This window comes from Parasteatoda tepidariorum, chromosome 10, assembly GCF_043381705.1.
Source record: "Parasteatoda tepidariorum isolate YZ-2023 chromosome 10, CAS_Ptep_4.0, whole genome shotgun sequence".
Taxonomy (NCBI): domain Eukaryota; kingdom Metazoa; phylum Arthropoda; class Arachnida; order Araneae; family Theridiidae; genus Parasteatoda; species Parasteatoda tepidariorum.
The window spans coordinates 9,973,001-10,034,259 of NC_092213.1; the positions used below are offsets into that span (position 1 = coordinate 9,973,001).

Below are 61,259 nucleotides of genomic sequence, written 5' to 3' on the forward strand. Positions count from 1 at the left end.
TTAAATATTTTTAAAAATCTACCTCTTATTTTGATCTGTAATTCAATACTTTTGTTTTGTATAACTTCTTGTTTTGTGAAAATCTGACAGTAATATTTAATGTCCCTTCAAACATAAAAAAGGCATAAAATTTTGATAAACTTGAGGCCCGCCATTTGATTCGTGTTTTTAATTCTGGCCCCCGGCCTCGTGTAAGTTGGAAACCCCTGTTCTATATCGTCCTAGATTTCATAAGTTGAAACAGATAATGCAGGTGCAATGACGAGTTAAGTCGTTATAGGTCAGCAACGTTTAGGCATGAAAAGACGAGTTCTCTCGTCAGCGGTTGTTAATAATATGTTAAGTTTAAGAATGTGTTATTTAACATTTCTGTGAGTTTTAGAAAAATCAATTTATTAGAGAGATTTTGCATTCTTTAGTTAAACACTGGTTCCACAACCAATTTAGTCATTTTTCTTTCTTTTTCGAATCAGACTTAGTTTATAATACCGTTTAATTTCTTTAGGCTAAGATTTTTAATCAAGTTCTTATTCACAATTTAAAGTAACGCCATTCAGTGAACGCCATTCAGCTTTAGAAAACGAATATCTGTCATCATTAGAGTTCCGTTCTTTTTATCACGATGAAATGTGTATTCATAGAATAAAAATGAAGCTTTATATTAATTTTGACACCTCAACTATGGCTTTTTTCCTTTTGATACAGTATGAAAAATATGTCATCCAATTCAATATTTGAAATATCGGCTTCATAAGTACAAAAACGAGAAACAATGATTTACACAACTTCTCTTGTATCTTTGAAAAACGTCTTATTTATAAGATAAATTAGTTATTCTATGCTTACTACCATACACGGCAATATATTTACTTACGCTATTTGTAACTGAATTAAAAGTGAAAGGACTGTACTTTTACTTGTACTTTGTTACTTTTTAAATTTAGTACTTTTACTTGTCTCTCCATAACATTTCTGAGAAACAAGTACAAGCATTTGTAACGTGAAAGTCAAAAGAAAGCGTTACTTTCTTTTGAAAATTTGAAAAACTATTCCTCAAAAAAAATTATTTTTTTGAAGTTTGTGAAATATTTCTTTTAAATTTATAAATTTTACAAATTCTAGTTAACTTTTTTTCCAAACTCAAGTAACTAGATTTTCCATTCCAAAATTTCCTAGTACCCAACTAAACTAACTAGATTTTTTTCTCCAAACTAATGTAAGTTAGGTATTTCAATTTCCTGATAGGAAGTGGATTTTTCTTTTGAACACTCGCTAACTTTTTTGTAAAAGTCACTACAAATGACTGCAAAAATCTGCTAGAAAAAAAGTAGTTTTAAAATTAACATAAATTTAAACTCTTTTTTATATGCAAACATTGAATTTTGTTTTTCTAATTTAGTGTTTTTCTGATATTTTCATTCACTATTTCAATGAATTTTGTGATATTTTCTTGCATTTCAGAGTTTTAAAAATTGAAATTTAATGCTTTTTAAATTGAAAACAAAATTTTTTTCTTATATATTTTCTAATGAAAATTAAGATTAATTTAAATTTTTGATTTCCTCAAAATGTTTCTCAAAATCGTAACTAATTTTTGTTAAATTATGTTACTTCCTTTTGTTACTTATGTTATTTTATTAACTTTTGATTTAATGATCGGATCTTCACGTTCTCGGGATCAATCTTAATGGTTCAAGGGGTGACTTCCAATATGCTAATTAGTACAGACACTTAATTAAGTTATGAAATCAAACCTAAAAACGTACTTTCCCTCAATAAACATTTCTTTTTTTATTGGATTTGGATTTCTATATCCAAAGTATAGGGGGCAGCTCCAATCTGGGAGCTATAATCTTCATAGCTTAGTCAGGAGTGAGATCCAAAAATGTTAATCTTACTTTTGTTCATTTCGCTATTTATCGATAATTTTTTCAGCGAATTGAAACATTTTTGCATACAATTATAAAATTCATTTTTTTGTTTAATATTTATTATATAATTACTAAAATTATTATTAATTGATAAAATAATTATTTATCCATAAAATTATAATTATAATTATGAAATTATCATTATAAAATTATAATTTTAAAACTATAATTATAAAATTATCATTATAAAATTATGATTTTAAAATTATAATTATAAAATTATCATAATAAAATTATAATTATAAAATATATATTATAATACTTATAAATAATATAACAAAATTATATTTATAAAACTATTATTCATTTTGATAAATATTTATTTTTATCATTTTATTTAAATAAAGGTGAAAAAATTTTGAGTTGTATTGTAAAAATTTTTTGTGTTAAATTATCTTTGGATAAACGAATTTTAGAATTGGGAGCAAAAGTTTTTCCCTTCACCAAAACATTTCTCGCGCTACAGCGGAACTCGTAAAAGATCAAACTATAGGCACCATATTTTCCAAAAAATGGCAACCCCCTATATTTTAGAGTTCAGAAACGTTATACTAAGTAATTAAAACTTAAAATTGAGAGATGAGTAGGAACCGAAAATTTTGCCAGGTACTCGGCGGAATTTAGTTTTTTTTTTTTACTCTATCCGGTTCAGGAACATGGCAAAAATTTCATTTGTTTCAAGACATACAGGTAGAAAGTGTGACCTTGAGAACTTTATTTATACAATTTTAATTACAAGAAGCATAATAAAGAGTAAAATGTTACCCCGTTTCAGTTCAAAGTGAACAAGAATCTGCTGTAGATTAATTTCAAGATGTATTAATTTAACTTTAGAGACTCAAAACTTTCTAACTCATTTAGATTAAATCAGGTTAGCACGTTTTCAATAGTATATACATCAAGATGGCTGTATTCATCAAATATCTCTAAAAGAAAGAAAAGTTAAAAAACTACAAATTTTATAACAATGTTAAATTAGCAAGTAAATAATATTGTAAAAATCTGTAAAGATAATAAAATTTTTAAAGTTTCCTTACTGCAAGTGATTTTGGATGACCTAAATATCCGTGAAAGAGTACTTTTGTTGGTAAATCATCTTAGAAAGGAGAGCTTGACAGTGATTCTGGTGTTGGTTTTAGGTGGTAGGGCTTCTTTATATTGGATCGTGCATACAACAGAAATTTCGTGTGCAGTTCTTGCGGCGGTACAGTTATGGGTCTGTAAAGAGGGTGGTACCAGGTAGGACCAGGGTATAAAAAGATCCCAAATCACCAAAACATTTTGTGGTTAAATTCAATGGAGAAAAAAATGACATTATTTAGCATTTGACGTAAAACCTTTACTACATAATAAATATACTACGTAATAAAAGTATGAAAGTGATTGTTATATAATAAATGCGAAAATGCATCGCTGTGTTACGGAAACGTGTTGGAAAAAAAAGAATGTTAACATTTGTTAGATTTAAAACATTTTTTTGCATGCAATATTTAACCCTTTTAAGACCTCGATGACACGATTTTGCCTTCAGGGTGCATGGTATCCTCTATGTAGCGTCTCTTTCTGACACCAGCAGCTCATGATCACACGATTTTCCCTTCATGGCGCATGGTACCCTCTATGTTGTGACTCTTTCTGACATCTGCAATGCATTATCACACGATTTTCCCTTCATGGCGAATGGTATGCCAATATGAAGTGACTTTTCTTGACACTAACAGCACATGATCACATGGACGTGATTTCAATTTGGAACGTTTTATTTTTAATTTTTAAGTAACCTTAAAAAATGGTTGTTGAGTCAGTTGATAATTTCGACTTATGTCTCACGGAGAATAAATCTTCAATATGCGAATCTAAATTTATTATTATTATTTTATTTCTTCTGGGGTATTTAAATATGTAACCACGTAGTCAGATTTTTCAAAGGGATTGACCACGTGAATTACACACGTACAGGTTTTCTGTTTTGATTTTGAGGAAGTCTGAAAAGGATGAAATTCTTATTTGTTCATGTGGGAATAGACTTGTTGCTTGTATTTTCGGATTCGCTGGATAATATTTTGTATGTTTTTGGTCAGTTTTGTAATTATTGTTTTTTTTAAATATCGTGAACTTTTTATTACAGTATATTCATGTACTATCCATGATAATAAACTGCAAATTTCAAAGCATTTCATTGAAATAATAATTTCAGGTGAATTTGCAAATGGAATTAGACTTAAAGAGAAAAATCGCATGCATATACTTCTATGCGGTTGAGTCCGGGGAAGCGTTTTTTGTCCCCTCTCTTTTCATTGGTCTTAAACAGATTAAAGAATTATTCTTTTTGAAATTATTTTCTCATATGACATATATATATATATNGAGAGAGAGAGAGAGAGAGAGAGAGAGAGAGAGAGAGAGAGAGAGAGAGAGAGAGAGAGAAAGATTTGATTTTAGTTCTTAGCGATAACCTTAAGAATTGGTTTATTGGCATTTTTGTGTAATAAAAAAGTAACCACCATTATCTCTCACACATTTTTTGAGAAATGTTAAGAACAAAATTGAAGAGCAATAAGAGCTTTTTATTTAATACGGAAATTTAGCATTCGTATTTGGGTTAACGCTAAAGTAGAATCATTGTTTTCGTTTCTGTTTCTTGAGACACGTAATTAGGTTAAGTATAAAATAATAATTATGCAATTTTGCTGCATCATGTCTAGTAACAAGCTTGACGTCTAAATTTTTAAATTTGTTTTGTTGGATAACTTTGATGTCATTAAATTTCTCAGTTTCATTCAATTCTGTTGACGACTTTCCAGAATTTTAGGGACAAAGAAAAAAACTAATAAAAGTAGAATTATGATTATTTTGTTTTTATGATTATGTTGTACATGTAAAGGACAGCAAGGCGGCTCACTTACATATTTTTAACCGTTTGAGTGGGGCGAAGAGCTATCGCGCTTCGCTTGTTAATACCAAAAATGCGGAAAAGCGTGATAGCGCTTCTCTTGTTTTGTACCGAAAATTTAATAAGTGAGAATAAAAAGCAAAATTGCTTAATTACATAATAATTAGTGTTATTTATAACCATTTCTATTGTTCGCACTATTAGCATATATATAAGAAAACTCTTCAGCACTCAGTAGCCATCGTTCGTATACACCCTTTGTGTAGTTCTCAATTGCGAGCTAAAGATCTTAACCCTTTCCAAGGCCGTGGTAAGTATACTTGCCACCACTTTTCAAAGTCCATGGTGAACTTTTTTTTCCACTTTTAATTTAGGTTTCCATTTGTTAATTACTTCAGCTTTCTTGAAGTGCGTTTGAATAAAATTGGTAACCATTTGTTAGTTTAAGAAAACGTATAAAAGTTATAAAATACATAATTCTTTTTGAAGCTTGTAGCAATTATAAAATTTATCTTATAAATAACGAAAAATGAAAGTCAATAAGTTATTAATAGGTCGTGGTAAATATACTTACCACCAATAAAATGGCATTAAAATTTAGATTAATTTTTTAAAAGCTACATGAGTTTTTTTTCTTATATCCATTGCTATTCTTATATCAATTTCAATTTCAAAAATACTTTACCTTTACTAGAAATAAATTACCCGTTAAAGGGTTAATTGTGTAATTAAAAATTTTGATGTCCAAATTTTGAAGTCGAATATAACTTCTGTCTGCTTTATCTTTGGTGAAAAAGGAAGATACTCGTTACCTATATTACTCAACTGGCAAAAAAAAAATTTATAATCCACTAGAAAAGGGAAGAAGTTTGGAATTGGAAGGTGAACTCCAGCTGATATAGAGTTGTGCTGGAGTAAACTGTTCATTCTAGTTAATTATAGCGAACTCATTGCACGCGTAGGTGGCTAGACAGATCATAAAATTTATTAACTTTTATTCAATTACATTCATTGAAGTTAACACATCAGAAAAAAAAACCTCCGATATTAGCTCAAATCAAAGATGGATTCAGAAACTAGTACGATTTTGGGGACAATTTTTACATTTTCCATAACGTAATTTTTACATTTTCCACGGCGGGGAGGGTGATTAGTACTCCCCCCCCCCTGACTATCCTTTTTGTGGAGGAGATTTTGCTTGGGAAGTATGTGAATACGATGAGTTACAGAGATGGAACCGAAATTATATAATAAATTTAAGAAAAAATTTGCACTTTGTTGGGAGCATTTGTTTTAATCAATTATTCGATAAATCGATTGGAAAAAACTTTCTTGTTTCAATTATAAAGCAAGACAATAACTAAGCAGTAAATGTAGTCAAACAATGTAAATCTGTAGTTCTAATTTAAGCAGTGGTTTTGCAGATTATTTTATAATGACAGAAGAGTAAAGAGCAGTTAAAAATCAGTTAATAGAAGAACATCCGAAAAAATATCAAATGTTGTCTCGTTATTCAGTCGAAAAGTTCGTGTGAACCCCGGAGTGATTCTTGGTCATGCTAAAGCATTGGAGAAAACAAGTGCAAAATACCCCATTAATCGAGTCCTATGCAAAGTGTATTCGATTCCTAAAAGAAGCCTGTCTTTTATTCAAATTAATATATTTTCGTGTCAAATACCTAAAAAAGTTATTATTGGTTGGATAGATAATGAAGCTTTTCATAGAACGTTGACAAAATCTCCTTATGAATTTAAACATTTTGATTTAAATTTTATTGGAGTGTATGTAGAGGTACAACCCGTACCTCACAATCCATTGAAACTCAACTTTTCCCAAAATCAATACATTCGTGCCTATCAAACTCTAGTTGATGGAACGGAACGAATGGTTCAAGATAGAGGAATATTTATTTCCAGAGAAGACTACAAGAACGGAAATACATTATTTGGATTTAATCTCTCCTCAGATCTATGTTCAGGAGAACATTTAAATCTGATTCAGCATAGCAATTTGTGTTTAGAACTGAAATTTACCAAATCACTAGAGAAAACAGTATGCGTTATCGTTTTTATCGAATATGAAAATTTAATTAAAATTAACAAGTGAAGAAATATTTTATTCGTCTTCGGAAGTTGAAGAATGGATGGATTGCAACTATTCTACATTTTATCGCAAGATAAGATAACATCACCTTACTTTCAAGATGTATATTCAAGAGATACGCTTCCGGATCTCCAAGAAAACACATGTGCTATCACGAATTCAGATGACTCGTCACAACCTGGGACTCACTGGCTAGCGTTATTTGTGAATGATCAAAGACACTTAGAGTTTTATGACTCATATGGGAAGCCTCCAGGATTTTACAAAATGAATACCACTTCCTACACGGACGTACTATGGAATTCCAAAGTGTTTCAATCACCTACATCCAATGTATGTGGACAATATTGTATTATTTTTTACTCTAACGTGGTCTATTGCAATATTTTTATTTCTTTCTAACAAAATTTTCTAGTTTTTCAGGAAAAAAAAATTTTTTTTTAAATGTTTCAAATTTTTTAGCAAAATTTTTTATTTTTTTCAGAAAATATTTTTATTATTGCGGGAAATGTAATAATTTTTCAGAAAACATTTTTATTTTTGTAAACATGTTTCAAACTTTTTAACAAAATTTGCTAGTTTTTCAGAAAATATTTTTATTATTGAGGGAAACTTAATATTTCAGAAAATATTTTTATTTTTGTAAAAAAATTCCTATCGATTATGAAAAAAATTTCTTTTTGTGAAAATTTTCTAGTTTTTCAAAAAAAATATTTTATATTTTGTAACAATTTTCTAGTTTTTCAGAAAATTCTATACATTTTTCTGAAACTTTTTGTATTAATTATCAAAGGGTGTAATTTTTTTCTTGATAATATAAACTTTTTCACCTGAAAATGATCAATAAAGACAAAATATATTTTAATAAAATCACACTTTATTCAAAGTTTCACCCAAGCACTTCTGCGAGCATACATCATAGGTTTCTTAACAATTTTATTTTTACTATACAATTTCTTATTTACATCTAAATGTGCTGGTAATTGAACATCATTTAATGTTTTTGAAAATACATTTCTCCCCACTGGAGCTGATTTTCTATTTCACAAAAAGTCACTTATAAGATTTACTATATTACTTCCAGGAACAGATTTATCTTCATGAATAATTTCACCTTTAGTGTTCCAAAGGAGAGATTTATTATTTTTTAAGAATTGATACGCTTTTCTTGAAAGCTTTTTCTTGAAATCGAACTGGAACAACAGTTAGAATTTTTCCCTCCAAGTCTTCAGTTTCTCTTTTGATATTTGAAGAGATCTCTTCTGCAGACTCTACTAGAGGATCGTCTGTGTTCGGAATTTCCTGCTGATCGGTTTGAGGTTCTGGTTTATTCGATCTCGAAATTGAAAAGTTCTCATACTTCTGCAATATTTGTAAATACAGAGTTGCTTTCTCGTCATCTGCTAAGTCCTTTTTCTGCAGAAAATTGTGTGCTATCCTCCGGAATCAACACAAATTTCTTTCTGTAGGTTGGTACACATAATAAGTATCTCCTGGAAACATCCCAGTACGCATGCGTAAGGATTCTTTGGTACCATTTTTTTAATCAATAAGTAAATAGCCATAAGGTTTTGATGTGGCATCTGCATAACATTCTTGAAAAAATTTTAACTTTTCGAGGGTACAATTCAGGGCTAAAGAGAATAGAAGGGCTGGTTCACTCCTTTGAAGTATCTCTCGCCGCGCCGATCCTCCGACGTCACTCTAGTGACGTCACTTTGGCGCAAAGCTCGCACTTTTACTTCAAGAACGGAGCGTTTGGCCTTACTAGCTCTAACTAATATTGGATAATTTTTTTTGGGAGATATTCTAAGACATTTGTTATTTTCTATAATGACTTTCCTCAGTTTTTGCAGTGAATTTAGACGAATTTAAAACTATTATCGAAATGCCAGTTTGCGCGATTGCAACTTGCAAAAATTCTGATACAAAAACAAAAGAAAAGAGTATAAGTTTTCGCGTGTTCCCTAAAGTAAATGAACAACTATGTAAAGAATGGATTCCGAAATGACACAGTTAATATAAAACCGCAATACGTTTATTCTGTCGTAAAGAACTTTTATAAAAATTCATTATCTAAATAGAAACCGCCTCGCTACTTCATAAAGAAAGGCAGGTGAAAAGAATTAAAAAATAGATAAAGTCAAAGAAAATTAAAATGTAAGTAAAAAGTATAAATAAAATATATAGTATATAGTTGAAATTCTCCTAATTTCATAACATATTTTTTAATGTAGTTATTCTAAATATTTATGATTTTTTTTAAAAATTATATTCTCTTCAATTTAAATATCTATAAATTATATCATCGTAAATTTAAATGTCTATAAACAATTGTAAAATTTCTAATGTCATTATGAACCTAAATTATTATTTTGTTTCAGTAATTAGCGTTTAAGGTTGATGTTTCCTAATGATTAAGTATGAACAAATTGCTATTAACGACATATTTTAAAATCAGGGATTCTAAATTTAACTTAACTTATCTTTATAAAAGAATATGTAGATAAAAAAAGTGTCGATATATGCCTTCATTTTTCTTAATAGTTAAAGTTAAAACTGAACTTTTTAAAATAAAGTATTTATCGTGTCATTTTCACCAACTAGCAAAACATTTTTATAAGTTTAAAATGGTATTTTTTTAATATAATAACCAAGAAAGTTTTTTTTGAACTATGTTTATGAACGGAAATAATGTGTTAATTACGTAAAGTTTGAAGGCTAATAACCAGAAAAAGTCTAACTTATTTTTACAAAGAGAAAGATGCAAAGTTATCTGTGGACACAGTGACGTCATGAGGAGGGAAATCGTAGCTTCAGCTCTAAAAGCGGAGTGAACTAGCCCTTCTATTCTCTTTAGCCCTGGTACAATTGGCGTCGTAAATGTGTAATTTGCGATTGATCTCTTCGATTCTTAAATAATACAAGATAATGAGCATTTAAGGGTATTTCTCTCATTTCCTTTCCTTTATGAAAAATGTTTTGAACTACAAAATTATTGCTAAGAGATTTATGGTGGGAAAATTTTGTAAATAATTGCGTCAATTGAGGATCATTTCCCAATTCACTCATGAGATTATCAGTCCCAATTAATGCATCGAAATATTGATTCAAATCGGATGGAAGTCCTTCATGAAAAATAACATTAGGCATCTCATCATATAATTTTTCATAAACGCCTACGTGTTTTGGGAAAGGCTGTATCATTTGGTTTTCAATCACTTTTTTATGAAATAACTTTTACTATTACCTGTTGGACCTGCAAGGACAGCTGTAAAGGGATGTTTAAATTTCAAAAGATCCATGATGAATAAAAAATTTTACTCTCGTCACCTCTATTTATCGTTATCTCTTATCACAACATGATGAGTTCGTTCCTCAGCATTAATTATATTTAAATTAAATAATGAAATAGATTTAAAGTTGTTTTATTTCTAACATTCCCACATAGATGGTACCACTAGAGTAAAAGCATGTGCATGATGTCATTTATTTATTATGCAGTAAAAGATGACGTCATTACTTCATAATATACGATTTCTCAATAGCAAAGCTTCTAAGTATTGCCACCCTAAACAAGTAAAATATTATTAATAAGTGTTGTCCTCACCGAAAAATAATAAATAAAATATTTAATAATAAATAAAACGAAATTAAAATTGAAATCACAGTAGGACAGAAATAAGCTAATGGGAAGAAATAGGCAGTTAATGACGTATTTCCAGCTGAAAACTAGTACTCTTATTCATTTTGAATTGGCATACTATTACTGACATGCTCTATTAATATTGATAATGTGTATTAATTGAAATAAAATACTATAAGCTATGCGCTTAAAGCAAAGTTAAAGCATATGTATCCCTGACGGTAATATGTACTGCTGGTATTATACTGATTTGTGTTTTGATAAGAATTCTACAATGGGTTTTCCGTGGTTTCAGAAAATATTTTTTCTGGGCAGCAAAGTTAGCTTATTAATATTTTAATGAATGAGAACAAAAGAACTTTGTTCTTCCACTCTAAATATTTTATTACGAAATTAACGGTTAGATAGAGAAATGGCCATTCTCCAAAATCCTTATCAAGTTCTAATAATAATTCAATTTTTTAAAAAAAAAATGTCGGCTTCAGTTGGCTGTCACTGATAAATATATTTTTCACAGAACTTAAATGTCGAAGGATTATGTAATAAGTACCAAATAAGGTAATATAGATATAAAATATTATAATGATATATTTCGTGATGATTTAAACATAACCAATACTAAGCCGTTTAAATACCGATACTTTAGAACTGCCCCTCTTCGAAAAGGGTATATACCAGAGAAAATTATTTGATAACGGTAAGTTTTGCATATTAAGGTTTAGTTGCGAGTAATAGTAACATGTCAAGTGGTGCTAAATACATTTTATCTTTATTCTAATGGGATGAACTACAAAAAACAGGTTTTACTTATTTCAGTAACGTAAAGCCACCGTAAAGGGCAATAGATAATATTAAATTTAAAAAAGTGAAATTATTTTAGCTATATTAACTGAAACACTTAGTGAAAGAAGCAGGTAAGTAACATTTTCAGAATGAAGAAAAAAGTTGTATTCGCTTTATTGTTTCCAATTTTATATGAACCTAACTACCTAAAAAATAAAACCTTATTGCCTAATTTGAAATAAAAAATCATACTAACATACTAAAAATGTATGTGATTAGTTGTGTTAAGATTTAAAGAAAGGCAAAACCAGCGATTCATTAATTCCCTTAAAAATGTCACTTACCTGTTTCTTCCATTCAGCTAATTCATTATAAATTCAAAAGAAGTTATTTAAGTCCACATTGCTCACTTCATTCCAATAATAATTTCGTAATAGTTCTAGAAATTCTTAGTCATGGAATATATATTTCGGAAGACAACAATAAAGAATAATTTTAATTACTTAAATTAGTATCATTTGTGTTGATTATTAATGAGTCTTTATAGCTTTCTTGGCAAGTATATTTTAATTTTGAATGACTAATTTCAACTGGAAATCAGCTATTCTGTTTTTAGGTTGCATATTGAAATTCATATCCAGATCTTACAATTTTAAATTTTTATTGGGTTTTATATCATCTTGAATTAATGAAGGGATAATCTACTCACATATTATTTCAGAATAAAATTTCAAACGAAGAACATTTTATTTTGGAAATTTTTGGATTTATAAAGCTGGTAAGTGCTATGATTTTTATAATAGAAAATTTATTTATTAATAATTTGTTTTCTAATTCGATGATAGTACTCTATAGAATGGTCTTCTACGTCTGATTGAGAATTTTAAGGTTGAAAAAAAAAGAAGTATGAAAATGTTTTAGTTCAATTTGAGTAGTTTTCAGTATAGTTTTTTTTCCATCGGAAGCAGTCTTTATTTTTCATTTTTTAGTTTAAAAATAATGATTTTTTTTATTGAATCTTTAAATTTCTGATTAAAATTGTTGTCTAAAAACTTTTTTTGCAAACTAAATAATCTATCATTACGTGTTTTTGTATACGTGTTGCATATTTCAATGTTTGAAGTAATGTGATTGAGAAAAGTATAGAGTGTAAAGCTTAAGTAGACTTTTCATATTAGGTCATTAAATTTAGTAGAGCGATTTCGCAAGCATTAGGTGTTAATTTCTTCTGTTTTTTGCATATATTTTTCTGATATGTCTCGAATGTTCTAAAGAATGTCTTGGACGTTCCTTCTCTAAGAAAAAGAGATTACATTTTACTTTCGCGTGCATAAGAAAGAATATCAAACACTTTTTTTAAAAAAAAAATTTCATGAGTCACAGTAAAGTAGGAATGTTGTCATGCTACATCGAAGAAATCTCCAGTGCAACTGAAGATCATGTTGTTCTGCTAGCAGTGATTCGTCTTAAATCACAACGCCCCCTATAGATCGTTGCGTTCGCGAATAGAAAAAACAATACAACTTTTACTCATTTTACGCTGATGACAATCAAAACAATATGTAAATGAATGAGAAAAAAATGAATCCTACCACGTGGTTTACCGGCCATTAAAAACTCTTGAGCAACAATAGAAAACTTCGACACCATCATTAGATTTTTATGTATAGTAAAATATATTCGTTTATTTACGAATCGCCAAAAATGAGAGGGGCCCCAATTGCAAATTATTCCATTTTTTAAAAAAAAACTTTCCCAGAAACAATAGTTTTAGAATGTTTTTAATTTGTCGTCATTCTTCTTTACTCAGTTTAACTCCAATTTGGTATAAACATCTTGTGAATTTTCGTATCCCATTCGTGAATTAACTTCTTCCCTTTCGATGAGTGTTTATCTCTTAATCTCCCCACCTACTGAATAATCATAATTTTCTTAATGACTTTCCTGCAAACGCGATTTTTAGTCTCTGTTACTTAATTTTTATCCAAATAAAGTGACGAATGTGAGTTTTTTTAGTAATTAATATTTTCCTAAGTAACAAGAAAATTCTTCTCAACTAAAATAATAATTTTACCAATAACACAAAATAATAACAGCGCACCAAAGAAGGAAAGAATACAGTTTTTCCGAAAATCTTTCATCCACAGAAAATAAAATTAACCGTTAAAATATCCATGTTGTTATGTTTTTAGTTGCGTAATAAGGATATATATTAGTACTCTTANACTTTATATTATCAGATAATGATTTTTCCCCCTAAGATAAGATGTCAATCTTCAAACACTGTATTTCTTGTTTTAAGAAAATTGCAAAGAATATACAGGGTGATTCTAAAAAGATGGCCAAAATTTTAGGAAGTGATAGTACACACCCAAGCAAACAATTTTTATCGAAGAATGCATGGTCTAAAACAAAACGCAAAACTGCTACAGGGAGTCAAAGTTTATTCTCTTATATGAGAAGATATGCGATATATATGACAAAGAACGATGAAGTTAAGTTATAAAAGCAAATTTAGTGGCATGCGACTGCAATAAGTGTTCAAAACAGTGGCCTGCAGCGGCTATGCACGCAGTACAACGGCGAAGAAAAGATAGGCAAACATTCTGAAACACACCAGGCATATCACGAACTTTCCCTGCAGCGGCCGAAAAATCGGCGACAAGTAACGTAGCGCAGTAACTCGCAACAGGAATGGAGCTTTCCCGTTTGCATCAAACAACTTTTCAAATGCGACAGCACCTTTGCGTTTGGTTTTCGACCATGCATTCTTTGACAAAAATAGTTTGCTTGGGTGTGTACTATCGCTTCCTGAAATTTTGCCCATCTTTTTAGAATCACCATGTATATGTATATATAATAAAATTTGTGTTTAATTATGCTTTATTTTCAGTTAATTATATTAGTTTTGTTATATTATGTTTTTAGTTGTTTAATAATTTTTTTATTATTATTTTTATTTTTACGTCTGTTGTTGAACAGCCGACTCAATTTTGGGTTTACAATTACTGATGTTCAACTCTGTAGCCTTGTAATATTCAACCAATCCTGAAGGTAAGAAAAATCCTAGATTAGTACCCCCTAGATATATGATTTGTTATGGGAGCATGGCGGACTTTGTGACTGGACAGATTTAACGTCACCATTTGCTACATGGAGAGTCTTCGGCTGGAGAGGATCGAACCCACTACCTCTTGGACATACGTCCAGTGCCCTCCCTACCAAGCTATCCCGGCCTTTTTAATGATTATTTAACCGTGTAAAGCTAAGCGCAGTTGGCGCTATGGGTTAAAATTAGTCGTAAGAGTTCCGAGTTACTACTTCTGACTGATTTTTACGCCCAAGCTTAAAAAAACGGACCATCCAATATCGCTATAATTATAGTGGTTTCAATATAACACCCAGATAGCAAACTAAGGTTTATTTTCTGGCCGCAAAAATTTTTTAATGTAAGCCTAAAAAGGTTTTACATGAGGTTTACGTGTAAACCCTCTAATCTGAAAATGAGATCTGTGACAATCTGTTCTGTTCTTCGCACATTACCCTAATCCAAAACCTTGGAAAACAACCTTCTACCTAACAACCTTAAAACGAGGTTGTCTTAGGGTTTTCAAGAGCGAAAAAAAATTGCTTTAATAAAGCTAGTCTTAATGCGAAAACAATATTAAATCTAGGTCATTATAAGGTTTCTTTTCGCAGCGTTTTTTAAGCTCAGCAAAAATCCGCCTTGTCTTGACATTTTAATGGACAATGCAATTTGATCCTATCGCTAGTGTGACGTCAGCTGTGATGTCATTATGGACCTAAGTTGCTATTTTACGTAAGTGAAAATACTTTTTAAAAGAGGCCTTAAAATAATTTTTAACCCTTTTAGGATAAAAGGTATGAAGCTGCAATATTTTTGCTTTGTTGGAAAAAGGTTTTTGGAGAAAATATTTTCGTGATAATAAAAAGAAAATTCTGATACAAGATTTGCCGTAAAGTTACATGCTTTCTGGGCGCGTTCCTTCAACTAAACAAACAACAAATGAATACGGAAGATCCCGCATGCTTGCTATGATGCTACCCAAAAAAATAACAAACTGTGCTATTTCACACAAATATAGCAAAGTAAGGGATAACAATCAAATCTTGGCTTGCCATACACTTTATTTATGCTGTGATATTAATTTTGTTAAATTTTTTAGGACCATTCGGAATTTAAAAATTACAGAAAAATCTTATGAATGGAAAAATTAAGAGTAAATTTAAACACAAATCACAATAATAAAACTTCTCAGAATATTAAGCCTTTTCACACATCTGCTCGTTAGCATGATATAAGCGGAGGGATACATCGGAAGTTTTGTAAATTTCTTCTGGTTTTAGGAAGGATGTTATTGTTTATATTCAGTCAACCATAGAAAAGGATATTCATATCTTAATTGATAACTATAATTGATATCTAGCGCAACTATAACTTTATTTATATCTATAACTCATATCTATAATATCTTAAGTTTCTTTAAATTGCACTAAATAAATATAATTTCTATAATTTCTATCCACTCTTCTTCTCTGCATTCGTGTTAATATTCTTTTTGCACTACGCGTGTGTCTGATTTTGTTTAAAAAATTAGTGTCTGCAACCTAAATTACTGATTCATATTTTGTATTGTCCCGCAAAAATTGCTTTACTGGTTCTTATGTTTATGATATTTTACTGTAACTATAAGTTTTAGTGCTACTGGATAAAACAGGGTGGTTGGTGGTGACTACTCTACACCATGTAGTGTAGAAGAACATTCTGGGAGTTTCTTCTGAGTCAGAAATTGAAAACGATTTAACTCACGAGTTCTTGATTATGCACCATATGCTAATTCTATCCACTATTACCTAAAATGTGTAATAGAAAATTTTAGCTTAAAAGACTGCATGAAACTTTTATTTTTTTTAATTTGCAAAAATTCATGGTTCACTATTTCTGGATTTCGCAAAAAAAATAATAATAATAACTAGATAGCTTACAAAATTACAAAAAATATACGATATTCAAAATATTGTTTAAATTCAGTGGTGGGACAGCTGGCCTTATAAATTAATGAAGAATACTACAGAAATAAATGTAATGTAATTCGTAATTTAATGAGGATTCATAACTACATAACAATAAGAGGAATACATAAATTATTTGGCTTCACAGTTGGGACCTTTACCGGGAGACCTATAAAAATCGTAGTATAAATGAAAAAGGTGCATATAAGAACTGGTGCAGAAGTGAGGGTTCACTGTCTTTGGCTTCACAGTAGGGAGCTGTACCGGTGGTGTCCAAGAAATAATTGAGCTGAAAGGGTGGTTTGACAGCGTGGAATCCCATCCTGTTCTTGTATGGAGTGTCCTTGCATTGACCATTCTTATATGCTTCGTAGGAGAAACATGCGTATGAAGTGTAGTTACAAGTTTTGATGGAAGACTTAAAATAGTCTAGAACTCGCTCGTGGCTGCAATAAGGGCCGGGCCGAAGAGCAGCAAAGCTTCGTGCTATAAATAAATAATAAAAAAAACTCTAATAAACTCTTTTATTCACCAAAAAAAAATATATATATATAAAAAAACAAGGAGTCGTAATATCCTTATCTGACGTCATAGCGTTGACGTGACTATTTCTTTTTTAACGTTTCGAGTTTGTTTTCATATACTTGGGAAATTCAATTCCTCTAAATCTAATTTTTATGTCGTGTTTTTGCAAAAAAAAGTTTTCTTCAGATTTTAAAATAAGTGTTAAAAAGTACTTTGGGAAATTATCCTATATTGATATGCAATTACCAGATCGTTGAGATGCGGATTTACACAATTTAATTTAAGTCAGCAGAAATTCTTCTGCCTAAAACTGCTATTGGAAGTTGGTCCCGCAGTGGACTGATCGTTCAGACACGGTTCCTAGCGGATCACCGAAGTCAAGCACCACTGGCTGCGGTCAGTGTGCTGGTGGGTGACCACTTGGATCAGTCTGCGTAGGGACCGAGGGCGTGCGGTATTGGTCTTCGTTAAACTGTGCTACCGTAAAGTGCTCGACTTCGCGTGCAGGTCGTTGTGCTACTGAAGCGGGGGTGCCAAAGGGGTCAAAATTGTGATGGCATGTCTTCGGATCATCCTCAGGGATGTTTCCCAGACCGCCGCCAATAGCCCATTGTGCAGCTCTAGTGCGACGTAAATGAACTACAACAGCTTTTGGAAGTTGAAAGAACCTCTACAAATACTGCCCCCTACCGTGGAAGACGTGAAACACAATCATGAAGACTTCGCTGTAAGTTGATAAAAGATCATTGCGGTATAGGATTTAAGTAATCATCCGAGATTGCGTATAGTTCCGTTTTATTTTTTTATCAAATTATACAACTATACTTTCAAAAACAGCATAAAAAATTTTAAAAGTTAAACACGTCAGACCAAATTTTAACTCGTGTTATTTTTTACGGCATATATTGTAGAATTATAAAGAAAAGGTTATTGTTTCGTAGTCATACTGGAATACTGGACGTGAAAATTTGGCGACATTTCCATTGGAAACTCATTTTTCATTTTTAGCGTAGAGGGCGACGGTTAAAGGTGGACTATACTTGTTCTATACCCCGTTGTAAGTTAAGAAAAGACCATTGCGATATAGGATTTAAGTAATCCTGAACGACTGCATATAGCTCTGTTTTATTTCGTTATCATGTTAGACAAAGGCTTAGTTCATGTTATCGTTTACGATATCTATCATAGAATTTTTTAAAAAGGTTATTGTTATGTATTCATACTGGAATCTTAGATTTGGCGATATATTTTCATAAATGAGGAGAACATTTGTATTTGAAAAAGAAACAATAAGTCGTCCCGAGAGCATTGGATTTGATTGGTTCACTAAAAATAGCGTGTCTCATGCTAACATCCCTCAATAATGTGAATAGAATAAAAATAATGTAAAATAAAGAATTTTCAATTTTGTTTCACTGTAGAAGAAAATCGTCTGCAAAAAGCAATCTATATTATACAAAACGCTAATACGTATGTATCAATAAAATCGATGATATTTCTTTTCTCGCGTTGGTTTTTAATTGAAAGGCTTCGGCGCGCAAGAGCACGTAGTGAGCATCATATGTCTAAGCGGGTGAATTCTCACCGAATTATCAAAAAAATTCTCACAAAATTATCTTCATCGAAGCCGATGCATTACATCCGGTGTTCAGTACTATTTCATATTGTTTTACAACACATGGTTTTAGCCCTCTGGTGTGAAAGACTTTAAAACAAAACTTACAACTGTTACTTTTCTCAACAACTGAAATTTAGAATAGTGTGATTAAGAAAAATATCTGAACTGTTTGCAATTTCAAATTAATATTGAAATGCACAGGTTTAGAATGTTCTACAGTGAAAAGTTTTCGGAATTTCAGTGTTCAAAAAAGTATACGAAAGCTAGACGTTAAGAGCGTATCCAATGAGCGAGCAAAGCGAGCATCGGATTGCGAAGCAATCCGAAATGAACTGCGAAAGCAGTTCCGGGGGTTGGTGAGCGCCAGTGAGCAGGGGGCGGAGCCTCCTAGTATGTATTATTTTTTCATTGGTTTCTATAAATTAGAGTTGACGATGTTGATATACGTTCGCACTGGGAGCTTGGCATATATTTGGCGTGCATTTAAATACAAACAGGTCCTCTTCATAAGAATAATGGGTATTTCTTAACTTGCAACAGCTTATTATTTAGACATTCGTAACAACATTTTTCAATTTTCTTAGAAACGCTTAAATTACTTTCATTACCAATTTGGAAGAAAAATTTGCTACCTGTTTAAGATATAAAGATACTTTTGGGTCGCTGTGATAGGCAATAAAAATAACAAAATAAATAAAGAAATAAATAGAATAATTGAAAATAAGTAGTTACAAATTTGTGATTAAGCTAAAGTGATGTCATTTTTTTCTTGCATTCATATCTTTTTGACTTGTGACTTTATATAAGAAATAAAAAACAATGTTTAGAATGTAGTTTTCCTTTCTAACTGTGAAATAAGATAATCAATAAACTTCAAAGTAACATATTTTTATATAACATAATGGCACAAACATGTTTTATATAACTTTTCCTCTCAAATTTTACATTGAATACTTTCGCCGAAATATACTTTTCAAATGAAGAAGTTCAATCCCCACTTCCCTCAGTTTTCATGTTACAATAAATTAAAGAATAAATTGATTTTTCACTTTTTTGAAATAAACACTTTTGACATTAGTTTTGTTTGTGGATAAAAATATTCTTTAAAGACATAAGATAATTTATAGGGATTAAGAGGAAAATATTCTTTCCTAAAGTTTGAAATTATGTACAAAGATGAGGAGTGCATTCACTAGAAGTTATTGAAATGGTTAATATAGGAAAATGTCAAGTGTCTTATGTTCACAAACAATAAGCAAAATCAATGTATGCATCAACCAATAATTATAACAGTAGTTGAACAGCCAATCCAATTCTGAGTTTACGACTACCAATAAACTTTGTGGTTTTTAAATTTTGAACCCAATAAAGAAGACAAAGATAACTCTTCGATCAAGCATTGGGAGAAACTAGCCTTCCAAGAGGACTTTTTTGAGGGAACTAAACCCCATTTGCGTTACAGGGAGAGGAAAACCATTAAAACTTCCCACAGTTAGCCTGACGGCAAGGGGATTCTAACCCATGGTCCGTATAGCATTGAGGATATCTACACAGCACTGTAGTTCATGCGAGTTGGCTGCAGAATTCGTAACTAAGAGACATAGCAGGCATTTGAATCCGGTTCACCTCATTGGGAGGCGAACACTCTGCCCTCTGATTCGCCACGGATCACACACTACTTATCATGCAAATTCCATACAGGATGAAATTGATTAACTTATAAGCATTGAAATGAAAACTTACGACGTTTGATAGGTGTGTAGGGGCAGCCTGGTTGACGACGACCACCGTTGATGGAGAAGACAGCATGTCCAATAATATCATCTGTGCCAACGCCTTCAAAAGAGAAATTAATATATATTAAATTAGTTTGGCACCACGTGATAGATAGGAAAAGCAGACGACATTTTTAGAATAGTTTAGTTTCGGTAAAGAATTGAGTAAATAGCTTTGAAATTGGCTACCGGGATCAGTAGTGACTGTTTTAAGTATAGTTCATTCACCGGGAGTTGGCACTTGACTCCGCCTTCATGACGCGGTATCAGGAGATACTATTTTGCTATTTTTGGGAGAAGGATGTGAACAATCCTGAACAAGGTTTGCTATTTGGGGATCGTATGACAAAAATATTTGTTTCCAAATCTTTATGTGCATCTTTTTAACATTTCATCTCATAAATTTGTTGATAATTTTCTCTTTTGAGTGAATAGTTTGTCCTTTTTGAGACATTTTGCTGCAATATATTTAATTAGTTGGAGTAACGAAGGGTATATTAGCAAACGATAAAGTAAGTGACTGAAAAAAAATTTACTGTTTGCGTTTGTTGCGCATTAACGGTTGTCTCCATTTCATGCGTGGACAATTTTCCCTTTTTCTCCCGCGACAAAATGAACGCTTCGTCCGAGGAGTTGTAGCTAAGTGCCAACTCCTGGTAAACTAACTGTACCTGGATATCCAACAACTAAGTAATGAAACTTGAGAAATTATATTTGTTTTTGTATCAATTAATGGAAAAAATTCCGGTCATCGAAAAAGAAAACTATCTATTAAAGCTAGACATTGTGTAAAACCATTTGATGATGGCATCTCCTTTAATCGATTCTTGTACGATTAAAGCATTCATAAGTAATTTGAAACTTTAGTATACACGTCGAGTTACTTCATCCTTTAACTTGGAGATGCAACCTCTAGCGATTTTTAGATAATAGTTGCAATCGCGCGTTTATCGCTGAGGCAAGGAGACTCTGATCACGGCAGGATGGTTTTTACTGTTTAGCCTAAATTCCTGAAATTACCGAAATATGAAAGCTTTTTTAAATAAAATGTGCTGTAAAGTGGATAAGGGACATATGCTGCATATATTTTTTATTTACATACTTTTTTACCTAAGTTTTTTTTTGTTTGAATACTTTTTTCTAGCTCATATAAAACCGAGGAAAAGGAATTAAGTAGAAACTAGTCTGACAAGGCTGTCTTAACTATTCTCTATCGGGGGATACGGGATTGATGGGTCCTTTAGACCTCCAGATCTGAATTCAATAGAGAACGGTTCGTAATACCTTGATCTACAAATCGCTGCATTGAGTTCTTCTCCTTGATTACGGTCTGTAACAAGTGTTACTCCGCGTTTAATTCTTTTTCTCCCTTTTGGTGTCCCGAATTACAATTGGAATCACGGAAAGTCTACGTTACCTATAATATTGCAAATGAACGACGGAATTTGGTAATACATTTCTTTCTAAAAGCCACCTTTTTATTGTTTTCCGGACAACTTATTTCTTAAGACTGTAAGGAATTTATACTAACTGTCCACTGTCGTCGCAACGTCCTCCCCACCCTGGTCAACCTCAAACGGTATGACCAGCTGTATAGGTCGAGTTATAGTCTTTCCATCCACTCTTAACACGCATGTTCGAATTTCCCCATCTCACCCCTTAACTACATTGGTTATTCGGGCTTTCTTCCACATGTGTTTGGGTCTGACGTCATCTTGAAGTAGCATAAGATCTCATTCACGGATGTTGAAGGAGTTATAAATATTGCGAACTTGGTGATAAGGGCGAAGTTGCAGTAGATATTCCTTGCACCATCTTTTCCAAAATTTATCCAACACGTCTTGTTGTTGTTTGTAGAGTTTCGTAAGTCTTGGATTGTTATTCAGATTTGTGGGTATAGATGTTAATTTTCTTCCCGTTAGGAAATGTGCCGGCGTCAAGGCTTCCGTTTTGTCTTCATCTCCTTCGTCATATACAAAGGGTCTGCTGTTGAGGGCAGCTTCTATCCCTACTAATACAGTTGATAGATTTTCTTTATCCAATATTGCCCAACCAAGAAATTTACGAAGACAATTTTTCACTAATCCGATTAGGTGGGCTGCGACAGCCTGGTCGGTAGGGAGCTGGGACCATATCCAAGAGGTCGTGGGTACGATCTTCGCCGGCCGAAGTCTCCCCGTGTAGTAAATGGTGACTGATGCACGTTAAATCTGTCAAGTCTCAAAGTCCTCCATGTTCCCATAACAAATCATATATCTGTGAGTACTGTTCCAGGAGTTTCCTTGTCTTCTGGATTGGTTCAAAATTACAAGGCTACGGAGTTGAACATTAGTAGTCGTAAACCCATGAAATTGAATCGGCTGTTCAACGACGGTTATAAAATAAAATAAAATCCGATTAGGCGCTCCCACCAACTTCAACACAAAACTGCTCTGGGTTCGATGAAATTCCAAATTACACCGTTATGAGCGTAAGACTGTTGCACTTTGGTAGATGTAAGAGTGTTCCGTAGAAGTATTAGCTCCTTATTTACAGTGCGGAGAGTGGCAGCATTATCACTATTGATAGTATGTGGTAGTCCTCTACGACCCACAAATCGCTGCAATGGTAACTGAAACTTATTTGTCGAAAGATCTGACACAATTTCGAGACGTAAGGCTCTGGTCGTTGCACAGGTAAACAGTACAATGTAAGCTGTATATGAAGGATTCACTGTGCGGAAATGTACAGGGCCGGCAAAATCTATTCCTTTGGTGAAAAATGGTGTAATTGGATTAATACTATCAGCTGGTAGAGGAGATTCAATTTGAGTGCAGCGAATTGCTCGTGATATCTTGCATGGTAAGCATTTGTGAATCACTTGTTTGATCGCCTGACGGCCTCGTAGAATTAAAAAAATTGAACGTAGTTCTGAAAGCACTGTTCTGACATCTAGGTGGTGTATTTTGATATGTGTTTGACGTATCAGCAGACTTGTGAAAGGATGAGATCCGTCCAGCAGAAATTGGATGTTTTTGGGATTCTGATAAACTCGAAAACTGTAATCCACCACCAATAAGTATTAATTTATTTTCAAATAGTAGGTTGAACTTCGTAATCTTTGATTTTTTTGGCAGTGACTTGGATGTTGATAAAACTTCGTATTCTAACGGAAATGACTCTTTCTGAACCACTTGTATCCAGTAATTTCTAGCATCCTATACTTCTGCAGTGTCAAGTTCTCCGACTGTCTTGCCTTGAGATCTACAGTTCGAGATAAAGCGTTGAATCCATACAGTAGCACGTAACAGTCTGAAGTAGGAGCTGTAGTTCTTTGCTTCCATGATTGGTTGAAAAGTAGTAACATTAAATGTTTGAATTTCTTTATTTTCTTGACCTCCAAATTTTGAGAGTAACCTTTTTTTAGAATCCAGCCAGCTTTCTGTGGGTTTGGTCAGCCAAGTGGGTTCGTACCTTTTTCCTTTCCTCTCCTCCAGACGTGGGCACGTATCTAGGTTTGCAAAACCCTTACCCGTATAGTCCACGTCTGGTTACCAGTCCAGCTCGCCACAACCCGGTGAGCTGGCCTGATCAGTGGGAATTTATTATGAAAAATTGCATATTACATAATACATATAAAAATTTTCACAATAAAATTTAGTAAACAACATTGAAAGTCTTGCAGAAGACAATGATGTGCAACACATTTGTTTAAAAGAAAAAAACAATAGCTGAAACAATAAATGAAGTGAAAAGAACATGAACAATAAAAAAATGAATTTTATTATATACATAAAAATTGAAAAAGAGAGATAAAAAGAAAAAGAATAAGGAAAGTGCACATAAATATAATGTATCATGTTAGACAGAATATATATTTTAAATACATGAATATATACAGGGTGGTGCCGAATTCATGGTACAAACTTTAATGGTAGGTACAGGACATTGTAACAATGATTTATTGTATAGGAATATATAGTCGCTAGTGACGCGGTGAGGCGTTAACAGGAGAAATAACGGCCGAAAGGAAAAACAAAGATTTTATTAAAAGCGTTGTTGACAAGTGTCATGTTTACAATAAGTGTTCAAAATTGCGTCCACCAGAAGCGATACATGCTTGATAGCGTCGGTGGAGCGATTGGCGTACACGTTCAAAGATGCCTGGTACTTCACGCACATCTGCAGCAGCTACAGATATGCAAGCGACGAGATCCTCATCTGAGTCAACTGGAGACTCATAAGCAAGATGCTTTAGATGTCCCCATAAAAAGTAATCGAGGCTCGATAAATCGGGAGATCGGGGTGGCCAAGGGATTGGTCCACCACGCCCAATCCATCGAGCACCAAACGTGGCATTCAGGTAATTCCGTACATCAATGCTGAAGTGTGCTGGCGCCCCATCGTGCTGAAACCACATGCGGTTACGAATGGCGATCGGAACATCATGCAGCAGTTGTGGTAACACTTCTTTCAGAAAAATAAGATAGCTTCCGCCACTGAGTCGCGTGGGTAGTAAGTATGGGCCAATCAAAAAGTCGTTCACAATACCAGCCCACACATTAATACAGAAACGTTGTTGAAACGCATGTGGACGCGTTGCATGTGGATTATCGGTTGCCCACACATGGGAATTGTGCGCATTAAAGACTCCCTCGCGTGAAAATGTCGCTTCATCTGTAAATAGCACATCACCTACGAAATCCGGCTGCAACGCACATTGCTGCTTCACCCACAGGTAGAAGTTCACGCGGAGAGGATAATCTGCCGGATTCAATGCTTGTACTTTCTGAAAATGGAAGGAGTGTAAGCGATTGTCGTTTAACACTCTGCATACAGTCTGGTGACTCACACCTACGTCACGCGCAACAGTTCTTGTGCTTGACTCTGGTCTATCAGCCACAATGTTCAAGATGCTTTCTTCCAGCCTTGGAGTGCGTACAGCTCTTAATCGACCAGCGTCATCTCTGTTGACGTCGAACGCACCTGTTTCACAAAGTTGACGATGTAACCGTTGAAAAACTCTATGATCCGGCATTCGTCTATCAGGATACTCCGCGCGATATATTCGTAACGCAGCTCTGCCGTTACCATTTGCACGGCCGTGCATGTAATGCATGTCTGCTTGCTCTGCATACGTAAAGTCACCCATCGTCTACGGCAGCACAATTGTGAATGGTGCTTTTCCCTACTGCGATGCATCATTTTCAACGGCGGCTAGACATCTACTGCCCTCTACCGGCAATGATACCAACCGATCACTCCATTTCTCTTTCCTTTTATTTCCCCTGTTTACGCCTCACCGCGTCACTTGCGACTATACATTCCTTTACAATAAATCATTGTTGCAATGTCCTGTACCTACCATTATAGTTTGTACCATGAATTCGGGACCACCCTGTATATATATTTTTTTATGTAAGACAAATATTTTTTTAGTAGGCAGTCCACATAATCTTAGTGAGGTTAACATTAAAATTCTATTAATTTATCATTAATGGATAAAAAATGCATTGTGTTTTTAAGTTCAGTATTTAATGTCTTGTTAGTTAGGAAGTTTTTCTGCCATTTGTAAAGGTTAGATTGATTCGGCGGACAGGTATGCCAAGAGGCAGTGTAAATACATTCAGTAAGATGGTGCCCAGTTGGCCGCATATACATTGATCAGTGTCAGTTATGTTTAGGAATTTGAAATATGTAGGGAAGGGACCATGTCCAGTAAGTGGCAGTAGATGGCAACAATCCAGTTTCATTGCAGAAATATTTCTGCAGTCTGGTACCAATCACAGTTGCAAAAGATCTAAGCGTGGAAGACTAACAGGTGCAAGTCTATTACGGCTGCATACTAAATGGATACTTGATTGATTATTATGAGAAGTAACTATGTGCAAAACCGCACCATAAGCTCGCTCAGATGCATCGCAGAACATATGAATATTAAAGGAATCAAGCGATGAAATTTCTATGCAACGAGAAATTTCCTTAAAGCAGATGGCATCAAGCTGGTTTTTAACTGTATGCCAAATAGTAGACAAGTTTGTCGGCAAGATTTCATCCCAATTGATTCCAATAATCCCAGTATCTTGAAAGAGACCCTTTCCAATTATTGTGAATGGTATCAACAGTCCTAAGGGATCGTATAAACTTGCAACACAGCGGAGTAGCCACCTCTTAGTAAGTGGCTTATCTAGAGAAGCACAGAGTGAAGTCTTGAAAGTGTTGCTCAAATTATCAGTTTTCGTGTTCCATCTAATGCCTGAAACTGCAGTTTCGATCTGGGAAATTTTTTTGTTAGTTTCTAGCAAGTGTTGAAGCTTCTTAGATTTAGTAGCCCATTTTTCCATCGGTGGTTTTATGAGTGTCATCAAATCTTTTATTTCCTTTCGTAATACCATTATTTGTGATTCAGTTTCTAGACTAACCACAAAATCATACATCTATAAGTGTTTATCTAACAGTGCTTCAGAAGTAGAGAAGTCATTTATATGATTAGCGGCTAGTTCTCGTGTAGTAGCACACAGCAGAAATGGGCTGCAAGACAGTCCGAGAGGTAAACGAGTGAATCTGTATATAGTTACTTCATCTGTAAATGTAGCTGTTTTTGAAAACCCTTTCTTTTATTTGCACCAGAAGAATCTCGTTTCATCTCTGTCCTTTGGATGCAAAAACAATTGTAGAAAAGCTTGTTTACCATCACAGGTTAGGGCAAATTCATGCAGTCGAAACCGTAGAACACAACCAACAGTCTCAGGTAGAAGATTGGGACCAACTTCTATAGAGTCGCTTAATGAAGGCATGTCTGAACCTGTGATGAGGCGTCAAAGACGATTTTCCGCTTTATATCATCTTGCTGCTTCTTTTTCACTGCATGATGTGGCAGATAGTACACAGCGTTTTCAGTTTCATCTGCAGATGGGCAACTTCAATATGTCCTTGTTCAATGTAATTCGACAATTTTTCGTACTGTGTCTTCAAAGATTCATTTGATGTGAGTCTTTTTTAAGTGACTGAAATCTGTTCTCAGCCGTAGTTTTGTTTGTTGGTAATGTTGGCACCATAGCTTTCCAAGATAATGACATGACCCTAAGTTTATCAACTAATTTGAAGGAGTCACGAAAGTTCTTGAAAACAGTCGAATCATGTTTAGACATTTCTCTTTTCCGGGAAGTGGTGATTTCAATTGTTTCCAAGTCCCAGAAGCAAAATACATTTTCAGTTATAGGTTCTTGTTGAGTGAATGTGTTGAGGTAGTTTACAATAGCTACATTGGAAACTGTTTTGCATGGTCGAGGTCCACTTAGAATCCATCCAAAATGTGACGAAACCAATGCAAGGGATTCTGACAGCATAACCGGAGCTTCTTGGTTCAATACTTGCCTGTAGAAATCAGCACCAATCAAAACTTGTATAGGTAGATTTTATAAGTTATCGTGAGGGTCAGCCAGTTTCATTCTTTTCTGGAATGCGAGCCATGAAACATCAGATGGAGCAGGTGGGTGTGACACGTATTCATTAAACATTCAAATGCTTCAATATTAACTGAAGACTGATTTCAAATGCTCGATAGTTTAATCTTTACTTTTTGTCTCATATAGGAAACATTCGCTGTAGATTCAAATCCACGCACTTCTAATGATTTTGTAGAAATAACTGTTAATTTCAAACTATTAGCAAGATCTGTATGAATTTAACTAGACTGGCTACCTCCCTCCAGAAGACAACGGGTCAATCTTGTAGCACCAGTCGGACCTATTATAAAAACTCTTGCAGTTTGCAAGCGCGCAGTGTTCGGTGTTGCAATATCGATCTTGTGAGTAAGTGTAGTACCTGGGTGATCAACACTGTTCTTACAAATTGAAACATGGTGCTTTTTCTTGCATTTCACACAACACGCCTTTTCCTTACGAGCACAGCTCTGTTTTGTGTACCCTCCTCCAATACACAAAAAACATCTATTCGTAGCTTTTAATTTCTATATTTGTGTGTCTATATCTGTCACAGAGTTGCACTGTTGAGGACAATGTCCGGCAGTTTTGGAAAAGGGACAGAAGGGTGAAGGTTTATTACTTTTAGTGATTGGCTTAGAATTTACATTGAAGTTTTAGAATGTGGATTTTAAGGAGTAATCAGAAGACATAAAACCTTTAATCTTGCTTGTTGTAAGGATTCCTTCCACTTCTTCGGAGAGAAAACATATTAGTTGTGGGAAAATTTATGAAAATTTTTGGCGCTTCGCATGAATAACCCATCGGAAACAAATGTCGTCAGGGAATGCACGTAAAATTTTAGGAGATAAAACTCTACCGTATGCGTCAATATCTTCGCCCAAAGCACGTAGAGTCTGTAACCTTCTACTGCATTTAATATAAACTTCATTCAGTGATGTTGGCGATGGATTGCGGATTGGCGTTAAATTCTCTAAAGAATCCAAATGAGAGAATGGATAATTCTATTTTTGTCACCATATTTGTCCATAGGTAGCTTCTTTGTGGTTTCATATGTATCTGCAATAATACTTATACCGTCATCTTCTATATATCCCTTGAGAAAAACAAGTTTATTAATCGACGATAAATTTGGATTATCTATTACAGACGTTTTGAATTGTTCCCAAAAACATTGCCAATGTTTAACGCCGCCACGAAATGGTTCTAATTTTATCGTCGGAAGTTTTACATTTTGTTGTGGTGACATAGAATTCACATTTTGAATCGGAAAGTTAATAACATTTGGTGAATCTACAGTCTCATTCTTGTTTAGATTTTTTTCGTAGCACGATTGGCATCGAAAATCGCACGCTTGGCGTTATTCGTATACTTTTGGCATTGCACTACATCAATTTCGTATTCCGCATCCGAAAGTAGTATGTGTATATATTATCCACTATTTCTATGTCATTAAGTACTTCGTCAAGATGACTACAAGTGAATTCAATATCCGCATTCGATGTAGAATTTAAAGTGTCCTTTAGTTGGCTAATGAAGCGAGTAATATTAGTTCGAATTGTTCTACGTTTGCGCTTCAATAGCGCCATTTTGTCAGCTGAATCATTTTGCATTGAAGTCATTCTGATTAAGTGGAAAGCAAATAAAAATGAAGTTACGTAAATAAATTCTCCCCTTTTTAAACGCAGGAACGTAATTTTTTTCCCATCAAATCCCTGGTTTCGGCTCCATAATGTTAGCTTTTACGACGATCTTATTGTTTTATTTCCACTGACATTCACACTATTTGCAAAAACATTAATAAAAAGAAGAAAAATCGTTTGGATTGCCTAGCAACCAGCCAGAGTTGCAGTTATTATATTTACAAGAGTTGGCAGACGATTTAAAACAATTATTTAAACTTAACTGTCCACTAATGTCGCAACGTTAAGGTACCGATATGGTTTTATACGGATTTTTTTTCTTTTTTTTTAATTTGCTTTAAATTGTTGGAACAAGAAAGCGTTTGAATTCATATGAATTTCTATGTTGCATTCAATAAAGAACTGTTTAGTCACAGGAATTTTCGTTCACTTTTCAATGCTCAATTTTTAAAAAGAATTAGACACAGAACACGTGTTACAGCTTTATTTTTGTAATACAAAACATAATCGTTGGCAATATATATTTTTAGAATCATAATAAAAAATTATGTAAACAAAGTATGCATATTATTAATCATGCAGTAAATACATAACTGAGAAAAAATAACGTTGTCGAAGTTATATAATATAACTAGGAAGAATGAGGAGATTCTAAACATCAATACCAATTTTATTTAAAAGTCAAAATTGTGCTGCTTAAAAATTTTTTCTCCTGTAAACATAGACAGCCTTGAGATACCTAAACGAACTTTCCTCTTAGACGTCTTGCAGTCTTTTTATCAGTTATTTTAGAAAATATAAAATAGACGGGCATTTAGTTTTGGGATAGTTGATTCCTGCCCTTGTTTGGCACTCTACTCGGAACAAAATTGAGGCTCAAGCAAAGAGTAAAAATCTAATGGTCTGGTTTCTTAGGACAAGCGCCTTATCTGGACGTCAGCGGGACGGCAACGTACTGCTAACGCCAACAAAATACTGGTTAGTTGGCTCAAGGCCTGGTTTCTTAGAACTAGCGCCTTATCTGGGCGTCAGCGGAAAGTTGACGTAGAGCTGACGCCAAAAAAAACTTTTTTGTTAGCTCAGCGTGAGCAGTCGGTCCAACGCAGACATTATCTCTCATTGCGCATGCGCTAATAACGTAAACAAATATTTATTTTGAATTTGTATTGATTTTGTTATTGTCGACCAGTGTTTTAGAGAACAAATAATGACTTTGTCCAAGAAAAAACACATTATAGCTGAGCTAAATGAAGAGTGCTATGTTCAATGAAGATGTCAAAATCAAAATCTTGGCTGATTTCAATGTGCTGTTGGATGTTGTCCGCCATTGCTTCTGTGGTTAACGTCACGTTGTAATCCAACTGCAGTTGAGTTGGACGGCAATTGTAGCTCAAGATGAGCGTTCGATGACGTATACTATCAAACTCACAAATGGACCAATCAGAGATTAGCGCTGATTTCCAACTGACGGCGTCCTGTCCTAAGAAACCAGGCCTTATAAATTAAATCTCGTTTGGCGAATAACATCTGTTGTTTAATTTGTACTTCCGGATTACTTGTGAAATCTGGGTGTATGGTACTTACCCTCATAGTAGATTTCTCCAGCAGTCGTCAGTAAAACATCAACAAAGATAGCATCACTCCTATCTAAGCGAACTTCTGTGGGTGCATTGTCAAAGTATGGACCTGGTGGATCCAAGGCTACAAAATAAATAAAAAAAAGTCATAAAATTTTATGTAAGTTACTAAATTTTATGAAAGTATAAGAGTAAATTTTTTAATAAAGGGTAGCAACCTATCAAACTTAATTGAAATAGAAAAAATTGACAAATTTTAAAACGTAAGAATTTACCAATTTTTATTTTTAAAAATGCGCGAAATTATCAAGTTACAAAGTACACAGATCTTATCAGACCTTATAAAATTATATAAATACAAAAAAATTTAATAAAAAGGCAGAAGCTTTTATAGTTTTTTAGGATCTACGAATAGACCTGAAAATGTAAATTTTCAGTTACAAACCAGTGGCCGGTAGACTCTAATAACTTAGCAGTCACTTTTTCCTCAAGCCTAATGAATTTTTCTCAAACCTAATGACTTAAGTAACTAAAGACTTAAGTTACTTTTTCGCAGGCTTAATGACTTACGTTATTTTTTCCTCCGGTCCTGTTGGTGACCAATACCGATCGGGTCTTTCTATTTAATAGCCAATTTTTCCTTTTCTTTACTTGAATTAAATTATATTTCTTAAAATAAATTTCTGGTAGAAATAATCTATGGCTATAAAAGGAAATTTCAAATATATAAACAACATGAATATGTGACAAAATTTAGCTAAACATATTGAATTGTCTTCACCAAGTTAGAAAATTCAATGAGCAATTAAGAAAATATGGAATTTTTGAAGAAATTCCTTACGATGTCAAAAGATTTCACACGGAATCGTGGTGGATTAGGGGATTGAGCGCTCGCCTTCCAATGAGGTGACCAGGTTCGAATCCCAGGGATGGCTGGCCAATACGTATTCCTCACCCGGCTTCCACCGACCACAGTGCTGACGTAAAATATATCCGTGAAAGATGGATCATGGGTTAGAGTCCCTCTTGCTGTCAGGCTATAGTGGGAAGTTTTCGTAGTTTTCCTTTCCATGTAACGCAAATGCGGGTTAGTTCCATCAAAAAGTCCTCCACGAAGGCAACTTTCCCCTAATACTTGATCCAGGAGTTTCCTTGGCTTCTTGTTTTGGTTCAAAATTACAAGGCTACAGAATTGAAGATTAGTCACAAAGCCAAAAATTGGGTCGGCTGCTCAAAAACGATTATAAAAGATTTCATATTAACACTTGCTCTGTTATTTTTGACGTATATTTTCGATGCAATTTTTCAACGTACGCACTATCACAGGATAAAGTCTTTTCTCCAAACATATTTTCCTAAATGTTAACGCCTGGATACTAAAGCAAGAGTGCTTTCATTGAAGCGGTGGTGACCATTAGTTTATCGCTGGGTGTTCAAGCCTTGTCCACAGAAAACAATGGAAATGGTCAAAAAATCGGATTTTCGTTGCTGCCAAACTTTGAATTTCTATTTTATCTTCTATTTAGGTGTTCTAACCAGTAATGGTTTTATTTTATTTTGTAACCACCTTTGAACAGACCACCCAATTTTTTGGATTTACGATTACTAATGATCAACTCCTTTGCCTTTTAATTTCGAACCCAATTCAGAACACAAGGGAAATACTAAATCAAGTATTGGTAGATATTTGTCATCTGCAAGGTCTTCTTTAATTAAACAAACCTGCATTTGTTTTATATGGGGAAGAAAAGCACGAAAACCATATCTAGCCTGACAACAAGGTTAACTCTAACCATAATAGGTCTACCACTGCGGATATTTTACGTCAGTACTGTGGTCGGTGAAGGCTGAATGCTGACTTTGCATCGTCCAGCCATTGCTGCGATTCGAACCCAGTCACCTCATTGGAAGGCGAACGCTCGATCCCCTAAGAGATCACGGCTCAACTAGTAACATTCTTTCCTCGTCGGAATCCATGGTCTTCATGCCACTGTTAGAGCTATGTCACTGTCACTGTTCTATAGTCAGAGCCCGCGGCTAATGATTCCAACTTATTAGCCAGTAAATTAGTCCAATAATGAAAGTATTCGCCAATTTTCAAAGGTCTTCGCTAAACGCAAATCTTTATAATTAATATTTTTCCCATAGAAAACTATTTTAGGGTAGTTTGTTTCAGGCTTATATTTTATTTGGACTCAATTCTAATTGGTTATGCGGCGCATTTACTGTGTAATCGAATAAAAAATACTGATTTGTTTAGAAAAAATTATTGTGACGTAATTTTAATTTCTTTCAATTGGAAAAAATCATTCGCCTGTATATTCACCGCAACACAATTTTATTCGCCAAATTTACGATTTTATTGCATTTGGCGAGGTGGCGAATGCTTCACTCTGATAATTTTGAGGTGTTTCAATTCTTTATTAAATTTTTTTTGTCTATCTGGAGTACTTTCTTGAAATGAATCTATTTGATTGTGAAACAAAGCATCTTATCTGATGCAGATTTAATTTCCATACCTGTGATTCTGCCCAAATTTCTAATCCTCTCTCCAATGTAACTAACCAGCTGACCTCCAAAGCTGTGACCAATCAGATGTATGTTTTCCGGTTCCAATCCTGTTTCATTCTATACGAATAGAAGGGATGAACTTAACACTATGTTGACTGGTATTTTTACACATAAACTATATCATGTCCCCGGCTATTTCTGTAACTGAATATGGAAGTAAAGTGAAACATTCTAAACGATAAGCGAAGTTTTAGCAACATACTATATCGCCCTATATTTCATAAGTTGAAACAGATAATGCAAGTGCAATGTCGAGTTAAGTCGTTATAGGTCAACAACGTTTAGGCATGAGAAGACGAGTTAACTCGTTATCATCCAACAGCGTTTCGGCATGAAAAGACGACTTAACTCGTCTGCGGTTGTTAATAATGTGTTAAGTTTAAGAATGTGTTATTTTAACATTTATTTAGTTTTAGAAAGATCAATTTATTATAGGGTTTTTGCATTCTTTAGGTAAACACGAGTTCCACGACTCTGTAGTGCTTAAGTAGTTTTTCTTCTTTTCTGGAATCAGATTTAGTTTATAATAACGTTTGATTTCTTTATGTTAAGATTGTTTATTTATGGATAATTAAAAATTTAAAATAATGCCATTCAGTGAATTGTATTTTCATAAATGCTTTGATTCAGACTGTTAGGTTAAGGTTTTGTGCATATATGAAAAAATTAAAGTGATGAATAAATATGATATGATGGAACAAAGATAAAATATGAAAAATTTATGATCTATTATTTTAATAAAGTTGCTTCTTTATTAAGACTCAGAAAAATCGTTCAAAAATATTCACTGATTTTAATGTTTTTTTAATCAAATAAAAACAATTCTATCAAATTGGTATTTAAAAAAAATAAGCGATCGTGAATAAACTTGGTTTTTACTTTCAAACATTAACTAGCTTTAGAAAATGAATATCTATCATTAGAGTTCCTTTCTTTTTTTATCAAGATGAAATGTGTATTCATCGTGATAAAAATAAAGCTTTATATTAATTTTGACACCTCAACTATGAGTTTTTACTTTTAATACAGTATGAAAAATATGCCACCCAATCCAATATTAAAAAACATCGGCCAATTAAGTATAGAAACAAGAAACAATGATTTTCACAAAATCTTTTTTAATCTTTGAAAAACGTCTTCTTAATAAGATAAATTAATTATTCTGGGCTTACAACCATATATGGCAATATATTTACTTATGCTATTTGTAACGAAATTAAAAGTAAAAGAAACGTACTTTCATTTCTAGTTTGTTACGTTTTAAATTTAGTACCTTTACTTGTTTTTCCGTAACTTTTTGAGAAACAAGCACACATATTTGTAACGTAAATGGTAAAATTAAGCGTTACTTTCTTTTAAAAAATTTTAAAACTTTTCCTCAAAAAAATTATTTTTCGATGTTTTTGACATATTTTTTTTAAATTTATGAATTTTACAAATTCTAGTTAACTTTTTTTCCAAACTTAAGTAACTAGATATCCCATTTCAAAATTTCCCAGTACCCAACTGAACTAACTAGATTTCTTTTTCCAAACTAATGTATGTTAGGTATTTCAATTTCCTGATAGGAAGCGGATTTCACTTTTGAACACTGGATAAATTTTGTAAAAGTCACTACAAATTACTGCAAAAATCTGCATGAAAGAGGTAGTTTTAAAATTAACATAATTTTAAACTCTTTTTATATGCAAATATTGAATTTTGTTTTTCTGGTTTAGTGTTTAGATATTTTCATTCACTATTTCAAAGAATTTTGTGACATTTTCCAGCATTTCAGAGTTAAATATATTAAAATTTATCACTTTTTAAATTGAAAACAAAATTTTTTTCTTACATATTTTTTAATGAAAATTAAGATTAATTTAAATTTTTGATTTCCTCAAAATGTTCTTTTAAATCATTATTTATTTTTGTTAAATTATGTTACTTATTTTTGTTATTTATATTTTTTTATGAACTTTTGATCTTATGATCGTGTCTTCACGTTCTAGAACTCAATCTTAAAGGTTCGAAAGGGGACTTCCAATATGCTAATTAATGCAGACATTATTTTAAGTTATGAAATCAAACATAAAAGTATATTTTTTCTCAATAAGAATATCCTTTTTGGCCTAACGGATTCTGGTTTCTGTGTGCAAACTATAGGGGGAAGCCGCAATCTGGGAAGTATAGTCTCCGTAGCTTGGTCAGGAGGGAGATCCAAAAATTGGACTAATTAATGTTAATTTTACTTTTTTGGTACTATTTCTCGAGAAATTGAAACATTTTTGCATACAATTATACAATTCATTTTTGTTTAATAATTATTTGATAATTATAAAATTATTATTAATTAATANAAAAATAGTGTATTATTGTGTGCAAATTTTAAAACTGGCTTTTTCTCAAAATCAATATTCTGGTAAATTTTGTGTTTTCGAAATGCTCCATACGTTTTAATTTTTATCTGTTTTTAATTATATTTCATCAAATTGCTCGTTATACATGTCTAAATGAAGGTTGCGATGCATTATAGGTTTAACTCGAGCAAAAAAAATTTTTTAGTCACAAATGAAAATTATTATGTAATTATTTTAGTTAAAATTATGTGTTCCTTAATTGTTTTAAAATTAAATTTGTTTAAAAGTTATGAATTAACGCAACTTTTGTTTAGAAATATAATAAAAATCTTGCAACAAAAAATTAACTTTCTGCTTTGCTTTTCAGAACGCATGGAGCATTTCAAATATTTCCTTTTTTGGGTATTTTAAAAAAATTAAAATTTAATTTATTTTTAAACTAATTGAACAATCGTCACCAAACTTCATTCTTAGTCTGTTTAAGATGCAACAACTAAGTGTTGTAAATTTTAAAATTGTAGCTCAAAAATTGAAAAAAAGAATTTTTTTAACGTCCTTTGTACCCTTAATGCTTTTTAAATAGAAAACAAAATTTTTTTATTGCATATTTTTTAATGAAAATTAAGATCAATTTAAATTTTTAATTTCTTCAAAATGTTCTTTTAAATTGTTATTTATTTTTGCTAAATTATGTTATTTTTTTTTTGTTATTTTTTTATTAACTTTTGATCTAATGATCGTGTCTTCACTTTCTACGACTCAATCTTAACGGTTCGAGGGGGGACTTCCAATATGCTAATTGATGCACACACTCTTTTAAGTTATGAAATTAAACATAAAAACGTATTAAACGTATTACAGGAGTGAGATCAAAAAATCGGACTAATTATTGTTAATTTTACTTTTTTGGATTTTCGTTATTTCTCGAGAAATTGAAACATTTTTGCATACAATTATAAAATTCATTTTTGTTTAATATTTTTTATATAATTATAAAATTATTATTAATTGATGAAATAATTATCAATTAATAAAAGTATAATTATAATTATAAAATTACAATTATAAAATTATAATTATAAAATAATAATTATAAAATTATAAATTTAAAATTATAATTATAAAATTGTAATTATAAAATTATTATTTATTTTGTTAAATAATTATTTATTTTTATCATTTTATTTAAAAAGAGTTGAAAAATTTTGCATGAAATTGTCTTTGGATAAACGAATTTTACAATTGTGAGCAAAAGTTTTCAATTCGCTAAAAAATTTCTTAAGATACAGCGGAATACATAAAAAATAAAAATGACATTAAGGGGTCCGAACTTTGGATTGCTCTCCAGATCAAATTATAGGGACGATATTTTCCAAAATGCGGCTACCCCTTATATTTTGGGGTTCAGAAATCCGAATTCATTGACAACAAGGTCATTAATTCAGAGGAAGTACATTTTTGTGCTTAAATTCATAACTTAAAATATCGTCTGCACTAACAAATTAGCCTATTTGAAGTCACCGGCACGGGCTATGAAGATTGAGTCCTCTAGCGATTATTAGATTGATTAGATACGATTATTAGATCAAAAGTTTTTCCACATTGGTCTGATTCTCTTTGAAGCACAGTATATATGCAGGCAAGAGAAAAAAGAGAAGTCAAGTTGCCAAAATCCACTTGATTTTAAATGAGTGTCCCGTTTCAATAATAAGGCAATATATAGAGAAAAGTGTTTATAACTGACTACTACTCGGAAAATTCAATAGTATCAAATATAATTTAATTAAATTTAAATATATGACTTTGTTTATTTCTTTAACTTTTCCAGGTGTTCGTGAATTGAATTCGTTGAAATAAAGACAGTAAAAAAAATATGGATAATATTCAACTTGTACCAAACCATTATAAAATGAAGAAGTTTAGCTGTATACGCTCCGACCAATCTGGCGTTGGCTGCTGCTTGAGCTGGAGTACCGCTTGCTTCACGTGACCAGTCTATTAAGATTACATTGTAAGAGGAATACTTCAAGAGCTCTTGCATTATACCCTGTAGGAATTGAAAAAGAACTGTTACATTCTCAAAGTGCAACGGTCTGCGATTTTCCAATCCGGTGACTTTTAACAACTCGCTCTTCTGCTTGGCATTTTCGTAAATAACTTGATTCGTGACTTCTTTTTATAGTTTAGGTAACAAATTTTTAAAGAAATGAAAACTTGCATTATAATTGGATCTAACTGCTGCCTAGAGGAAAACCTCCAAAAAAGGGAGCGAGTCGTTAAAAGTTGCTGGATTGTAAATTAGCAACCTTAAATAATGTTGGGTACTCGGTGGAAATTAAAAATTTTCCCCAATCCAGTGCAGGATGCACGACAAAAATTTTATTTGTTTCATGACCCACTCCGGGCACTTTGTAAAATTTGGATTTATTATCAGGACCGGTATTATAGTATTTATGCAAAATAATATTAAAATTGTATAATTTTCTGCTGAACAAATATCACAAAAAATATAGTTGGTACCCTTTGGGGCATTCTAGAGTTCTCAGTTATATTCTAGAACTGTCAGAAATTGAGCTCGCAGTTTGGACGATTCGGCAATCCTTGAGCTGTATTAAGTTCATTTTTTGAATCATTTCGTCATAAAATCACGTGATTTGTAATGAGCACGAATTCTAAAATATATGAGAAATTTTTCACCTACTCGAAACTTAATCATAATGCATTGTGGGAGATTGTTGACTGGAATAACGAAACAAGAATAAAGATTAGAATATCAAAAAAAAGCGTCGAAATTGGTCAGTCAAATATGGTGGTCAAAGGGTTGGCCTTGTACCAGGAAGATCACGTGTTCAAATGCGACCAATGTTACAAGTGCAATTCATTTCAGGGTTCTATTTGTCCTCCTTGTGTTACTGTGTGGGGGGGGGGACATGGATCCATTTGCATGGTGCCTATGATAAAGTGATTTCTAGAAATGTTAGTGCATTATATTTTTACCGGAACTCTTGCACGAGAATGGTGTGTTTAAGCACAGTAAGTCCATGTTCGGTGACCATCTCCTTGCATGTTTGATTAGCGCTCTTGTTTGGGTAAGCACTTGACTTTCTACGGTCTAACTCGTCTTTTTAGTTGCAGTTCTTTTATCACTCTTAAAAATTTTAATTTGAAAATCAGGTTTACTATTTATTTACAGGAGAAAATATATTTTTTTAGAAATTTTATTTTATATTATTTTATTTTATTTTTTTATTTAATTTTATAGAAAACGAAATTTCCAGTAAAATTGTTTTGGTTTATTTAATTTGTTTTATTAAGTTTCAATTAATAGCGTCAATCTTACTTAGATTCTGTAATTGGGTACTTGACACTCGAGGAGAAGAATATTGTGAAAATCACATGGTAGTGTCAAATCACGAGATTGCGAATGGCATAGTTGTTTTGCTTTGATAGAGCTTTTAGTCTTGATTTTTCCCCCCGCTGAATCAATTTTATACCTGTAAGCAATGTCACGCGTGTGTGGCATGTGGTGCCTATTGTGACAACCTAATTGGTTGCTGAATCGTGGCATAAACGAACGTCACGATTTACCCAAGCATGACGTCGCTTGTAGGTATCCATTTGCAGAAACTTTAGAAGCATCGGGTTGAACTAGATCAGATGATTTTCAGAAAACAACGAAATTGTGATGTCAGGTGTGATGTTTTCGCTGTAATTACTTACTTTACAATATTTTAATTTATTAATAACATTTTAAATTAATAATAAACTTTATTTCAAACGACGTACAAATGTGTTTTCTTATGTTTCAGGTATTGTATTTTACTCGATGAGTCAAGTTCACTACCAATAAATTGCGTAAATCTTTACAAGGTGTGCAGAACTGTACAGATACAGCCAATACTGGCTCCTTTATTGCATTAAAATAAACAAATTCTTCACGAAAAAACCCTCTTATTTTTCCTTTCTGATGAAAATTTATAAAAAATTTTAAAAGTTGAAGAAAATACGAATAAGTTTATAGAATTCTTTATAAAAACATCATAAATTGATTTTTAAATATTTGTAGTTGTAAACATATTTTTGACGTATATTATGCTTCATGCTTTCTCTTAGATATTCCTTAATTGTTTCAAACGACGATATTATAAATTAGCTTTACTAACTATTGAAAAAAATAGCTAATTAACATTGGCTTTACAGTCTCAGAAACACTGGTTTCACGATTAAGTTTAAAATGTATAAAATTTTCATTAAGATTGTATACAGAATAACCATTTTAAGATTACGCGATTTCCCCTCTCCGTTACCATGCTATCGATTTTTATCCACGCCAGAACATTATTATTATAATAATATACAGTTATTGTTTATTGGTACAACATACACTAGCAGGTTCTGATGTTCTCAATGAAATCTTATTAGTATTTGTCAAAAGGATAGACAAAAATCACAAAGAAGAACAGCATGAAGGAAAACAGCAAAATTCAAATCCTTAGCTCCAAGCTTAGTAGAACGCTGCTTGGTGAGGAAGGTTCCATATACAGTTATGAGTTTTAGATGTTCCGTAACTTCCATGTGAATAATGTATGTACAATCCACCGAAGAAATAAAAACGCTCTACTTAGAATAACTTTTGTTCTAATGATCAGATTTTCACGTTCTAGAAATCATTCTTAATGGTTCGAGGGGATGACCTCAAATATGCTAATTAATTGATGCAGACAATATTTTAAGTTACGGCATCAGACACAAACACGTACTTCCTCTGAATACACATCCATCCCCAACAGATTCGGACTTATAACCCCTCAAAGTAAAGGGTGTAGCCGTAATCTGGGAAATAGCGTCCCCATAGTTTGGTCAGGAGTACGATCCAAAAATTGGACCCCTTAATGTCAATTTCACTTCTTGTGTATTCCGCCATATCTGGAGAACGTTCTTAGCGAATTAAAAGATTTTTTCATTCAATTATAAAATTCGCTTGCTTTGGTTAATATTTATCATTTAATTATGAAATTAATATCGGTAAATATTTATTATTTTTTATCATTTCATTTAATAAAAATCAAAAAGTTTTTGAATTGTTAGGTATACATATTTTAAGTCATTTTAAAGTATGATGCAAAAATTGTATACCTTACAATTTAAACATTTTCCACTCGTGTTTAATAAAACAATAAAAAATGTTAAATATTTACTGAAATTTATTTTTTGCATGAATTATCTTTGGATAAACAAATTTTATAATTGAGTGAATTTTTTTAAAAATTCACTAAAAAAGTTCCCGAGCCATGTTAAAATATGCAAAAAGTAAAATAAAAATTAACGGGTTCAAATTTTAGACCATTCACTCTCCTAAGTAAACTGTAGGGACCATATTTCCGACATTGCTGTTACCCCCTTTTATTTGGGGGGAGTCAGAAATCAACATCCGTTGAAAAAAAGGTATGCTTATTTAGAGAAAATACTTTTTATGTCTGATTTCATAATTTAAAATATCGTTCCCCGTCAACTAATTAGTATATTTCAGGTCACCCCCTTGAATCATTAACACTAGAAAGACTGAAACTTAGTATATACCTATATTCCCCAAAAGCAGTCAAAATGACTGCATTGTGAAAAAATAACTTAACTGTAAAGAAATTTGTTTAATCAGTTTTCAATACTTTTATATTATTTATATTTGAGCAACAAATTATTAGTAAATATTAACAACAAAAAAATTTACTTCACTTGCAAAAAAAATTATGCATTATTATTTGTACATTTTCTGCAAATGAAAAAGCAGTTAAAAAGCAATCAAAATGACTTCCTTGGGCAATCTAGTGTTAAGAATGAGTCCTAGAATGTGAAGATCCGAACATTAGATCAAAAGTTGTTCTGGGTGGTTAGTTTTTCATTGGCGCACTGTACATGGTAGGTTGTTTTACTGTTTAACATCGCACAAGATCTGCACAATTGGTTATTGGTGACAGATCAGATGGGTGATCCTGTTTAGCCTCAGGGAAACATCCCTGAGGATAAGCAGGAGACTGCCTACACACGTCACAGCCAGTTTTACAAATACAACACTTTCACACCGCATACATCCTCGTAACGTAATTTTGCCGATAAAGTGCCTCCAGAGGTATTGATGCCGTGTAAATAAAAAAAAAAAAGCGTTGTTGCCTGTCACATCGTTACCAAGGCGACTAAGGTAAAAAATGTGACCTTGAGAATTTTATTCATACGATTTTAATTACAAGAAGCATATTAAAGAGTAAAAGACAACAAAGACAGTTCAAAGTGAAAATTGTTATGATGTAAATTAATTTCAAGATGTATTAATTTTATCCTTAGAATCGCGAAGCTTTCTAACTCATTTAGATTGTATCAAGTTAGCACGATATTATATTGCATTGTATTTAACATTGTATGAAGCATCTAGTTGGTTGTATTTAACAAGTAGCTCTAATTAAAAAGAAAGAAAAGTTAAAAAAAACTACAAATTTTATAACATTGTTAAATTAGCAAGTAAGTAATACTGTAAAATCTGTAAAGATAATAAAATTTGTAAAGTTTCCTTACTGTGAGTGATTTTGGATGACCTGTATACCCATGAACGAGTACTTTTACTGTTGAATTATCTTCGAAAGGAGACTTTGACAGTGATTCTGCTGTTGGTTTCAGATCATAGGGCGTCTGTTTATTGGAACGTGTATGCAACAGAAACTTTGTGTGCAGTTCTTGTGGCGGTACACTTACTGGTCTGTACAGAGGATGGTACCAAGGAGGACCGGTATAGAAACATCCCAAATCACCGAAACATTTTGTCGTGAAATTCACTGCAAAAAAGAAGTGACATTATTAAACATTCGACGTAAAATCTTTCCTTTGTTCATTGGTATTTAATGAAATTGTTTAACCAAAAGTTCCAATGAATTGTGAACCAATGAGTGTGTTAATGAAATTGTTCAACCAAGCATTCCAATGTAAATTGTTTAATAAATTGCGCCAGTGTTTTGAAAAATGGAGGCTTTTGAATGAAATAAATTTATCTATAATACAATATATCATATTGATTACAACACGTGGTACATCCAGATGTACTACATAATAAAAGTATGAAAGTGATTGTTAAATAATAAATGCTAAAATGCATAGCTGTGTTACGAAAACGTTGTTGAAAAAAAAAGAATTTTAACATTTGTTAGATTTATAACTTTCCTTGCATGCAATATTTAACCCTTTTAAGACCTCGATACCTCCATGGCGCATGGCACCCTCCATGTAGTGACTCTTTCCGACACCGGCAGCTCATGATGACATGGACGTGATTTCAATTTGGAACGTTCTATTTTGATTTTTTAAGTAACCTTAAAAAAATGGTTTTTGAGTTAGTTAATAATTTCGAGTAATATCTCACGGAAAATAAATCTGCAATATTTGAATCTAAATTTATTATCACCCAAATTACTTGAAATAGTATCGATTTGTATTGATTATTTTTTCGTTTAAATTTTAATAAATTTTTTATCGTTTTCTTACTAAGTATTTTGAATGATAAATTTCATCTAGAATTCAGCTACTCTGTTTTTAAGTTACATATTGAAATTCGTATCGAGATCTTGCAATTATAAAATTTTATTGTGTGGTATGTCATCTTAAAGTAATGAGGACCTGAGGAATTTTTAGAATTGTTTTTTTTTTCGCAAGCATTCTTTATTTTGCCTTTATTAGTTTATATATAATAATTTTTATTCGAAGCTAAAAATTTTTAATAGAAATTGTTGCTTGAAAAACTTTTTTTGAAAAATTAATGATATAAAAAGCAAATTTTCTTAAGGAAAACACTTAAAAACTTGAAAAAACGACCCAGAAGATTGGAAAACTAAATTGAAGTAATATGATTCATAAAGCTATAGAATGTAAAGTTTAAATAGGCCTTTCATCTTATATCATTAAATTAAGTATAACGATTACGCAGGCATTAGATTTTAACTCTAATAAGAAGATACATATTTTTTTCTGTTTATTTGCAAATATTTTTCCGATGTGTTTTGGACATTCCTTCTCTAAAATAAAAAAAAAGAGATACCATTTTGTTTTCGCTTGCATAAGAAAGCATATCAAACAATTTTCTACTTCAAATTTTATAGCCTACAATAAAGAAGGAACGTCACAATGCTACGTGCTTCATTAAAGACGTCCCCAGAGCAACTGAATGACTTCATATATCAACTGAATGACTTCATATAACTGAATGACTTCATAATCGTAGCTATTCGTCTAATACAATAACGCCCTCTATAGTTCGTTGCGATCGCGAATTGTTTCTGATACAAGGACTAGAGTTCTTTTAGTTTTTAAAGAAACTTAACTTTAATTTTCACCTATAAAATGTGTTTTAAAAACTTAAAATTACGTAATGCTCAGAAAATAAATTGATTGAATGAATTTATAATACTTTCATTTAGTTTCTATTTTTATGAATACTCATTTTACCAGCAGTAGTTGCTTTGAAGTTTTGAAATGCAATCTTAAACTAACTCATATTATTTTATGACCGTCGTTAAACAGCGGACCCAAATTTTGAGTTTACGACTACTAGTACTCAACTTTGTAGCCTCGTAATTTTGAATCCAATCCAGAAGACAAGGAAACTCCTGGTTCAAGTATTGGGATAAATTTGTCTTAGTGTAGGACTTTGTTGATGGAACTAACACGTATTTGCGTTACATGGAGAGGAAGACCACGAGAATCCTCCACAGTTAGCCTAGCGGCAAGGGGATTCTAACCCAAGATCCGTCTAACACGGAGAATATTTCACGTCAGCACTGTGGGGTCGATGCATCCCGGATGCGGAATTTGTATCTACCAGCCATCGCTGGGATTCAAACCAAGTTCACCCCATAGGAAGGTGGACTCTCTATCCCCTGAGTCATGATAGTAATATTAAATCGTCACAAATTAACTTTTTATCACCCATACTAAAGCTAGTTTGACCATCTGCATCCCATATAGCAAAAATTCTTCCGTAGTAGCTCCCACGGAGGAATCGCTCAACCTCCCCCGGAGCTCCCGACTTTTCCCGAATTCCTCCCGCGGAGCTCCTCAGTAATGCAAAATGTCCGCACCTTTCAATTCCTCAGTTCCTCCGGCGGGCTTCCCGAAAGTCACTCCATAGGAGGAGCCGAGGAAGAATGATGAGGAAGTTTCAAGGTCTCATACTTTCCGATGGCTTTCCCCGGGCAGTCTCCTAAGGAAGAACTGAGGAAGTTTCAAGGTCGCATACTTTCCTCGGGTACTCTCTTTAGGAAGTGCTGAGGTAGATTTGAATCTTATGGCTTTCCCTTAGGCTACTAATACATATAATTATACTTACTAATACATCTACATTATTAGATTCCCAAAAACTCCAAGTTGTTTGTGGAAATCAAACGATGCGGCTTAGAAGGGGCAATAGAAGGAAAGACTTGATATCAAAATAATAAACAAGTTCCCTCACTAAAGCCCCACTGAGCCAAACAAAATAATAAACAAAATACAAACAAAACACATACAAAATAATAAACTATCGTATCTTTAAAATAATACTCTTTTTATTAACAGACATTTCTTATTATATCAAAGATAAAATCGGAGAACAAGTATGTTACTAGGCCTAACTCAGTAACGTGGAAATCATTAACTACTTTAACACAGATAATTAGAATTATAAAATGTGGTAAACGTTTAAAATACATAGATACAATATTATAAACTGAAAAAAATTATTCAAAACGATTAACTTACTTTATTTACTGAATCATAAATGAAGAGCTCAAAATTACAACAGTCAACATAGCTACACTTGATTACACCTGTAAGCAACAAACTATGTATACCTCCGCGCAATTTCTTCAGCAGGGTTACTTTTCAAAAATTCTTTGGTGAGAATTAAATTCTAGTCAAGCACATCTAGCGCATGCGCAATTGCTCAGCCGGTTGCACGCACAGACATAAGTAATTATGATGCTCCTACGGAATAACCAGGGAGAAAAATCCATTGGATTGATTTCTAACGGATGACCGGTGGAGGAATATCCGTAGGCGATGTTTCCGAAGGACTTCCTACGTATCGTTATCCGTAGGAATGTTAGAATGGAATTTCCCTCGGCTTTCCCCTATTTATCCGCGCCTTCCCTCGGAAGAAAGGGATGCATTTGGGAGGTCCTAGGGAAAGGTTTCGGAAGATGAGTGCTATATGGGATAATTACAATTTAAATATTTGCGACCTAGGAATCATGTAATAACTAAGGATTATATTAAAATTTTTCAAATTTACTCACCGTGGTTATAAACATCACCCGGATACAGATTATTTATATTTAAATTATTACTTAAAGCTGTACTAATTAATGATGCTGCAATAATTGTAGTCAGCTACATTTTTACTAAACGTTTAACATTTTAAACTAAAACTTAAATTTGTTAAGTTTGTAAAATAATGTAGGAGAAAAATTACATTACCGACAGAAAAAAAATTGCTCGGATTTCTTTTAAATGCAAAGCCTTAAATTTAAATGACTCCAAAATGAAGTTTAATTGTTTCTAAATGCATCGCTCAAGGGCTGCAATAGCGGCACAATTAAAAAAAATCCTGTTTTGAGATAAGTGGGTTTAAAATTTTCATTGCTAAGGAAAATGCATAAGAAATGCTTTAGTTTGCTTAAACAAAGATTACCTTCAAGTTGAATTATGAGTTGTGCTAGTATTGTTGCTGAAAAGATTGTGTATTTTCATATTTACACCTGTTCTTTACCCAAAACGCATTAATTTTCAATGTGGAAGATAACGGAAAAGCAATGCAATGTGATCATTTTAAACTTTATATAATCTTGCCGGGAAGAATTATCTGGGTTTTATAACAGACAAATAACTTAAACTAGGAAGCTTCGCCCCCTACTCGCTGGCACTCGCCAACCCCCGGGAACTGCTTCCGCAGTTCATTTCGGATTGCTTCGCAATCCAATGCTCGATATGCTCGCTCATTGGATACGTTCTTAACGTCTAGCTTTTGTATACTTTTTAGAATACTGAAGTTCCGAAAACTTTTCACTGTAGAAAATTCTAAACCTATACATTTTAATATTAATTTGAAATTGCAATTGTTTATTCACCCACGGATCCTATGGAATTAGAGATGTATGAGAGAATAATGGAAGCTTACGGGAAAATAAACAGTGAAGCAAACGAACTGCTTGAAAAAAGAAGAAACTATAACCAGCAAATCAAGTCTGAAATGCAGACTACATCAGCGGAAGTCACTGACACGGAAATTCATGAAAGCGGCCGGCTTTTGGAGCAGACAGTGAGTGTGTCATTCGTAGATTTGGAAAGTTCATCCAAAAATATCACCGAGCCCCCTCTCAAAAAACGAAAACGTAAAAAGAGAAAGAAAAACAAAGCTACAAAGCCTGTTGAAAATTTATCCACTACTACAAATATCAGCCCTCCACCACTACTAGATGTCGCCACTTCCTTGCAGCAATCTGACAACGAAGAAAATCCTGACTTGACCCAACCCATGGAGGATTATAATTCAGCTGCGGCTCCACCCACAATTTCAGAAACAGAACCACCAATCATGCATATCAAAGTTCTAGTCCGTGAACTCACAGCGTGTACCAATACAGATCATATCTCCCATAAATTGGCCAAGACAGGCATTATAACAAGCAAAGTGATTCAGTTTAAAAGAAAAGTGGGTTGTATATACTTACGCTATCATCAACATTAAACACTCAATTTCAAATTTCTACTGATCATCAATGTAAATATCACAGATTAAGTTTGTATATCATGTTTCCATATCTAATCATGGCTAATTTCAATTTTCTTTGCAATTCATGTAAATCTTAGATCTAGTTGTACTTTCTAATCATGGCAATATTATTATGTAACCATACTGTGACATAACTCAAAATGTCTGTATACACTGCATTATTTTCAGGATGGATGGGTTAGAGGCCGCTGCGCGGCCTAGGCACCCAATTTATTTTAAATAAAGGAAAGGAAGGATTCTGCTTAGAGGTACCTTATGATGGATGAAGGTCAATATGGTCGATAATTTTATTCCCCACAATAGTGACCTGTGGACGTGATATGAACTGGATAACATGATGGGAGGTATGGTCCACATTAAACAGTTGATTTGCTTAATATAAACTGCTCAATGAAAAAAAATCCGATGAAGTAAATAATGTCTCCCGGTAATAATAACAATATTGAAAAAAAAAATAATGAGCATAAATGCTATAAGCTAAAAATGAAGAAAAAAAAAATTAGCGAAATGGTATAAAAAATTGAGAGAAAAAATGAGCGAAATGCTATAAATAAAAAAAACGAAGAAAAAATATTATGAGCAAAAATTTTATAAATAAATAAACTGCAATAATCAACTAGTGGTATTCGTTCATCGAATAAATTCTGAAAATCAGAATAAATTCTGCAATGGGAGTAATGTGGCGTAACTACCACTATTTCTATCATGAGGTATCTTATGATAGATGAAGGTTGGCATGGTCTATAACAGGAGTTTCCAACTGGCAGCCCGAGCTTTTTTTGTGGCCCGCGAACTAAAATAACTATATTAGTTTTCATTGAGGACAATTTTCGTAAAAAGTCCATAAGGGCTTAAAATACTTTTTTCGTTAAAAAAAAAAAAAAAAAAATTCGTTTTCTGTGATTTCACATACAAACAGTGCAAAAAAATTTATTTCTCAGGCTTTGCGTCCTAGAAAGTATTTATTCAAATACAAAAATAATCGTGTATGTTGCTCTCTTTTTTCTTTCTTTTTTTTTTTTTTTTTTTGTAATCTGTGAATATAATTTAGCATATGGGTATCAGAAATTTTCACGAAGAAATTCTCCAATTTAACTTTTTGAAACCACTCATTTTGGACGAAATCATTTATATTTGTAAATTTTAAAGCGCATAAAAGAGGGAATGAATATCATCTTTTATTTAAATTCCTTGAATTGAATATCGCATGAGCGGAAAAGAAGAAAAAAAATTAATTTCAGATGCTCGAGAATTTTTTAGTTGTTGCTATAATTCCTAATAAGTCGAAAAAATGCTAATTTATCACAGAATTAAATTTGAAAGTAAAAAAAAATCTTGTCACTAAGTTTCAGATTAAGCGAAGATTCAAATGATACGTAACACGCATTATTCGTAATGCTTGTTATTTTTTTTCTTTTTATATTAAAAAAACTTTTATAAAAATCCGACAGCAATATTTAATGTTCTTTTAAACATAAAAGAGTCTTATATAAAGTTTTGAAAAAGTTGTGGCCCACCATTTGACTGGTGTTTTTAATTGCGGCCCCCGGCCTCATGTAAGTTGGAAACCCCTGGTCTATAATTAAATCCTCACACATCTTCATTTTCACAAAACTGAGGCTTTTCTCCATGTTGACATTCTGCGCCATTTTCGAAATACGCGCAAACGGTGCGGGCTTTAGATAGGTTAAACTTGACCAAACAATCATGAGTAACAGTTGCAAACTCACAGCAGTTATAAAAATGGAATATTATTTGCAAAAAAAAAAAACATAATTTCATATTACGAGGGAGCTTTCGAAAAACAACCTTAAAATGTATAACTCATATGAGATGGTTGATGAGAGAAAAATATATTAGATGAAATGATATCATTATATGAGACAATATTTATTGATATGGTAAAATGATACGATAATAAGAACTAATATACATTAACATGATAAAACGATATTAATAGATGAAATGAAATAATGTAATTTGATATAATCTAGTTCGAATAGTTTTTTTTTTTATCTTGTATGATATGAATTTTCCATAATTCAATTTAGAATCATATTAATTTTCAATGTATAAAGTAGTGAAAAGTAATCCTACTTATAACTGAAATAATGTCAAGGATAATTTCTAACGTACGAAAGTTTATAAATGGATTAGAAAAATTGAAAAAATTTAATGTTTTATGAAAATTTAAAAATACTAATTTTTTAAAGTTTCATATTTCTAGAAATATTATTCGACACATGTGTTTCCAATTTTAAAATTTTTCATTCCAAATTACGAAAATTAATATTCAGCAGAAATTTGTAAGCTTTACAATTCGAAACGTATTCAACCATTAGTAAAAAAAAAAATAATGAAAACTAATTTTTTTTTACATAAATTTATCTTTTGATAAACATATATTATAATTGTACACAAAAACGCTTTAGATTTTATTAAAACGTTTTGCTTAAGAATCACAGCCCCTCATCAATCCCGGTGATTGTTTCAAAATAATTGTTATTTCATGGCATTAAAAAAATATTTTCTTACGAAATTTGAAATTTTATTCCTAAAATGCTAAAAATATTAAAAAGAATTCGGCTTGGTTGGAATGTATACTTATATTATTGCAATAAATTTAATTAACATGATAGTAATAATAAATCTTCAGAAATTAACTTTTATCATCCATACAAAAGGTAATTTGAACACCTGCATAACTCTAATTTAAATATTTTCAAACTAATTATCATGCAATAAATATTATTTATATTCTAGTTTCTTTTTTTTTAAAAAAAAACTTACTTACTGTAGTTATAGGCATCGTCCGGATACAAATTTTCTACGCTTACTTTATCTTTTAAATCATCACCCAAAGTTATACAAACTAATGACGCCGTAATAAGTAAAGTCAGGCACATATTTGCTCAACTTTTATTATTTAAGACCCAAACTGAAAAAAATTTGAAAAGTTGTATGACAGGTAAAAAAATAAATTCTTTTTATTATGTTTCTAAATTGCTGTGTCATAATTTAAAATGATTCCCGAATGAATTTTATTTATTTCAGAATCCATAATTTATTATTTATTATTTCTTATACCGCAAACTGTTTAAATGAAATAACTGTATTTGCGCATATATTTGAGATCAATTTAGTTTTTAATGTGCAAGGTAACGAAATATAATCTAAGGTATAGATGAAGCAAGATTCAGTTCAAATATAATATATGCACATGTTTAAACGCATATATTTGGAATTTATTAAGTTTTTGTCTGTTCTCGCGGAAAATAATTTTTATTTTTATTTTTCAAAAATTGCCTCATCATAAATTTAAATGATTTTTAATGTATTTTTTTTTTGTTGCTTTTAAATGTAAAACTTGCCATTAGTTATGTATGAGATTGTTGTGGAAATGAAAACAGATAAGATGAGTTGATAGATAAAAGGAAAATAGATAAGATGATATGATATCATTATGTGAAATAATGTAGATTGGTCTGATAAAATTATATCAATCGATGAGTTGAAATAATGTAATTTCATATAATCTATATTCAATAGTAATTATTTTATCTAGAATAATATTAATTTTTTATAATTTGCTCTAGAATTAGATTAGTTTTTTATAATTTGCTCTAGAATTAGATTAATTTTTTATAATTAGATCTAGAATTATATTAATTTTTAATGTGTAAAGTAATGTTATAATTCTGTTATGTAATAATTCTGTTAAAATAATATTTGTATCAAAGATGATTGATGGTGCGTATGAGTGTATGGAGAATCAGAAAAATTTAGGAACATTATGTGAAAAATTAAAAAATTGAAATCTCTTAAAATATTATTCGACCAAAAATCCAACGACTTCAAATTTTGGAATTTTTCATTTAAAATTGCATTATTTAATATTGTGTAAAAATTTGTAAGCCTCACAATTTAAAAAGTTTTCACCCGCTAGCTTCAAAAAAAAAAAACTAATTAACCATTTTCAAAAATATTTTTTAAATGGATTTATCTTTGGATAAACAGATGTTAAAATTGTACGCAAAAGCATTACGAATTGCTTAAAAGTCGTTGCCGCTCATCAACCTCAATGGTTTTGTAACACCTCATGAATAGCTCACCCCCGCATTTATTCATCTCCGGCATTCGAAGTCTCCCTACAAGTTCTAAAAGTTCCGAGTTTAAGGAGTGGAGTCTATTTTTCTTATTTTTATTAATTTATTTTATCTGAGATTAGGCTTCATCTTTGAGATAAGAGATTCTGACGAAGAACGGACGCTGTATCGATTCAGAAAATATTTTTCTGGTGACTATTTTTGTTGTATTTGGGAGGAGACATTTATAATTTTGTCAATGAACACAAGAAAGCAGTGGCGGCTCTGGAGATAGAGCGATTCCCCTTCCAATGAGATGAATTGCTTTCGAATCCTAGCCGTGGCTGGGCGATATGAATTCCGCACCCAGCTCGCATCGACCACACTGCTGACGTAAAACATTCTCAATGGTAGACGGATCACGGGTCCCCTTGTCGCCAGGCTAACGAGGAATGTTCTCGTAGTTTTTCCTCTCCATGTAACATAAATGCGGTTTTATTTAATCGAAAAATCCTCTAGGAAGGCAAATTTCTGCCATACTTGATCCAGGAGTACGACGGAATTGAAGATTTGTAGTCGTGAACCCAAGATTGGGCCGACTGTTCAACTACGGTTAGGAAGTAAAATATAAAATATGAACTCTATAGAACTGTGCATAAATTTGTAAATAGAATTACTTATTTCAGAAAATTCTACTAAAATAAACCAGCTTAGATAAGAGTGATTGTTTTGCCTTTCAAAATGTACCGAAATCGTCACATTATTATCTAATAGTATTTCATATATTTAGATCTATTGGTAAACAGAATTAGTTTATCTAAGTCATCATTTTTTAAAATACCATTTATATTGTTATGACATTTAACAGATATTTTTAACTGTAATTTATAACAGTATATCTATGTTATTTGCACAAAAATAATTGCTGCCACTCCCATTAAGTTGATCATTTCCGTCATGTTTTCTTTAATTTAATTTCGTATTATATTATATTTTGAGTTTGTGAATCTGCCAATTATATTTTATGTTCTTTTTTTATGTTTATAGTATTAAGTAAGAGACCCTATGATACGTTACATTTTAAGGGAATTTATACAATTTTCATCGTTAGGTTGAACGATTATGCTTTCAACAAATTTGTAAATAATATCTTATGTAAATAGGCCTATTATTTTGTGTGTTGTATTGTTAAATAAAGTAATTCGAAACGAAACAATTCTTGAGTCAGAACAAAGTGGCGTCCGTAACATGGACTTTGCACTCTGCATTTCGAAGTGTAATGGAACACGGTAAATTACGAACAAGATATTACTTTGTTAAGGATAAAACGGGTACGAGTAATTTTGAATTTTGACTACTTCTGTTATATCTTTTTTATGAAGTATTCTTTCATGTAGAGTTTATACGTTTGATTTGAATTAAGTTTACTCGAGATTTAGAATAAGTAGAAACTGAGGGCTTATTAAGTGAATTTAGTTAATATCGGTCTTAATATTATTTACATTAAGAATATGGATGCTCTTAAAATGCTGCCAATGCTTCATATACAGTGCTAAATGCTTCATATTTTAAAATATTAGATGACGGTATGAAAAAAAAGTACTTTGGGAAATTATCCTGTATTAATATGCAATTGCCATATCGTTGAGATGCGGATTTACGCAATTTAGTTTATATCAGAAGAAGTTCTTCTACCTTAAACTACTACAGAAAGTTGAAAGATCTACCCCCTACCATTGACGACATGAAACACAGTCGGGAATAAGGTGAATACTCCGTGGCAAGTTAAGGAAAAAAGACCATTGCGGTACAGAATTTAGGTATTCATCCACGACTGCATATAGTTCCGTTTTACTCCGTTCTCAAATTACACAACTGTGCTTTCGAAAGCAGTTTAAAAACTTTTAAAAGTTAAAAACGTCAGCCAAAAATGTAATCTTACGATATATATAGATATAGATATATTTTACGTGTTATCTTTTACGATATATATCATAGATTTTTTTAAAAAAGGTTATTTTTTCGTAGTAATACTGGAATACTAAACTAGGCAACATATTTCCTTAAATGAGGAGAACATTCCAACTTAAAAAAACATCAACTATGTGACGTTGCAAAAGCATTGGATTTGATTGGTTCACTAAAAATGGCTTGTCTTATGCTGGCATTCCCTTAACAAATGAAATGTAAAATAAAGAATTTTCAATTTTGTTTCACTGTAGAAGAAAATCGTCTGCAAAAAGCAATATTTATTATTCTTTCATTGGTTTCTTTAAATTAGAGTTGACGATGTTGATATACGTTCGCACTGGGAGCTTGGCATATATTTTGTGTGCAAATAGGTTCTTCTGGATAATGGCTTTTTCTTAACTTGCAACAGAGTATGATTTAGACATTCATGCAGACATTTTTCTATTTCTTTGGAAGCGTTTAATCCACATTTATGACCAACTAAGGAAGAAACAATTCTTTCTACCTATTTAAATTTAAGATAAAAAAAAATACTTTTCTGTTGCTGTGATAGGTCATAAAAGTAACAAATAGAAATAAAATGCATGAAAATAAGAAGTAGTTACAAATTTGTGATTAAGCTAAAGTGATGGCATTTTTCTCTTGCGTTCATGTCCTTAACTAATATTGNTCTACAATCTCAATTGCTGCTGATTTTTACTTTACTTTTGTTTTGGTAGTTAGTTAAAAATAATTTAAAGTCAGAATTAAAAATACTCAATGTACATTATTGTTGTATACATTCTACTGCAAGTGGGGGGCGCGATGAAAATTATGATTGAAAACTGGGCCGCGAATACTGAAAGGTTGAGAAACGCTGCCTTAACTAATATTGGAAATAAAAAAGTTGTTCAGAAAGTAGGTTATCTTTCTAGCTGTCAAATAACATTACAAATAAACTTCAAAATAACATATTTTAATATAACATAATAACACAAACATGTTTTATATAACTGTTCCTTTAACCTTCGCTGAAATATAATTTTCAAATGAAGAAATTCACACTTCCCTCATGTTACAAATAACTTTTAAAAAACTGACTCATCATTGTCTCGGAATAAACACTTTCGACAGTTTCTTTGTTTGTTTATGGTTAAAAAAGATTCTTTATAGACATAAGATAATTTTTATACATAGAGGGGAAAATATTCTTTCCTAAAGTTTGAAGTTATGTACAAAGATGAGGAGTGCATTTGCTAGAAATTACTGCAATGGTTAATATCGGAAAATGTCAAGTGTCCTATGTTCACAAATAAGAAGCAAAATAAATGTATACATCAACCAATAATTATAACCATCGTCGAACAGTCGATCCAATTCTGAGTTCATCAATATTCAACTCCGCAGCCTTGTAATAGTGAGCCTAATCCAGAAGACAAGGACAGCCCTTTATCAAATACTGGGAGAAATTTGTCTTCGTGGAGGACTTTTTTATTGAAATACCACCAAGTGAAAACCTCCAACGATGAGCCTGAATGCAAGCGGACTCTAACCCATGATCCGCTTACCACTGAGAATATTTTTATGTAAGCACTGTGGTCTGTGCAAGCTTGGGGAAAAATTCGTATCGATCAGCAAATTGCTGGGATTTGAACCCGGTTCACCTCATTGGGAGGTGAACGCTCTATCCTCTGAGCTACCACGGCTGAAACACTACTTATCATACAAATTCCATACAGGATGAAATTGATTAACCAATAAGTATTGAAATGAAAACTTACGAAGTGTGGTAGGTGTGCAGTGGCAACCTGGTTGACGATGATCACCGTTGGGGGAGAAGACGGCATGTCCAACCATTTCATCTCTGCAAGAGCCTTCAAAAGAGATATTAATATGTAATAGAATAGTTTAGCACCACGTGATAGATAGGAAAAACAGACAACATTTTCAGAACGGTTTAATTTGGCTAAACAATTGAATAAAAAACTTCGAAATTGGCAACCAGGATCAGTAGTGACTGCTTTAAGTACATGGATATCAAAGAACTATAAAATAAAAAAATCACCATAAAAAAGGTGATCGTAAAAAAAAAAAGAAACTATCAATACAAGCTAGACAATGTGCGAAACTATTTGATGACGACATCCCCTTTAATCGATTCCTGTAGGATTAAAGCATTCGTTTGGAATTTTAAGGTTTAGTATACACGTCAAGTTACTTTATCCTTTGACTTGGAATGCAACCTCCAGCGCTTTCGAGATAATAGTCGCAAACGCGCATTTATCGCTGAGGCAAGGAAACTCTGGTCAGGGCAGGTTTGTTTTTACTGTTTAGTTCAAATCCCTGAAATTAGTGAAATATGGATGCCTATTTAAATATAATGCGCAGTAAAGTGGATAAGCGACATATACTGCATATATTTTTTATTTACATACTTTATATACTAAATAATTTTTTTTTAAATACATTTTCAACAACCGTGAAAGAGGAATTAACCAGAAACTAGTCTGACAAGGTTGTCTAAATTATTCTCAACTGGGATACACGATTAATGGGTCCTTCAGATCTCCAGACCTGAATTCAATAGAAAACGGTTCGTAGTGATACCTTGGCCTACAAATCACTGCTTTGAGTTCTTCTCCATGATTATGATCTGTTACAAGTGTTATTCCGTGTTTATTTCTTGGTCTCAATTTCGGTGTCCATGTAAATTTATTTAAAAAACAAAATTGGTGCTGCTTAAAAAATACGAAGTATATGTATATTAGTGGTTATATAGTAACATATAAGCGAGAAGGAAAACGTTGTCGATGTTATATCAAATAACTAGTGAGAATGACGAGATTATGAACATCAATACCATTTTGCTTTTAAAACCATAATTGGTGCTGCTTAAAAAAATATATTTTCCCCATATAAACACAGGCAGTCCTGAAATACCTAACCGAAATTTCCTCTTCGACATCGTATTGGCTTTTCTTCAATACAACTCAACTCGAAAAAAATTGAGGCTCAATGAAAGAGTGAAAATCTAACCTTTCAGTATAAATTAAATCAAGTTTGGAGAATAACATCCGCGGTTTATCTTGTACTTCCGGATTACTTGGGACATACGAAATGAAATCTGGGCGTATGGTGCTTACCCTCAAAAATATGTATTCCTTTATTTGTCTGTATAACATCCATCAAAAAAGATAGCATCCCATCCTATCTAAACGAACTTCTCTGGGTGCATTATCATAGCATAGACCTGTTATATATAAGCCTACAAAAAGAGATAAAAACAAGTCATAAAATTTCATGTTAGTGTTCGAAGTTACCAATTTTTATGAAAGAGTAAGAGTAATTGTTTTAATAACGGGTATGAGAATGTATCAAACTGATTTGAAATATAAAAAATTAATAAATTTTAAAATGTAAGAATTTATTAAATTTTGTTTTTAAAAATGTATGAAATTATCAAATTATAAAATGCTGATTAAGTGCACAGATATTATTTAACTTTATTAAATTATATAAATACAAAAAATTCAATAAAGACGCAGGAAATTTTATAGTTTCTTGAAGATCTACGAATAGACCGTAAAATTTAAATTTTCAGTTAGAAACCAGTGACCGGTAGACTCTACTAGTAATCACTTTTATCTTAAGCCCAATGACTTAAGTTACTTTTTCCTCAGGTCAATACCGATACCTATTGGGTCTTTTTATTTAATAGCCAATTTTTGCTTTTCTTTACTTGGATTAAATTATATTTTCTTAAAAAATTCTATTTGAAATAATCTGCGGCTATAAAAAGTAAATTCAAAGATAAAAACGCAATGAATATGTGACAAAAGTTAGTTAACACGTTCACGCCGGGGTGACCCACCGGTGGGCCACGCTAGATTGTCTCATCTTGGCAGCATCTTGGTAACAATAAATTTCATTTTTTAGTTTTTTTCCCGGGAATAATAAAAATCCATAACTACCAATTGTGTTTAACGGATGCAATTTTTATATTGAATTGCTTCTTCGCCGTGATAAATTTCCTTACAGTGAATTGTTATTGTTGAGAATAGATTAACTCCTCCCGAATATTATCTAATATTGAAAATAGTTCTTCTACCAGTATTTTCTCTTTTCCCGGCGTGAAAGTGTTAAACATACTGAGTTGACTTCTTCGAACTAGAAAATTCAATGAGCAACAAAAAATATCGAAAAAGAAGGATTGGAAAAAGTGACTGGCTGTTCATTTACTTTGAGTCGCCACCTTTTTCTGCTGACTCGCCACGTGACGAGTAGTTATTTCCAGGTCCAGCTACGAACTTCTTTTCAGGTCTATCCATGAACTATCTACGAAGTTCGATTAGAAATTGTGGATTTTTTGAAGAAGCTCCTTACGATGTTAAAAGATTTTAAACAGAGTCGTGGTGGCTGAGGGGATAGAGCATTCACCTACCTATGAAGTGAACCTTGTTCGAATCCCAGCGATGACTGGTTGATGCGAACTCCGCGTATAGTAAAAAAGTAACCATCATTATCTCTCACACATTTTTTGAGAAATGTTAAGAACAAAATTGAAGAGCAATAAGAGCTATTTATTTAATATGGAAATTTAGAATTAGTACATGGGTTAACGCCAAAGTAGAAACATTGTTTTCGTTTCGGTTTCTTGTGACACTATGGTGTTGTGTGTATGTACACTTGAAGTATCAGAAGGTTTACAAATTAAACATTAAGATTTTATTAACCACATCACAAACATATATACGCCACATGCAAAATAATAAGATTATAGAGAGATAGGACTACACTTCCGTTTGCAATGAGTTTTAGCAGAGAAAGATGATGTGTTGGTTCGGCAGAGAAAATGAATTAGCCACACCTTTAACGTGCAATGATTGGCTAGATTTAATTTGAGAAATTAGATTATCGGATTGGAATTTTGATAGACAGATTTTAGTTTCAGTTCCCAATTCTGGGTTTCAGTTTCAAATTAAAAGTTTCACTTCGTGAAAATTGGGATTGACGCATAGAGAAAAGGGAAAGTAATTATGGGTCACCACAGCACGTAATTAGGTAAAGTAAAAAATAATAATTATAAATTTTTTTTTGCATTATGACTAGTTATAAACTAGACTCCTAAATTTTTTAAAAAATTATTTTGGATAGCTTTGTATGTCATTAAATTTCTCAGTTTCATTCAATTCTGTTGACGAATTTCCAGAATTTTTGGGACAAAGAAAAAAACTAATAAAAGTAGAATTATGATTATTTTGTTTTTATGATTATGTTGTATATGTAAAGGACCGCAAGGCAGTTCACTTACGTATTTTTAAAGTGAATAGCCGTGCAATTGCGAGCTAAAGATCTCAGTTGTGTAGCTAAAAGCTCTCATGTCCTAATTTTGAAGTCGAAAATAACTTTTGTCTGCTTTATCTGTTTGGCGAAAGAAGATATTCTTTACCTATCTTACTCAATTGGCAAAAAAAATTTTATAATTGGAATTTCTCATAATTTTTGGAATTTTTTTTATAATTGGAATTGGTTTGGAATTGAAAGGTGAACTCCAGCTGATATAGAGTTGTACTGGAGTAAACTGTTCACTTTAGTCAATTATAGCGAGCTCATTGCACGCGTAGGTGGCTCGTCAGATCATCAAATTTATTAACTTTTATTCAATTACATTCATTGAAATCAACATATCAGAAAAAAACCCTCCGATATTAGCTCCAATCAAAGATGGATTCAGAAACTAGTACGATTTTGGGAGCAATTTTTACGTTTTTCAGAACACAAGGGTGATTAGTACCCCCCCACCCCCGTGAAAATCCTTTTCGCTGGGGAGCTTTTTCTCGGGAAGTATGTGAATAGGATAAGTTACAGAGATAGAACCCAAATTTTATTGTAAATTTAAGAAACAATTTGCACTTTGTTGGGAGCATTTGTTTTAATCAATTGTTCGATAAATCGAATGGAAGAAACCTTCCTGTTTCAAATATAAGGCAAGTCAATAACTATTAATCAGTAAATGTAGTCAAACAATGTAAATCTATAGTTCGAATTCAAAGCAGTGGTTTTGTAGATTATCTTTTAATGACTAAAGCGTAAATGTTGTCAATCAATGTAAATTTATAGGTCAAATTCTAAGCAATGATTAGCAGATTATTTTATAATAACTGAAGAGTAAATGTAAATTTAAACAATGTGGTTCGAATTCTAAGCAGTGGTTTGCAGATTATTTTATAATGATAGAAGAGTAAAGAGTAGTTAAAAATCATCCGAAGCATCCGAAAAAACATCAATTGTTGTCTCTTTATTCATTCGAAGAGTTCGTGTGAACCCCGGAGTGATTCTTGGTCATGCTAAAGCATTGGAGAAAACGAGTGCAAAATACCCCATTAATCGAGTCCCATGCAAAGTGTATTCGATTATTAAAGGGGGCAAGTCTTTTATTCAAGATAATATATTTTCGGGTCAAATGCCGAAAAATGTTATTGGTTGTGTAGATAATGAAGCTTTTCATGGAACATCGACAAAATCTCCTTACGAATTTAAACATTTTGATTTAAATTTTATTTTAGTGTATGTAGATGGATAAGCCGTACCTCAAAATCCATTAGAACTCAAGTTCTCCCAAAATCAATACATTCGTGCCTATCAAACTCTAGTTGATGGAACGGAACGAATGGGTCAAGATAGAGGAATATTTATTTCCAGAGAAAACTACAAGAACGGAAATACATTATTTGGATTTAATCTCTCCCCAGATCTATGTTCAGGGGAACATTTAAATCTGATTTAGCATAGCAATTTCCGATTAGAACTGAAATTTACCAAATCACTGGAAATAACAGTATGCGTTATCGTTTTTGTTGAATTTGAAAATTTGATTGAAATTAACAAGTCAAGAAATATTTTATTCGTCTTCGGAAGTTGAAGAATGGATGGATTGCAACTATTCTACATTTTATCGCAATATAAGATAACATCACCTTACTTTCAAGATGTATATTCAAGAGATACGTCTCCGGATCTCCAAGAAAACACATGTGCTATCACGAATTCAGCTGACTCATCACAACCTAGGACTCACTGGCTAGCGTTATTTGTTAATGATCGAAGACAGAGTCTTATGACTCATATGGGAAGCCTCCCGGATTTTACAACGTGAATACGCGGACTTACTATGGAATTCCAAAGTGTTTCAATCACCTACATCCAATGTATGTGGACAATATATTGTATTATTTTTTACTCAAACGCTGTCAAGGCTATTCTATGTATCATATTTCAAATCAATTATATGTAAATGATTTTCAGATGAATCAATTTGTAAAGAAGTAATATGGTTTAAGATTTGTGCTTAGAAAATAAAAAAAAAGAATGAAACTAATTTTAGTGTCTTTCATGTCATTATTATAAAATTTTACATTTAAATATTGTTATGCAGGAAACATTGTAATATTTTTATTTCTTTTTAACAAAATTTTCTAGTTTTTCAGAAAATATTTTTACTTTTGTAAACATGTTTCAAATTTTTTAGCAAATTTTTTACTTTTTCGGAAAATATT

General features: G+C 32.2%; 1 protein-coding gene across 2 annotated transcripts; it reads right to left on the reverse strand.

Moving 5' to 3' along the window:
- Positions 1-16,455: 16,455 nt before the first annotated feature.
- Positions 16,456-57,582, reverse strand: LOC107448114 (pancreatic lipase-related protein 2). Of its 2 annotated transcripts, XM_071186082.1 has the most exons (8): positions 56,847-57,582; positions 55,485-55,577; positions 42,430-42,686; positions 37,763-37,909; positions 33,472-33,580; positions 30,960-31,076; positions 20,277-20,369; positions 16,456-16,876 (listed from the first exon to the last, which is right to left on the reverse strand). In XM_071186082.1, the coding sequence occupies exons 1-8, from the start codon at positions 56,902-56,904 to the stop codon at positions 16,560-16,562; spliced, it is 1,191 nt and encodes a 396-aa protein (XP_071042183.1). In that variant the 5' UTR covers positions 56,905-57,582; the 3' UTR covers positions 16,456-16,559. The 2 variants fall into 2 exon arrangements, with proteins under 2 accessions (XP_071042183.1, XP_071042184.1); XM_071186083.1 differs by lacking the exons at positions 55,485-55,577; positions 56,847-57,582 and adding an exon at positions 50,463-50,613.
- Between the last annotated feature and the right edge of the window lie 3,677 nt (positions 57,583-61,259).

Excerpts from the sequence above, each read along its gene's own strand:
- LOC107448114 (XM_071186082.1), bottom strand. The coding sequence starts at position 56,904 with ATGCTATCTTTTTTGATGGATGTTATACAGACAAATAAAGGAATACAT. Across the intron at positions 31,077-33,471 it reads AAATTTGGGCAGAATCACAG|CCTTGGATCCACCAGGTCCA; the intron begins GTATGGAAATTA and ends TTTATTTTGTAG. Across the intron at positions 16,877-20,276 it reads CTACACACCTATCAAACGTC|CACGAAGCTTTGCTGCTCTT; the intron begins GTAAGTTTTCAT and ends ATTTATTTATAG.